This window comes from Quercus suber, unplaced genomic scaffold (assembly GCF_002906115.3).
Source record: "Quercus suber isolate HL8 unplaced genomic scaffold, Cork oak 2.0 scaffold_767, whole genome shotgun sequence".
NCBI lineage: Eukaryota > Viridiplantae > Streptophyta > Magnoliopsida > Fagales > Fagaceae > Quercus > Quercus suber.
Window position 1 is genome coordinate 220358 of NW_027070203.1, and position 70524 is coordinate 290881.

General features: G+C 36.4%; 2 protein-coding genes and 1 long non-coding RNA gene across 3 annotated transcripts; 1 reads left to right on the forward strand and 2 right to left on the reverse strand.

Moving 5' to 3' along the window:
* Positions 1-7066: 7066 nt before the first annotated feature.
* On the reverse strand, positions 7067-7576 carry LOC136064804 (uncharacterized). The gene has a single exon (XM_065767043.1). It carries the CDS (start codon positions 7574-7576, stop codon positions 7067-7069), a length of 510 nt encoding a protein of 169 aa, XP_065623115.1.
* Positions 7577-47519: 39943 nt separating this feature from the next.
* Positions 47520-52921, forward strand: LOC112025525 (probable lactoylglutathione lyase, chloroplastic). Its single transcript, XM_065767039.1, has 9 exons — positions 47520-48012; positions 49091-49295; positions 49413-49537; positions 49727-49791; positions 49981-50193; positions 50347-50394; positions 50597-50704; positions 50897-51037; positions 52522-52921. The coding sequence occupies exons 1-9, from the start codon at positions 47853-47855 to the stop codon at positions 52561-52563; spliced, it is 1107 nt and encodes a 368-aa protein (XP_065623111.1). The 5' UTR covers positions 47520-47852; the 3' UTR covers positions 52564-52921.
* A 14652-nt stretch (positions 52922-67573) lies between these two features.
* Positions 67574-70518, reverse strand: LOC136064805 (uncharacterized). The gene is made up of 2 exons (XR_010626447.1): positions 67898-70518; positions 67574-67750 (listed from the first exon to the last, which is right to left on the reverse strand). It is a non-coding gene; the product is annotated as an uncharacterized LOC136064805 (long non-coding RNA).
* Positions 70519-70524: the final 6 nt, after the last annotated feature.

A 70524-nucleotide genomic window follows, 5' to 3' on the forward strand; every position in this document is an offset into this window, starting at 1 on the left:
TCGTCTTCCGTGCATACCCTTTATAAATATCGACCCCTCCGCCCCTCATTTTTCCACTTGTTGCTGGAGAAAATTGTCAGAGCGAGTCCGTCATATCTGTTAGAGAATAGTCTGTTCACTCCCATACCGTCGTCTGCAACATCTTGCTCACTCCGAACTTTTGGTAAGTAGTCTCCTATCCGTCCTCTTTTAATTTTCATTCTCTTTTTATCTCTTTTTTTAGACTTTATGCGCCCGTCATTCTTTCCAAAACCCGTCAGAGTCTTAGGTTTTGTCATTACCTGCAGGCCATGTCTAGTGCGTCGAGTAATCAGTCAGTCGTCCGTGACGGGGCAGACTACGAAGAGGTATACCCGTCAGATCCCAAAGACCATGACGCCCCGAGCGAGGAGAGTAGTTCATCCTCATCCTCCTCGTCCTCAACAAATGAGGGCCTGGAGATGATCGAAATACAAGAGGGTTCAGCTGACGATAAAGAGCCGATAGTTAGATCCGTCGTGGGAGCTGATGGACTTAGGGAGTTCATCATGCTTTCAGAGTGGACGGTACACGCCTTCACATCCACTATCAAAGAACCTCACTTTAATACCCTTAGGGCCCGTTACCAGATCCCAGACCACATCCCACTTCGTCTACCCTATATGTCAGAAAAATGTTATTATGAAGGAGTTGACGGAGTAGGTGTGTACGAACAAGTGCTCAAGGCTGGCCTAAGATTTCCATTAAATTCGTTGCATCGCGAACTCCTAAAATACCTAGGTATATCCGTCAGCCAGGTGTCTCCTAATGCCTGGAGGGTTTTCATAGCAATGGAGGTTCTGTACGGAGCTATGTCGGACGATGGGAGAAGGCTTATGATAAAGGAGTTCCTCCACTGCTACCGTCCGGATGAGATAGATAAGTCGAGGGGCATGTATAGCTTTGTCCCTAGGAGCCCCGTCTTGAAAGTTATATTTGAAACCCCAGACTCAAATAGAGACTGGAAGAGCCGCTATTTTTTCATCGAAGGAGATAGTTGGATGTGTCATCCAGGGAAGATGGACTTCATGCCCGTCGACACAGTTTGGGGCGTTTTAAACCCATCTAGTATGGCCTGTTGTAAATGACTCTGTATAGTTTTTTTTTAATTTTTATTGCGTTTTTAACGTCCGTCCTCTTTGACGCAGTTCGACAGCGTCCCCAGATTACACTCGAGGAATTCAGCTTCCTTAAGAAAATTTTTGCAAAGACAAAGCGCGAGGAATGGACCTGGGCTAAGCTCGTCAACCTCAACACCATTCATTGGTATTGCGACGGGCCCGAACCAACCCTGGCAGCACTAAAGTACGAGAAGCAGACCCGTCTATGTAAGTCTGTTGCCCCTCTTATCTATTTTTATTGTCATTATTATTATTTCTTAATCTGTCTACCTCTTTTAGAGATGGAGGATGCAAAAAGGCGAGCAGCTATAAGACTTCAGGCTGCAAAGAACAAAGAGGCTAGAATGGACCCTATGGGGACGGGCTCCAGCAAGTAAAGTCTTAAGAGGAAACTGCCCGTGAAGGGTGACCATACGTCAAAACAGCCCAAGATCCCCCTGGAGCCAGTCGTCGGCTTGATGGCTGGGGGGAATAAGTCGGTCACTCCGCTCAAGCACAGTGCTGGTAAGGGCCTAATGACGGGTCCGTCTGGTAGCCAGAAGAAGCCACCCGTCCTGCTTCGTGAGGACTCTAAGTATGCCCTCGAGAGGCTGTCGTCCATTATTACTACCGACGACTACGAGGATTTGGGGAACCACTCGACGGAGGCGATGGGGGAGACGGGCCTCTTCAACATTGCACAGGTAACTCCTCCATTGTCATACGGTCCATCTGTTCACCCCTTGCTGCCCTTAATATTTTACTTATGCATTTTGTTGTCCTTCAGGCTATGATCATGATGAAGGGCATGATGGGACCTGTCCACCGTCGCCATCACTGCCCCCGAGCCATCAATTGTTCAACCCGTTCAGTCTGAAGATACAGATGTTCTTTTTGACGAGAACGTCCCTGTCTGCGAAGCTCCTGTAGATCAAACCGTTACGGACAGCCAGGCTAAGGATGCTCGGGACCGCCCTGTGGGTTTAGCCCTTTTTTAGTCCCTTGGATTTTAAGAGTTATCATCCTTTAGGGATGACCCGTTCAGTTTTGTGAACTTTGCTTCTTATCCGTCCGTCATTGTATTTAAAGTTTATCACCTTTTTAGGATGATCCGTCCATCTTGTGGTCGTTATTTTTTGCCCGTCCATTATTTGGACTTAAAAGAGTTACTATCTTTTTGGGATGATCCGTCCAGCTTGTGGACGTTATTTTTGGCCCGTCCATTATTTGGACTTAAAGAGTTACTATCTTTTTAGGATGATCCATCCAGCTTGTGGAAGTTATTTTTGGCCCGTCCACTATCTGGAGTTAGTAGTTACCATCCTTTTCGGATGATCCGTCCAGCTTTGTAGACGTTATTTTTGGCCTGTCCATTATCTGGACTTAAAGAGTTACTATCTTTTTAGGATGATCCGTCCAGCTTGTGGACGTTATTTTTGGCCCGTCCATTGTCTGGACTTAGTAGTTACCATCCTTTTAGGATGATCCGTCCAGCTTTGTGGACGTTATTTTTGGCCCATCCATTGTCTGGACTTAGTAGTTACCATCCTTTTAGGATGATTCGTCCAGCTTTGTGGACGTTATTTACGGTCCGTCCATTGTCTGGACTTTAGGAGTTATCATCCTTTTAGGATGATCCGTCTAGCTTGTGGACGTTATTACTGGTCCGTCCATTATCTGGACTTTAAGAGTTACCATCCTTTTGGATGATCCGTCCAGCTTGGGGACGTTATTTCTCCGTTCATAGTTAACAAACATAGTCGAGCCTAAATATTCCTCTAATTAATTAAGCGAAAATCATATGTTTGTAATAAGTCAACAATACCTGCCCCCTTGGGCTAAAAGAAAAAGAAGTGCTCATAGAAAGAACTGAAAAAATAAAAAACTAGGAAAATGAAAAACTGGAAAAACGAGGAATGCTGGTGTTTTTGATATCTTTGCACCGTCTCTACTGGTAGTATTTTCGAAGATGCTCTGTGTTCCATGGGTGCTGTTGCTTCCGTCCGTCCATGGTTTTGAGGTGGTAGGTCCCCTTCCTCTGCCATGACGAGATCTTGTAAGGTCCTTCCCAGTTGGGGCCAAGTTTTCCTTGTGAAGGATCTTTAGCCGCTCCCATTACCTTCCGTAGCACAAGGTCCCGGATCTGAAAATCTCTGTGTCTGACTTTGGAGTTGTAGTATTTTGCCATGAGGTTCTGGTATCGGGCCAACCTCTATTCTGCTGTAGCCTGGACTTCGTCGACCAGGTCTAGCTGTAGCCGCAAAGCCCCTTCATTCTTATCGTCATTATAGCTCTCCATTCGATAACTTGTAAGCCCTATCTCTGCTGGAATGACAGCCTCGCTTCCGTATGCTAGCCTGAATGGTGTTTCTCCCATGGGCATTCTTGCCGTAGTACGATATGCCCACAAGATACTTGGTAACTCATCAGGCCAGATGCCTTTTGCCCCCTCGAGCCGGGTCTTGATGATTTTGAGCAGGGACCGGTTCGTGACTTCGACTTGCCCATTGGCTTGCGGATGTGCGGGTGACGAGTAGTGATTTCTAATGCCTAATTCCGAGCAGAAATCTTGGAATGCCTTGTTGTCAAACTGTTTTCCGTTATCGGAGACGAGTACCCTTGGTATCCCGAATCTGCATATGATATTTCTCCATACAAAACTCTTGATGTTTCTCTCCGTGATAGTTGCCAAGGCTTCTGCCTCCACCCACTTAGTGAAATAGTCGATCCCTACCACCAGAAATTTCAGCTGTCGTGCAGCCGTCGGGAAAGGGCCCATGATGTCTAGCCCCCATTGGGCGAACGGTCAAGAGGCTGTCATGGGTGTCAGCTCTTCGGTTGGTTGCCTAATTAGGTTGCTGAACCTTTGACATTTGTCGCAAGTCTTGACGTAGGCTTGTGCGTCCTTCTGCATTGTAGGCCAATAGTACCCTGCCCGGATTAGTTTGTGTACTAAGGACCGTGCCCCCGAATGGTTTCCACAGATACCCTCGTGGACTTCTCTCATTACGTAGTCTGCTTCCTCGTGGCCTAAACACCTTAGGTATGGTCATGAGAACCCCCTCTTGTATAAGACGTCATTGACTATTACAAATCGCGAAGCTCAGACTTTCAGTTTTGTTGCTGCATCTCTATCGTCTAGAAGCGTGCCTTCCTTCAGGTAAGCTATTAGCGGCGTAGTCCAATTGTTCTCAGGATTTACTTCCTGCACTTCTGCCCCTTTGTTAATGATTGAGGAATTCTATATGAACGATAATACCTGATCGGGGGCCATCATAACCTCTGCGGAGGCAGCTTTTGCGAGCCGATCAGCACATTCATTCTCCTCCCTTGGGATTTGGACGAATGTGACCTGGAGGGTGCCGATCCGTCTCCTAACCTCCTCCAAATATTTCTTCATCTTTTCCCCCCTACACTCATAGGCGCCGCTAATCTAACTAACTATTACCTGCGAATCGCAATGTATAACCATGGCCTCGGCACCTGCTGCTTTCGCCAGGTCTAATCCTGCCACCAATGCTTCATACTCGGCCTTATTATTGGTTGTTAGGAAGTCCAGCCGAATCATACACTTGATTTTTTCTCCGTCAGACGTTTGAATTACCACTCCGGCGCCTCCAGCTTGCTTGTTTGATGATCCGTCCGTGTGGATGTTCCATTGTCTGACGGCTTGTGGCTCTTTCTGCTCTGTTTGAATGTATTCGACGATGAAGTCCGCCACTGCTTGGCCCTTTATTGCAGTTCGCGGTCGGTAATGTATGTCAAACTCGCTCAGCTCTATCGCCCACAGGGCCATTCGTCCGGCAGCTTCAGGGCTGCTCATTGCCCTTTTTAGGGGTTGATCCGTTAGGACGATGATGGTGTGGGCTTGAAAGTACGATTTGAGCTTTCAGGCTACGGTTACTAGTGCGAAGGCGAGCTTTTCCATGTGGGCGTACCTCTCTTCAGCCCCCCAGAACCCCCTGCTTATGAAATAGACGGGTCACTGAGTTCCTTCCTCTTCTCTTACTAAGTCCGCGCTCACTGCCACCTGCGAAACTGCTAGGTACAAGTAGAGGTCTTCTCCTGGCTTGGACGGGCTAAGCAAGGGTGGCGAGGCGAGGTATTTCTTCAGGTCTTCAAATGCCTTCTGACACTCATCTGTCCACTCGAATGATTTCCTTAGGACGCGGAAGAACGGTAGACACTTGTCCGTCGCTTTGGAGACGAACCTGTTCAAAACTGCAACTTTGCCATTTAAGCTTTGCACGTCCTTTACCGTCCTTGGCGGTTCCAGCTTCATGATGGCCCGTATCTTCTCTAGGTTGACCTCTATTCCTCTTTGGGATACCATAAAACCCAAGAATTTTCCCGCCGTTACTCCGAATACGCACTTGCTTGGATTCAGCTTCATGTTGTATGATCGTAGGGTATCGAATGTCTCCTAGAGGTCACTCAGGTGATCATTTTCATGTGGGCTCTTGACCAGCATGTCGTCGACGTAGACATGTACGTTCCTCCCGATCTGGTGTGCGAACATTTTGTCCATTAATCTTTGGTACGTTGCCCCAGCATTCTTGGGTCCGAATGGCATCACCTTATAGCAAAAGAGTCCTTGGCTGGTGATGAAGGACGTTTTCTCTGGATCAGATTCCTCCATCTTGATCTGATTATAGCCTGAAAAGGCATCCATAAAACTTAGGAGCTGGTGTCTGGCCGTCGAGTCGACCAGTGCATCTATCCGCGGGAGGGGGTAGCTATCCTTTGGGCATGCCTTGTTAAGGTCCGTGAAGTCGACACACATTCGCCACTTTCCGCTAGCCTTCTTGACCACGACCACATTCGCCAACCACTCCGGGTAATATACTTCCCTAATGAAACTCGCCTCGAGTAGTTTTCTGACCTCCTACGCTATCACTCTGTCCCATTTGTGAGCGAAAACTCGCTTTTTCTGCTGAAATGGTGGGGTTGAGGGGTTCACGTTGAGCCTGTGTACTATAATAGAGGGATCGATCCCGAGCATGTCTTCGTGGCTCCATGCGAACATGTCTTGGTTCCTCCTGAGGAATGTTGCGAGGGCCTGGCGCACCGGCTGGCAGGCCAATGTCTCTATTCTGGTCATTCGCTTTGGTTTTGATTCGTCGAGTGTTATCTCCTCCAGCTCTTCGACCAGTTCCGCGACCGTCCGCTGTTCTTCTACGCACATTGTCTGATGATGATCTTCCATTTCGAGCATGGCAATGTAGCATTCTCGAGCGGTTACCTGATTCCCTCGCAACTCCCCAATCCCATAGTCCGTTGAGAACTTGATCATCAGGTGGTATGTTAATGTTGCTATTTTCCACGAGTTGAGTGTAGGCCGTCCGAGAATACCATTGTAAGTGGATTAGCAATCTACCATGAGGAACATTACATTCCTAGTAAGTTCTCGCGGGTAATCGCCCACTATTACCGAGAGTGTGATGGAGCCTATTGGGAATACCCTTGTTCCTCCAAAACCGACAAGTGGAGCACTCGTCGGTATCAATCGCGCTCTATCGATCCCCATTTGCTGGAATGCTAGATAGTATAGGATGTCTGCCGAGCTGCCGTTGTCGATTAATACTCGGTGGACATTATAGTCCCCCACACGTATGCTGACAACCAGCGTGTCGTCATGTGGATGATGGAGTCTCCTTGCGTCTTCTTCAGTGAATCCAATGATAGGGCTTTCCACCCGTGCGGTATTAGGCGTAGAGCCTGTTAGCTGGACGTTCAGGACCGATCTAAGGTACGTTTTTCAAGCTTTTTTGGAGGAACCAGTAGCCGCGATTTCTCTCACGATCATCCTTATGTCTCCGATAGGGGGTCTAGGACGCTCGTTATCCCATCGAGGGGCCGGCTCTTGGCGATTAAGATCCGCTCTCTCTTTGTTGACGAATTTCTGCAACTTCCCTTGTCTAATGAGGGCCTCAATCTGCTGCTTCAAGTCATAGCAATCGGCTGTGTCGTGGCCGTGATCTCAGTGGAAACGACAATATTTGTCTTGCAGCCGCTTGCTTGGGTCGCTCTTTAGTTTCCCTGGGAACGTCTTTGATTTGCATCAAAACTTGGTCAATCGGGGCGTTTAGAGGGGTGAAACTCGTGAACCTTCCTCCCGGGGGCTTAAGGCGCCTTTCGTCCCTTCTGTCTCCTATCCTTGGCCTTTTCTGCCCTTGATCCTGACGCACGTCCGCCTGCCGCTCCCTCTTCCTGGGCTTTTCCTCCTGTGCTAGTAGCGCATCTTCCACGTTCATGTACTTGGTGGCCCTGTAGAGTACCTCTGACATGGTTTTGGGGTCGTTTTTGTATAGTGAGAACAAAAACTTGCCCTTCCGCAACCCGTTTGTGAAAGTCGCCACTAGTATTTTGTCGTCGGCTTCATCGATCGAGAGCACTTCCTTATTGAAGCGGGTTATGTAGGATCTTAACGTCTCGTCCTCTCTCTGCCTAATGCTCATTAAGCATGCCGTGGATTTCTTATACCTGTGTCCCCCTATAAAGTGCGAGGTGAACTGAGCGCTCAACTCTTTGAAAGTACTGATAAAGTTCGGCGTTAGCCGACTGAACCAAATTCTCGCGGGACTCTTCAGTGTGGTTAGGAAGGCCCTACACATGATTTCGTCTGGTACCCCTTGTAGATGCATCAAGGTCTTGAATGTCTCCAGGTGGTCTAGGGGATCCTTGACTCCATCTTAACTCTCTATCTGTGGCATCCGGAACTAGTGCAGTAAGGGAAAGGAATTGACGGGGCCGGTGAATGGAGAGTCAGTCCGATTCACTAGGTCGTCTAGGTTACTGAACACTCGTCCCTTTAGGGCGTTCATCATGACCTCCATCTTTTCTTTCATAGCCTGCATCTCTGCGAACATAGGCGGAGGAGTCGCATCCATGAGGGATGGGAGGCTCGTGTTTTGTCATTCTGGCCTGCTGGGGGCGTTGCTCCCTTCAGGCCCTTCTCGGTCTCTCTGCATGGCGCTGGTACCCTCTTGATCCTCCCTCCGGTTGTTGGGTGCTATGTTCCTTTAACGCAACTGTTCTTCTAGGTCATGATTTTGTTTGGTGAAGCGCTCCACGTCCGCGATGAAAGTCCGAACCTGTCTCTCGAGTGCGGTTGCGGGTAGTTCCTCTCCTTGGATGTCGTTGGTGGTTGCCATCAAGCAAGTGAGCACCATGCAACCCTTCTGTCTCAGGGATGAAGCAACGTCTGACCACTTTCTTCTTCCTCCCCACAGACGGCGCCAACTGATGAAGCTGAGAAATTCACCAGTGAGTCACACGATGCCTTCGCGCTCGAACGTAAACCTACACAATACAAAGAAGAAAACCTATCAAAGAGCACCGGTGTGGTGCCGGCCAAATGCCCTCCGAAGGTTAAGTCAGAAATATTCTCACAACTCTAGAGTGCTAGAGAGGGGAAATAATGCGTACCTTTATTGGTGAGAGTATTGGGGCTTTTATAGTAGTCGAAAGTTTTCCCTCTTTCGCTTGAAATCCAAGTCTTTTCCTTGTAGAAATCATCTTTTTTAAAGTCCGAAACGTGGTGGACAGATCTTCTCCTTATAAGGAAGATCTTCACCAATATATGAAAATTCTAGAGTCCAAGTTGCGCAAGGACTCTGTTTAGGGCTTTTCGAGAATGGGCCAAAGTGTTCCCACTAAAGGGTCCAACAGGCCCATGGCCAATCAGCCCATCTTTCTTCCCTCCGTCCACATCAAGTCTGTCCACGTAAGGCCTTGTGTGAATAACGGGCTCGTCTCTTTTTTGGTTCGCGGACTATAGTTAGCCCATACATTCACTCTAGGCATCCTAGCACGTATTTTCTCCCTTTCAGGAATGATGAAAAACTACTTAGCATTTATAGAATCGTGGGTTTTTTTTTTTTTTTTTTGGTTTTTGTTTACTCAATAGTCAATACTCAATAGTGGAAGAAGGGTAAATTTAAACTTTAGAAGCCTTTTTCAAAACTCAAGTTACCAAGTTAGAACTTTAGGTTTAGGGCCAACGTTAGAGCACTAAGTCTTTCTTCAAAACTCAAGAAGTCACCAAGTTAGAACTTTAGGTTCAGGGCCAACTTTAGAGCACTAGCATTGAAGGGTGTAAACAATCTTCAGTTGCTATTTTACAACCTAAGTGAAAGCTCAAAAATGTGTTGAAAATACAAGAGCTGTTTAGACCCCCAATTAAAAAATTACGGCTCGATTGATTTTACACTAACTTAATACTAAGTGCTGAATAGTGTAAAAGTGAGCGGATAAACAATCAAGCTACTCTAATCCATAATCAAAGCAACACAACAGTAAAAAGGAAATTAAAAGAGTAGGGAAGAAAGATGCAAACACAAGATAACATATCGATGTGTTATTGAAGAGGAAACCGAAGAACTAGGCAAAAATCCTATCCGCCGCCCTCCAAGCAGTAATCGATCCATTAGACAATCAGTTGGGATACAGGAGTTAGTAAGAGACCCTCCAAGCCTTATCTACCCGATATACCTAAGCCTTCCAAACTCGTACTCCAACAAAGCTTCTCGGAACCGTGTCTTGTCTAACTCTCCGGATCCCGCAACAAGCTCCATGTCGCATCTGCCATCCTTGGCTTCTTCCAATGCTTCCCAGAAGTATCAAAACTTTACTTGACACTCTGAAAGGGTGTGGTAAGTGTTTAGGCTATCAACCTCTCAATTGTATGGAAATGGAGAGGTAGGTGTTGAGGAAATTCCACAAGCAAATGTGTTGAGGATTGTGGGTATAACAAGCTCTAACTTTCAAGGTGTTTGGCTAGGGTTTTCTCTCAGAAGCACTCCTCACCATTTGTGGGTAATGTGGGTATAAATAATGTAGGCACAAAAAGTGTGTATCAGAATGGACAGGCTGGCAGAACAGAATGTCTCGCGGTTGTCTCGTGGGAAGGCCTTACTCGCGAGACACAGCTGTCTCCATCCTAGCCTAACTCTTCGCATTCCAACATGTGCAAGGCACATGAGTCACTTCGCAGGATGCTTAGTCGTGAACTACTTGCGAAAACTCTTCAGTCTTCAATAGCTTGAGTCTTCACACTCTCTCTCTCTCTCTCTATCACACAACCCTTACAATCAAATCTCACAATAAATACAGGGTACAAAAGATTGAACAATAATTACAATTAAATTTGGCATGGAATAAAAGCCAACAAAACACATAGTTGTAAATAAAAACTTTACAATCTCTCCTTTGGATATTCCATGACAAAACTCCTAAAATAGACTCTAGACTTAAACGTGAGTTTGGGAACAATGGCAAAACTCACTCACACCTAATCTAGAAGTTGTGAAGCACTTGCACGTATATACCTGTAACCTGAAACACTTGCACACAAACAAAACTTTCATTTAGCTTGTTACAAGTTGAACACAAGGTACGTACATGAGCAAGTAAAGTGCGATCAAGTTTGTAAACATAATAAAACATGTAAGCATATCTTGATCAAACAAAAACAGTCATTAAAGAATGACTACAATGAACATTTACCAAGTAAATGCTCATCCGGACACGCAATGCAATTAAGAACCATCCAAAGAATCAATTGCATGTCCAACACTCAACCAATGCAAAATACATAAAGTATTTGCATCTAGGATACAAAATCCTACTAGGGCACAAGAGTGTGCTACTTAAGACATATTAACAATATCTTCAAAGTACAAAAAAAAATGCTACAAAGCATAGAGATAATCACAAATACTGAAAAATAAACTGAAATTGAAAACAAAGTATTTAAAGCTTTAAACAAAAGAAATAACAGTAAAAACTGTAAACAAAAAAATGACTTCTAGCTTCTCCTCAAAAAAACGACTTCTAGAGTTTCCTCCCCTTATCACTACACTCCCCCTATCAAAGACACCATCTCCTCCTTTTCATCATGGACACCATCTCCCCCTTTTTGTCATGGAATACCTAGTCTCCATTTTCTTCTAGCTTCCTTTGAATTTCGTCCATCTGAGTTTGGAGAGGTGTGAACTTTATATCAAAGCGAATGTGCTGGGAGTACATGATAGTAGATAGTCTGGAAATCTTGGTATTAATCTCTTGAAGTGCAGCCATGATGTTGTCTAATTGTTCATCAAAGGCATGGGGGGTAGAACTTGAGCTTCTCAGAGTTGCATGACTTTCGTGCTTGGTATTCTTCTTGGTGTGACTCATACTTGCATGAAGAGTACGAATTTTAATTGGACTTGGCCTTGGGTATGGACGCTCATCTTCAGAGGGATGGACACCTTTAAGCTTCAAGATCCTTGAGATAAGGCGACAGAAAGGAATACAATTCCTTGAAGCAGTCCGGTCAGCTGTTTTGGCCAAGATGTGGAAAGTATGAGAACATGCATCAATTTCTTCGTCAGTGATCAGATCATGCAAGAATAATGCTCGACCGAGATTCATATACCTGGTGCTGAACAGAGGATAAAGATTGCTACACATGATCGTTGTGAGTAGCCTCAATTCTGGGGAAAGGGATGTCACACTAATTGATTTCCTAATAGAGGAGAATTCCAAATTAGCTCCTAAAGCTTCTCTAAGAACCTCTGCATCTGGATTCAGCTCATCATATACCGGTGGTATGGGGAGTATTAGTCGGTTAATGTGTAGGATTTCCACCAAATAAACCAGTGTCACTGAGAAATTTTTTCCTCTAACCCAACATTTTAACTCTTCTCCTTCAACAAAGGCATTGGCATAGAATTCTTTTACCATGTTCTCGTATGCATCCTCAAGAGTTGAAATCAGAAAGTTCCAATCCTTTGTGGCAAACCATATTAGAATATTAGTTTCACGAAGAGATGGTTGGTTAACGGCCCTTTTAACCAAAAATGGAGCACCTCAAAAATAGGTCGTATAGGTCTGAAATGCAGCATAAGATCTGAACAAGTTAGGATCGTACACTTCTGTTGAAAAACGAGTCCTCTTTGATCTTAGTGACAGGTCATCAACATCAACTAGCAGCTCTTTCCCTTTGCTGCTACCTCCTTTCACAGCTGAGCGCTTAAACGGAGACATCTACACAAATGAACACAAAACATACCAGAAACATGTGCAAAAACACAAACCAGAACACAAAATTTGATTAGATTCAAGTTAGTTTCAAAACACAGGTAAAACAGCAGAGCATAAATAACTCAAAACAACATGTTAAAATAGTTTCAACATCTAAACATAGACACAATACATGAAAGTAAGTAGTTGTGCATGTGTGTGCATATGTGTGCATGTGCTAATGCATGAGTGTGCATGTGTTGATGCATGAGTGTGCCTAGAGAGTGCCTAGGTGTGTGCATGGCATGGCATTGAGGCACAAAATGAACAAAGTGTGTAAAACACACACCCATAGACCAAAACAAAGAAAACATGATCATTAAAGACCAAAAACAAACATTGGAACTTAGTTGAGTCCAAATCAACACAAAAATGTCATTCGGACATTCTATCAAACACCTAACATGCAACAATGCACAACAGTTATGGATAATGCATGAACATGGTGAAAACTTGCCTCAATACATGCTAAAATGCCCCATGAGGCCAACACAGTTGCACAAACAACAAATGGGACTCAATCCAAACAAAAATTTTGGAAAAAATTTACAAAAATGAAGAACCCCAACCCAATTTCGAAAAATCCCCAAATTTTGAAACCCTAACTCAAATAACTGCATAATCTTAGAAAACCATGAAGACAATATTTTAGAAAACATACCTTGAAGTTGAAAATGCATAAAATAGGATTAAGAATGATGGGGTTTGTGTAAAATTTGATTTTGGGTTGAAGAAAGTTCGAGAGAGGCTTAGCGAGGGAAATGAGAGTGTTTTGAAAAAACTGTCACATTTGCAATATAAAACTAAAAACACGTGTTCGCGGGTTAGACAATAGCAAGGCAGTCGCAAGATAGTCACAAGAATGGCCACTGAAGCACAAAAACTTTCATGAGAAGTTTTAAGTTGCGAATTAGTCGCGATACAATCGCGAGAGTTTCTGTCTAAATTTGAAGAAATTCCAATTTTAGCCTAAAACACATTTCACGAGAAGTGTTTGGTCGCAAAATACTCGCAAGATAGTAGCGAGAGTCTTTGTGTAAAATGACCAAAAATTTATTTCCCTTAAGACCTTTTCGCGGGAAGTTCTAAGTTGCGAGCATCTCACAAAACACCCTTTGAACCAATTTTTGAAGAAAAACACAAAAAGCATTTTGAACAAAAACTAAAGATACGAAAGTATAAAATCACTTTCAAAAACATATAAAACACTCAAAAATCTTTTTGGGTTTGATCAGCAAGTACTTGAGCATACACATCACATTTAAACATGTACAATCATACAAATGAGATAAGCATTAATTCAATCAAAGTCTTGTGTGTTGTGAGTGAGTATCAAGTGTGAAATAGTCCTTAAACCATAGTGAAACTTTAATGATTAATTCAATCAAGTCAAACACAACTAGTACTAAATCAAGTGGTCGATCTCAATTATAGAAATGAACATATATGACCTCCCACAAATTGATTACAAATCTTAGAAGCTTTTCATTTGGCTTCTGCATAAATCATAACATTTAATCCATTTTGGATAATACATCTCTTTTTGAGATCGGTGCTTGATATTATTGATATATCAACATTAAGAATTAGACTTTGGCTTTTTTAGCACCATACATTTCAAAACAAAAGTCGCTTTCCCTTTTTCCTAGTCAAATACTAGTATGTGCAACAGGCATTTGCAGCTCAATATCTCTTTTCATTTGGAGATTCACATTTAGTGAGCTCTTTTTGCAAAAACAAAAAAAAAAAAAGTGGGAAGAGATATAGGCACAAGTCTATGCAAGTATCAAGACCATCAAGACTATTAACCGATCACTCATAACAAGCTTGAAGATCTATTTACAATAATCACACATAGTTTTCAAGATTTTTTCCACACAGATAAATGTGCATACAAAAGAAGCTAGGCTCGTAAATGCACTACGATATTAGTACGAAGGTACTAGGCCAAACTCACACGTGATATACAAAACACAAGCGATCAAACATTTTGAAGATTTTTCAATTTTTATGGGTTTTTGAATTTTTGAACACACTCAAAAAACAGAACAAAAACAAGGACAAAGCAAAGGCTTGTAAAAGAAACATGCTAAAAACCCGAAGCAAATGGAACAAAATAAATTATGCATTAATGATGCATGAACAATTGTCCCTAAACATCGAAAGTATTAGTGCATGGACATATGAAATGCTTATGCATGAGTACCCTTCTTCACCCACACGGTACATGCGTTTGGGGTGATATCCCTATAGGATTGGGTATGAGAGTTAGGATTTTCAAACCATCTAATGAAGCTCTCCAAGCAAATGGTGAATGCACCAATCATCTTCATCATGTCCATCACACCGGAATCACCATTTCAACCTCTTGATTGCTCAACAGCCCAATTCCTTTTGTCATTTTTAGGGTTTTTTGACCTCTAAGCACTTGCATTCTTCAATGCCTTCAACTTATGGCAATTTGGTCTGGTGTGTCCTTGAAGTCCACAAAAATGACAGAAATGTTGAATTCTCGAACCTCTTTGTAACTTTGGAGGTGATTTCCCTTGAACCTTAGGCTTGACCACTGATTGATTACGAGGCTTATTCAACACCCGTTGGTTAGCTACATTCTTCTTCTTTTCAACCTCCATTTTCTTAGGGGTCGAGGAAATCGCTACTGGTTCTTTGGCTTGCACAAACTTCACTTTCTTAGTGATTTTGACAACTAAACTACTTTCTCAAGTATATCCCAGTCCAGTTTTGTTGAATAAAGGTTTTTGATAAGAGAGGATTTCATCAAGCTTCTTGGAGGTGACTCGCTCTACTTTTGCATTGGCTTGAACCACCTCATGCTTAAGGAATTTTATCTTTGAGTAGACTTCTGTTAGCTCTCCATTCAGCGTCTCTGTTTCACATTTGGCCTCCTTATATCACACGCTAGGAGACTTCTATAGTCCTCCTCTGCCTTCTTCATCTTTTTAACAGCTGCCTTGGCCACCCTTGTATATTCTCCTGACTTCTCAAGTAGGGAATTGTAGTTTTCTTGAAGACTAACTGAACCTTCATTTTCTTCAACATCTGATTCTTCTACAATTCCCATGGATTCCTCATCACTATGCTCCCTAAGTTCTTGCACTAGCAAACTCAAGTCCTCCGAGGACTCAACATAAGCAGTAATCATAATGGCGGAGTAATTTCCTTCTCCATCATAGCTCTCTTCCGAATTAGAATTGGATGAATCTAAGTCACTAAGAGTTGTGGCATATGCCCTGCCCTTCCCTTTTAGATAGTTGGGACACTCCTCTTTGAGATGTTCATGGCCATTGCATTCATAACACATAATGCCTTAAGGAGATTGGGTATCCTTCCCTTCCTTCTTCTTAAACTCTTTCCTATCACCTTTGGAGGATGAAAACTTTCCTTTGCTAAACAGTTTCCCACTATTCTTCATCTTCAGAAATTTTCGAAAGTTTTTAGCAAGAAATGCTACCTCCTTCTCCACTCTATCTTCTTCGAAGAAATCATCCATTCTTTCAATGATGGTTTTAAGAGTAAGAGATTTTCTTAACTTATAAGAAGGCAGTCCCAGCTCATACATTTGGAGGGATCCAATGAGCTCTTGGATTTTAATCTTATCCAAATCTTTGCTTTCCTCTATAGCTGTGACTTTTGCTTGAAAGCTCTCCAGTAAGGACCTCAAGATTTTTCTTACAACCTTAGCATCTTCAATCTTCTCACCAAGATTAAGCTAGCAATTACAATTTCGTTGAGCTTCCCATAGAAGGAATCAAAGGACTCATTATCTCCTATCTTAAGCTCTTCAAATTTGGTGGTAAGCATCTGAAGCTATGTATCCTTCACTTTCTTCATTCCTTCATAAGTGGTCTCCAATATCTCCCACGCTTCCTTGGCTACTGTTATGTGAGAAATTCTATAAAACTCATATGGAGAAACACCACAAAAGATTGCATTCAAAGCTTTACTATTAGCGTTAGCTGTCACAAGAGCTGCTTTATCCTAAGTGGATTTAGCGACATCCGACCTAGTCCAACCTACTTCTACTGCATCCCAAACAGAATCATCAATTGAACACAAAAATGCCCTCATTCGGACTTTCCAAAAGGCATAATTACTACCATCAAAATATGGTGGAACATTTAGAGATTGAGATCGGTCCATCTCAAACGGAGTCAAGGATCACACTCAGGTAGTTAAACCACAGCGAGTGTACCCGCTTTGATACCAATTGAAAGCTCGAAAATGTGTTGAAAACACAAGAGGTGTTTAGACCCCCAATTAAAAAATTACAACTCGCTTGATTTTACATTAACTTAATACTAAGTGCGGAATAGTGTAAAAGCGAGCAAATAAACAAACAAGCTACTCTAATCCATAACCAAAGCAACACAGTAGTAAAAAGGAAATTAAAAGAGTAGGGAAAAAAGATGCAAACACAAGATAACAACCCAATGTGTTATCAAAGAGGAAACCGAAGAACTCGACGAAAAACCTCTATGCCGCCCTCCAAGCGGTAATCGATCCACTAGACAATCAGTTGGGATACATGGGTTAACAAGAGACCCTCTAAGCCTAATCTACCCGATGTACCTAAGCCCTTCAAGCTCCGATTCCAACAAGGCTTCTCGGAACCGTGTCTTGTCTAACTTTCTAGATCCTGCAACAAGCTCTATGTTGCATCTGCCATCCTTGGCTTCTTCCAATACTTCCCAGCAGCACCAAAACTTCACTTGACACTCTGAAAGGATGTGGTAAGTGTTTGGGCTATCAACCTCTCAATGGTATGAAAATTGAGAGGTAGGAGTTGAGGAAATTCCACAAGCAAATGTGTAAAGGATTGTGGGTATAACAATCTTTAACTTTCAAGGTGTTTGGCTAGGGCTTTCTCTCAAAAGCACTCCTCAACATTTGTGAGTAATGTGGGTATAAATAGTGTAGGCACAAAAAGTGTATATCAGAATGGACAAGCTGGTAGAACAGAATGTCTCGCGGTTGTCTCGCGGGAAGGCCTTACTCGCAAGATACTCGCGAGACACAGCTGTCTCCATCCTGGCCTAACTCTTCGCATTCCAGCATGTGCAAGGCATATAAGTCACTTCGCAGGATGCTTAGCCTCGAGCTACCCGCGAAAACTCTTCAGTCTTCAATAGCTTGAGTCTTCACACTCTCTCTCTTTATCACACAACCCTTACAATCAAATCCCACAATAAATACAGGGTACAAAAGATTGAACAATAATTACAATCAAATTTAGCACGGAATAAAAGCCAACAAAACACATAGTTGTAAATAATAGCTTTACACTAATCCACCCAAAACCCACTCTATCTGGGTTTGTAAACTTAAGAAAATTTGATGCAACTTTACTATGCATAGGTTGTAAAAAAAAATATATTATTTTAATGTGTGGTTGTATGTGAAGAGAAAAAGTGAGTGGGGAAAAAGAGAAAATAATACTTTTTTTATTACCTTATTAGGTAGTTTATATTATTTTATTGGGTTGTATGTAAAAATAAAAACTAAATGTAGGGTAAATTGTAAAATAAGTTAATAAAATAGATAAAGTAGTGTTTAAAGATGCAAAATAAATTTTTTTTTGCATCCCCGGTTTAAAGAGCCAATGTTACATAGTGGTGGAACCAAAATTTTTTTCAAAGGGGCCAAATTAAATATTAAAATAAAAGCTTAAATACAAAAAGCTTTTAAATGATAAAATTTCTAATTAACAAGATATTCTTGTATCGTATTAATCAATATTTATCATCGTAATTTCCATTGAGGAAGCAATATTGATTTATATTGGTCCATCGAATTCCATTTATTTATTTTGTTATTGAAGTGAAACTAATTAAATTCATTATTATATTAATTAAAAAAAATTCATAAAATTTATAGCAACTTTGACATTTTTTAACAAAAGATATGAATGGTATCAAAAACATATGAGAGAGTCTAAAAACACACCAAATTTTTTTTCACATTCCCTAATATTGTGGGAGATTGTTAGTTGTAGGTGGTAAAGTGATGTCAACAGTAAGTCCAGATAGGAATCATTAAAAGCTTGTCAACTCAACTATTGGAACAAATGTTGTGAAAGTTTGTAGTATTGCTCAAAACATATACACAACTTAATCAACAAAATAGTCACACATATTAAATTATATAAAATAATAGGTAGAGATTCACGTGGGTCCAAGGCCAAATTAAATATTAAAATAAAAGCTTAAATACAAAAAGCTTTTAAATGATAAAATTTCTAATTAACAAGATATTCTTGTATCGTATTAATCAATATTTATCATCGTAATTTCCATTGAGGAAGCAATATTGATTTATATTGGTCCATCGAATTCCATTTATTTATTTTGTTATTGAAGTGAAACTAATTAAATTCATTATTATATTAATTAAAAAAAATTCATAAAATTTATAGCAACTTTGACATTTTTTAACAAAAGATATGAATGGTATCAAAAACATATGAGAGAGTCTAAAAACACACCAAATTTTTTTTCACATTCCCTAATATTGTGGGAGATTGTTAGTTGTAGGTGGTAAAGTGATGTCAACAGTAAGTCCAGATAGGAATCATTAAAAGCTTGTCAACTCAACTATTGGAACAAATGTTGTGAAAGTTTGTAGTATTGCTCAAAACATATACACAACTTAATCAACAAAATAGTCACACATATTAAATTATATAAAATAATAGGTAGAGATTCACGTGGGTCCATAATTCCATCACTCACAAGTCAACACGTTGAGAAGTTGTGGCAAAGTTATGGAAATAACTGTGATACTAGACTTATACAGCTGTAAAGCACATTGTTTACATAGGTACCAAAAATTCTTTTTTTTTTTTAACATTTCTAACATACACAATCAATTACTCAAACAATGCTATGATTACAACTTTTTACACAACTTTTGTCATAACTCGTCATGTGGCAAGTTGTGAGCGGTGAAGAAAAAGTAATGAGTCTACACTTCCACTACTCACAACTCGCCACATGGCAAGTAGTGTAAAAGGTTGTGATTCTAACATTTTTCCAGTTACTCAATTTACTTCTCAACTCAAACATAACATAAACATTAAAAACAAAGATCGAGAGAGATAGAGAGCCAAACAACTAGCGAGAGAAAAATACAAAGCTAAGGGTGCTGATAAGGATATTTACAAATAGATTTATGATTTTATTAGTAGTAAGACAAGTATTAGGGGGATCGTGGCGGTCCCACCCCATAGCTCCGTCCTTATAAAAGTTGAACTATCTCTTTGCAAACTTGCAGAATTTTTACAGTAATATTGCATATACTATTGATATGGCGTTGTAATATGAGGTGTTGTAAGATTGATATGTGTTGTAATATACGATACATTTGGGAGTACTATCTAAGTCCTATTGTATTGAAGTATATCTCGTAATATAACCATATAGTTATCTAGAGCTTTATAACGTGAATACAGGCCAATCATGTTACAATAATCTATATTAAGAGAATATATTATATGTAGTATAACTTGTTTTACTATCGCTTAAAAGTTACTATGACATTTTTTAGAAGAGTTTGTGGTGTGCTTTTTTTCTTTTAATATTATATTTTTATACGTACTTGGTGAAAAGAATCTAACTAAGGTTGAAAAGATTCTACAATGGTGTTCACACTGTGAAACACTCTATGTGAAGCAGTGAAGAACAGAGAGCACAAAGAGAGAGTTCAAAGAGAGACAAAGAGAGAAAAGAGATTTCTAGAAGAAAAATAAATGCTTCACTATGTATTACATTTGATGTACAGTATATATAGATTACAGGGTCTAGTAACTGCCTGATCCGATCCCTAAATTCTTGGGATGGATCCGTATAATGTGGAGGAAAATTAGGAACCAACTAACGACCAGTTAACTGCCCAACTAATCTAATGATTGTACAAAACGCACCGTATTAATGGAACTAACTCATAAGAACTAAACGCAGCATTCCAACTAATAATACAAGTCCTAAACGCAATGTTTTATTTAAATACATTTACATCACAATATGAGATTGAATGACACCATTTGCTGCAGTGCTGGACTAGCCGTTGGGCACCATTTGATCAAAACATTGATTGGTTCAATGTTTATTCTTAACATCCCCCCTCAAAGTTTAGGCAGTGTCAGCCAAGAGTTTGCCACATAAAACTAGAAAGTGAGGACCAGGCAAAGTTTTTGTGAAAATGTCTACAAAATTATCACGGCTAGAGATGAATTTGACCCCCAAAGTGTTATGAAGAACACAACCCCTCACATAGTGATAATCAACCTCGATGTGCTTGGTGTGAGAATGAAAGACTGGATTAGAAGCCAAGGCAATAGTGGAGTTGTTATCACACCATAGAATGGGAATGTGAGGAAGAAAAAGCTTAAGTTCCTTAAACAAAGTGCAAAGCCAAGCTAAATTAGCTACTATGGAAGCCAAGGCACGATACTCTGCCTCTGTGGAAGAACAAGAAATAGTGGATTGTTTCTTGGAAGACCAAGAGACTGGGTTTGAACCAAGAAAAACCAATATCCCAATAGTGGATTTCTTGTTAGTAGGGTCTCCAGTCCAATCCGCATCAAAGAAGGTAAGGAAGGTAAGGAAGGTGAGTGGACCAGGAGCAAGATGAAGCCCAAAGTGCAAAGTACCTTTCACATAATGAAGAACACGTTTGGCTGCCTCCAAATGAGAAGTAGTTGGATGCTGCATAAACTGACAGAGTTAATGGACACTAAAGGCCGAATCTGGACGTGTGAAGGTTAAGTACTGGAGAGCACCCACCATGCTTCTATACTCAATGGGATCAGGCAAAACAGAGCCTTCAAAACGAGTAAGTCAGACATTGGGGCAACAAAGGGTTTTTATAGGCTTAGAGTTCTCCATTTGGAATCTATGAAGCACATCGGAGGCATACTTGGATTGGCACAGGGTAAGACCAAACCTGGAAGGCAAAATTTGAATGCCTAAGAAATATGAGAGAGCACCTAGATCCTTGAGCTCAAAATCCTTACTGAGAGCAGTGACAAGATGAGAAACTTGTGAGGAAGAGTTTCCTGTGATGATAATATCATCAACATACACCAGCAGATAAATGATGGTTTGATGAGAGTCAAACACAAATAAAGAAGAATCTGCCATGGAAGGTTCAAATCCAAGATGCAACAGCTAAGAGGTGAATTTATCAAACCAAGCCCGTGGGGCCTGTTTTAATCCATATAAGGATTTGTGCAATCTGCAAATGTGATAAGGGAATTGCTGATCCACATAGCCTAGAGGTTGTGCCATATACACTTCCTCCTTTAGAAATCCATGGAGGAATGCATTGGAGACATCTAATTGTCTGAGAGACCACCTACAACTGACTGCAATGGAGAGCACAAGTCTCACTATAGCTGGTTTCACTACTGGACTAAAGGTTTCAGTGTAATCTACACCTGCCTGTTGATGAAAACCCTTGGCAACCAACCTTGCTTTGTAACGAGCAATGGTGCCATCACTGTACAATTTTAGCTTATACACCCACTTATAACCCACCAGATTGATACCAAGAGCAGCAAGAACAAGAGACTGGGTTTTCTATCTTTTTAAGGCAGAAAATTCCTCATCCATGGCTTTAACCCACTGAGGAAATTTACAAGCAATTTTGTAGGATGGAGGCTCAGTGTGAGTATTTTCAACCACAGCCTTGTAACACATCTTTGGCTTGGAGATCCCATTCTTTGATCTGGTGGTCATAGGATGTAAGTTCACAGGGGCAATGACAGAAGAAGTGGCTATAGGAAAAGAAGAAGTAGTGACTGCAGGAAGTGAAGAAGCAGTAGCAGCAGGTGGGGAAGGAGTAGGTATAGATGATATTGGAGGAGGTGGGGATGTGGAGTGAGGAGTAGTAGCAAGAATAGAAACAGATGGATGACAAACTTGGGGAGTGTCAGATAAGGGAATTTGACAAGAAGTATTATGAGTAGGATTTGTGGAATGAGATGTAGAAGTAGAATATGGTCCTAGGATGGAAGGTTGGTTAAAAGAGTGTAAATAGAGAAGATTAGACAGCCAAACATCAAAATTAGGAGTAGGAGAATTTGAAGCAAATGAGGATGTTGAGGAAAAGGGAAATTTGGCTTCATTGAACAACACATGTCTACAAGTGTATAGAGTATGAGTGAGCAGATCAAGACACAAGTAACCTTTAGAGATGACAGAATAGCCTAAAATGAGACATTCTGTGGTTCTGTGATTCAACTTGTGTTTTGTGTATGGTCTAAGGAATGGGTAGAAAGCATAGCCAAAGATTTTAAGTGAAGAGATATCAGGTTGTTGACCTTGGAGTTTATACCAAGGAGAACTAAAACCTAATGTAGCAGTAGGAAGTAAGTTGATGAGAGTAACAGTTGATTGAACAGTGAAAGACCAGTAGGAAGAAGGTAAGGAAGCTTGTGATAAAAGGGTAATAGTGGTTTCAATTAGGTGTCTATGCTTCCTTTCGACTAAACCATTTTGTTGGGGAGTATAGGGACAAGAGATTTGATGATTAATTTCATTGGAAGTGAGGAAGGATTCAAAGGATTTAGAAGTGTACTCACCCCCACCATCTGATCTAAGAGTTTTAATAGTAGTTGAAAACTGTGTTTTAATTATAGCATAGAACATGACAAATTTGGAGTAAACTTCAAATTTAGCAGAAAGGAAGTAAAGCCATGTAAAACGAGTGAAATGATCAACAAAAATGACATAGTATTTGTAGCCATTTATTGAATTAAGAGGTGCAGGACCCCACAAATCAGTGTGTACAAGTTCAAAAGGGGAAGTAGCTACAAATCTTGAATTAGGAAAAGGAAGTCTATGCATTTTTCCATGAAGATAATGAATACAAGAATTGACAAAATTTGCATTGTTATTACAAGACAAACCATTATTTTGCAACAAAAGCTTAAGAGTTTAAGAGTTGGGATGGCCAAGTCTATTGTGCCATAAATGCCAACTAGAGGAAGAGAGTTGAACAGAATTGCACAGTTTATTGGGAAGCAAAAGGTCAGTGGCCTTGTGAGGATAGATAGGGTACACACCCCCTTTACTCTTACCCTTGTAAAGTGTTTCCTCGTGGCCAAGGCCTGAATGAGTAAGGTGTTTTCATCAAAGTAACACCAACAATTATTATCATGACATATTTTATGAACTAAAGCAAGATTAGAAGCAATAGAGGGAACTCTAAGAACATTTCTAAGTTGAATAGGAGTATTTGAAGCAGGAATGAAAGAGTTACCTATATGAGTAATAGGCAAATTCTAACCATTGCCCACTGTGAGGTGCTTCTGGCCTGTATAAGGCTTACAAAAGCTCAAATGATTCAGGCTTGAGGTGACATAGTCTGTAGCTGCACTATCTGCCAACCAAGGTTACTCCTAAGTGATCATTAAGTTGGATGAAGTGGCCATTGCAACTAGCTTTATGGGTGGATGCTTGCCTTGATAGGCATAGTCCATCTTGTGGTAACAATCTAAGGCAAGATGTCCTGCCTTACCACAAATCTGGCAGATTGGCCTTTCTGATCTAGTATTAGACCCTTGAGGTTGTGAGAATTGAGATGGTGAAAACTGATAATTGAAGTGATTAGGTGATGGACCTCTGCCTCTACCTCTTCCATTGTTATTTCTTCCTCTCCCTCTATTATGAGACTGGTTGTGAGTGTTATAACCACCTATATTGTTAAATCTTGGTGCAGTGTTAACTGCCATTGCAAAGGTGGAGTCTTTGATCTCCACTCCTTCATTCAATGATTCTTCCTCTACATTTAACAGGGTAGCTAGTTTATCAAAGCTCAATTTGGTGCTTCTAGTTCTGATTACAGACCTGAATGCACTAAATTCTTTTGGAAGACCTTTGATTGCTATATGAAGTAGCTCTTCATCATCCAATAGCACACCTACTGCCATAAGTTTATCTCTTATCACCTTAATCTTCCGCAAATATGCATCCACAGAATCCGATCCTTTCCTCACATTGTGCAGCCCACCCTTTAGGTTCATCACATGTGACCTTGAGATTGAGGAGAACCTATTTTCAAGCACCTTCCATACTTCTTGTGCTAAAGAACATCCAATAGTTATAGCCAAAATTGAAGGAGTGAGGGTTGAGCTAATGAAGGTAAGAAGTTTCTTTTCCTTGGATTGCCAGATGAGATAATCTGGATTAAGCACTGAAGTAATTGTACCAGATAAGTCCTTAAGAAATTTCTCAGGAACAAGTGGAACTTCATCAAGAAGCTCAAACATGGAGTAGGTCTCTAACACCATGAAGATTTGGTGTTTCCAAACGATATAGTTGGAAGAATTCAACTTAACTATCATCATGTTTGACATATTTGAGAGTAGTAGCAAAGGTTGATTTGTGAGATTGATGGAGGTAGACATGGAAATTAAAGGTAAGGTTGTGGAGGTTGAGGGCACAATTGTTGAAGGTGAAGCTGAGGTATTTTCTGCCATTGTTGTTGGGATCAATTGTTGCTCTGATACCATGAAAAGAATCTAACTAACGTAGAAAAGATTCTACAATGGTGTTCACACTGTGAAACACTCTATGTGAAGCAATGAAGAACAGAGATCACAAAGAGAGAGTTAAAAGAGAGACAAAGAGAGAAAAGAGATTTCTGGAAGAAAAATAAATGCTTCACTATGCATTACATTTGATGTACAGTATATATAGATTACAGGGTCTAGTAACTGCCTAATCCGATCTCTAATTTCTCAGGATGGATTCGTATAATGTGGAGGAAAATTAGGAACCAACTAACTACCACTTAACTACCTAATTGATCTAATGATTGTACAAAATGCACCGTATTAATGGAACTAACTCATAAGAACTAAACACAACGTTCCAACTAATAATACAAGTCCTAAACGCAGCGTTTTATTTAAATACATTTACATCACAATATGAGATAGAACGACACCGTTTGCAGCAATGCTGGACTAGCCGTTGAGGAACTAGCCGTCAGTGGCGATTCCACGTTGAGGTCAGGATGTTCCTGAAATAATTTTTTTTATATATATAATAATTAATTTTTTTTATTTGTTTACCCTTAAAAAAAATTAGAAACACCCTCAACCAGAATTAGAAACACCCAAAAATTTTATAAAAAAATATATATATATATATATATATATTATAATATATATATATATATTTTGTTCTACTTTCAAGCCAAAAAAAAAAAATTTGTAACAGAGCAAGCTCACAAGAAAAAAAAGCCCAATATCATCCCTAAACAACAGATTACAAACCCAATCTAACGGAAAAAAGGGATTTTTTAGAAAATAACTACAAAACCCAAACAATATTATTAGTTAGGCAACGTTTCAAACAAATTGCATTTCTAGCAATTCGACTATAGAGTAGTCGATTTTACTGTTCATATTGCCTTTTTTGTGAGCCACGTAGGAAAGAAGTCGACTTCAGTGGAGTCGACTTCTACACAAAGAAGTCGACTTCAGCGGAGTTCACTTCTGTACGAAGAAGTCGACTTCACTGAAGTCGACTTCTATACAAAGAAGTCAACTTCACTGAAGTCGACTTCTCCAAAAACCCACCAACTCCAGGTCCACACAACTAGCTTCCAGGCGAAAACCCAGGCGAAGCACGAACCCCAGCCAGGCGCTGACGAACCCAGGCGAAGAACCCAGCAAACGAACCCAGCAACACCGACGAGCAAGACCGACGAGCAAGCGAACGCAGGCGCCGACAAACCCAGCTGCCGATTTCACCAAACTCCGACGAACCCAGGCGCCGATTTCTTCACCAGACCTCGACGAACCCAGCAACACCGACGGCAAAGCACGAAGAACACGCCGATTTCTTCACCAGACCCCGACGAAGCACGAACCCAGGCGCCGATTTCTTCACCAGAACCCAGGCGAAGAACACGCTCGGGTACGGCGAAGCACGAAGAACACGCTTCTCTGGTTGTGAGGTTTCTTTGAAATTCTACATAGGGAAATCGACTTCAGTGAAGTCGACTTCTTTGTATAGAAGTCAACTTCAGTGGAGTCGACTTCTTTCCTACGTGGCTCACGAAAAAAAACAATATGAACAGCAAAATCGACTACTCTATAGTCGAATTGCTAGAAATGCAATTTGTTTGAAACGTTGTCTAACTAATAATATTGTTTGGGTTTTGTAGTTATTTTCTAAAAAATCCCNTTTCTGTTTTGTGCATTGGTTGAGTTTGGTCATTCAAGTGATTTGCCTTGAGTTAGTCAACTTGAATGTCCGGATGTTCATTCCAAGTGTGAATGAGCATTGTGATCACTTGGTTATAGTGATTGCATGTTTTGGTCTTGCCATGGTTTATTGCTTTACTCTATTGTGCTTGATCACATTATGCTTGTTCTATTTGCATTACAAGTTTTTCTACAGACAATGAACTGATTGTGTTGTTATGTTTCAGGAGTTCTTGTTCTTATGGTTCTAAAGCTTCATAGATTCTAGAGTTAGGTGTGAGTGAGTTTTCCAACTATTCCCAACTCACGCGCTAAGTCTAGAGTTTGTTTTAGGGTTTTGTCACGGAATAGCCAAAGGGGGAGATTGTAAGGTTGAAATTTATCAACCATCTTGTTGGCTTTATTCCATGCTAATTTGCTTGTAATTTAAGCACTTAGTAACCCTGTATTTAGGTGGGATCATTGTAAGGGTAATGTGTGAGAAGATGTGAAGAAAATCTCAAGTATGTACAAGAAGGCAGAGTTTCGCAGCTAGGACTCGCGCTAACTCGCGGCTTGCAAGCCGCCAAATGCTGGCACGTGAGATGCACACAGGGAAGTTGAAGGTCACGCCAACTGTCACATTACAGACAAAAGTTCCAGGCTGGCTAGGCCGTTACGTCGCGACTTGAACTCGCGACTTAGACAAGCCGCGAATTCAAGCCGCCAATCAGCCCGTTTGGCAAAAACTGACTCTTCGTATTCCAAACACACACCACTATATATAGACCCTTATACCCACTAAATTGAGAGAGCTTCTAGAGAAAATTTTTGTGAGAGAAACTCTAGAGAAAAACAAGATTGCCTTATCCCCAATCTTTACCTTAGAGACTCTACAAATTCATCTACTCTCTTCCTTTCCATTGTCATACTCTTGAGAGGTCATTGACCAAATCCTTATCTCACCACACCTACGTCTATGAGAAGGTTCATTTGGTGCTAAGGGAAGCAGTTTGAAAGGGACTAATGGTTATTGGTTGATGCTATGGGCTATAGCAGAATCTGGTAAGCTAGAAAAGAAAAAGGTTCGGCGCAACCTCATTGGAGCAAGAAGCTTGGAGGGCCTAGGTACCTGGGTAGATTAGGCTTGGAGGGTCTATTGCTATTCATGTATCCCAACTACATTTTCTAGTGGATTATTGACCGCTTGGAGGGCGGCGGAGAGGTTTTACGCTGAGGGCTTCGGTTTCCTCTTCGATAACACATCGCGTGATGTCTTTGTGTTTGCATCTCTCTTCCTTTATCTTTGCCTTTTACTTTCTGCTGTGGATGTGATTATAATTGGCTTAGATTGTTTATCAATTCTGTGTTTAGCTTATGTTCATGTTCCGTACATTAATTGTTTGATAATAAGCTTGAATTGATATTTTGTATTTTGGGGTTTAAATGTTCAAGAGTGTTTTAGACACATATTGAACTTTCAACCCCCTTTCTTACATCTTTAACATCTATACCCTTCTCTTCCGCCAATGGCTCTACAATGAGAGAAGAAGCACTAAGTCGTACAAATCTCTACTCAGAGAGACTTGGGAAAGGTCTACAGGAGACTCAATGATGCTGACCGAGTTGGCTGTACAGTTGAAAGAACAATGGAAGCTATAGCAATGATCTTCTTGCGAGTTCCTTCAATTGAACAACAAGATTTGTGCGATCTGGGCACCGCAATCTATTGTAATTTTTGTCGGGTTTGATCAAGCACATGGAGGAGACCATCTGCAAGATTAGAACAATGTGTATGTGGCTTGATTTTACTGTAAGAAAAATATTTAATAGACTATTAATTTCTCATGAGAAGTCAGATTACTCTTCAATAATAGAACATTCTAATGTTGATTTTTTTTTTTAATGGATCATTTTGAAGGTTTTTTCTTCAGTTTTGTATTTTTTTTTTTTTTGAGGGATTCATGTTATTAAACTGTCCTTTCAATCCCATTTAGAACATGTACATCATGTGTTTGACAAAATGTCTCACTCACTCTTGCATTTTTCTTTTCATTCCCTTTTTTCAAACTTGGGCTTCTTCCTCTACAGGTTGAAGATTCTTCCATGTTCAAATAATGTAGTGAAATGAGACTTAAATTTATATTGCTAAAATAACTCTCTTTTTCCCCTTTTGGGTATTTGGATTAAATTGGTTTGGGTATCTATCTATTTTCAATAAGGCTGAAGACAACTACTATACAGTATGAGACTGAAATTCATATTGGTAAAATAATTATTTTTTTTTCCCAGTTTTGCTAATTACCTACCATGAGTCATTGATTTCTCTGTTGACAAATGTTTTTCTCTTTTTGATATACGTTAGATAGGCTCAGGCATTAGGACAGAGGTTAAAATATTCATGAAAGTTATGCCACTATGTTCATATTTATTTTTGTATTGTAGACAGTTTAGCCTCACTATACACACTTTACCTTTGAATCTTATAAGCTTATAAATAGATGAACGACAATACCTTCTTTGATCTTGAAATATTGCTGGTATGTCTTAAGCCAAGTAGAAATTATTTAAGCTTGCAATCTTACTTATTTTAAGATAGTATCTAATACCATTCTCATCCTGCATAATCATATTTAACTGAGTTATATTTTAGATCAAGTTACATTTTCAACAACAAATAAATGCATGTGTATGTATGATGTAGGACTCTGCACCATAATACGTTTGAACAATGCAATTTGTTTTAATGGCATTTAAAAAAAAAAAACAAATAAAATTTAGTTATTGTAGGGATTGTTTTATATATCTTTCAGTTCAATTATAGGAACATGGTCATGTTTATATGTCCTACTAAAGTGTCCTTATAAAATCTCACCTTGCCAAATCATGCAATTATTCTTTGAAACTCTGTTTCCATCTGTGGCGGTGGAGCTTATTCCTTACTCTTGGCTTCTGAAATAACTAAGTGAAGAATTTGTGAACATTCTTTGAGGTATGAGGTGAATAATTCAATAAAGCTATTAATTCTTTATGGTTTCTTTGTTCTTAAAAAAAATTATTTCTTTACTTTTACTTCCCATGAATATGCTGGGCTTATAATGGATGGTCATAATATGAATTTTTTTGCCAATAAATCTGTGAAGTGAAATCCATGACTTTGATTCTTCAATTAGGTTTGTGGTTACCATTTATATAGATATTAGTTGTCCATTCATGCTGTTTTCTAGGATTCCCTCCTTAATTTATCTCAAAACTTGAATAATAGTTAAATTTTGCTTTAATAATTTAGGAAATGGGAGGAATTTGATGATAGAATTGTAGTATCATTTGTTCAGTCATGAAAGATTATGTTTTCCATGTTTGGCCTTCATTCAGTGTAAATAGAAAATCTATATCAAAATATACAATTAACTGGAGCAAATAATTTATTCAAATAAAACTTAGATAAGAAAGTTGAATTTTGTAGAAGAGTTGAGTGATTGGTAGGTACATTGAATATTAAACAACTAAACAATATAGCTTTAGGGTGAGTATGAAATACATGAATGATACTAACTTAATGCCACCAATTTTTTGATTTTCACTTGAATTAATGAGGTTTGTGCTTTGAATGGTTATTAAATCAATGCATGTAGGAAAAGGAAAGTTGCTTAGTATGCTGCATTGTGATTCTTTTATTTATCTGTAAAATATTCATGCGATTTGAAATGTTGTTTATGAGGTTTTCATGTAATTCTTTTATTTATCTAGGAAATTAATCTAGAAATCCACACAACAAAAGCAAATTTAAGCCATATACTTGGCCTAAACAAAACATGACCAAGGCAAATTTAGGGATGCATATCCTTTGAGTTATCAAATATGCTTAGACCATATTCATGTGATTTGAAATGTTGTTTATGAGTTTTTCACTTGCATATACTTCTCCAAGAATTAATCTGGAGAGAATCCACACAACAAATTTAACCTATATATTTGGCCTATACTAAACATGAATGTGGCATATTTAGGGATGTATATCCTTTGATTTATCAAATATGCCTGGACTATATGAGTTTCTAAGTTTCATTTATTCTTTGGCTGAGATTATGAGTTCCTTTTTGAAGTATTATTGTTAATTTTGAATTGAAAAGATTGATAATGTTCTTCCTTTCTTAGCTTTTTTTTAACATCCTGATAAAGTGGTTGATGTGGTATGACTAGTCTCATATTACACTATAAACAAATGCAAGAATATTATTTCATTTATTAATCCAAAAGGACCAATACTAAATAAATTATGATCAAATTAGAATTGATTTTCCATAAATAAATTTTAAGTAAATTAGGTAATTTAATTTTTACAAGTAATCCAATTTCACAACTAGCCCATGCATTGCACGGGTTAGCAACTAGTTATATATATATATATATAGTTAAAATGAATTACAAAGTTTGAAAATAATTTTTTAATGATAAAATTTAACGATGGATTTATAATTTTTACATGTAGATTTGAAATGAACACATTCAAAATGTCATTTCAAATCCAATTACAGGTGATTTGTTAGAAATAATCTCAAAACTCAGTTCATCATTTATTGTTAACTTCGTGTCAAATAATTTTATTTTAAAAGTTATGAGTCCCCTTTTTCAGACAGTTTCCGGACCCAATGTTGATGTGGGACCTTGGGTCACTAAAAATGGGGGCTGGATAGATGTTGGGTGAACTGGGCTTGGCTTACCGTGGCTTATTTGGACCGTTATATGAACCAATCTGTGCACAAGACAAATGAACTCTACAATATATATATATATATATATATACATTTGTTGAGTAAAAGAAAGAAACAATAAGTACACAGCATAAAAATAAGCAATGATGGCTGTGAATGCTTCAAAAAATTTATATTTGATTAAGTCAATTGTTAGAGTACATTTGGTCCCACTTGTGAGAATACTCCACAAGGTCCAACAAGCCTCAAAGATCACAGACTTGGCTAATCCCCTTTGGGTTCCTAAGACTTATGAAATTTGAGTCTTTTGAATTCGAGTGGTGCCTTGAATGTTTTTGCTATTGGACCTATTACAATGCCTCTCTTCTCTCAATGAACTCAACTTAAAGCTTAAAACTCTCTTCTTGTCTATTTTTTGGGTCTCTTGTGCGTAATGATGCCTACCTCCTCATGTTTCCCTTGCTCCTCTTTTATATTGCTCTCTGAAGACCAAAATTACAGTTTTATCCCTTGCTTCTCTTGGTAACAAGGCTGAGTCCCTTTGTTTGAAACCTTGGTGGCTGTTCCTTTCCTTGTCTTCTCTCATTTCATTCTTTTGAAAACTCACTCCCTGAAAGTGCATTGGTGGATTTTCTACTGATAGAAGCTTACTTTTCAACAAATTAGGTCCTCCTCTAAGGTCAACATCCCATGGTCTTCTTCCAAGGCTAAAAGGTTATTTCGATGGCTTTAAAAGGACATTTCAAAGGTCCTAGAACCTTGATGTTGACCCCTCTTGGCTTGTTCTTTTCCTAGAATTGGCAAAGATTCCTCATTGCAATGGGTGAGCTTGAAAAGCCTCTGATCATCTTTCCTCTTACTACATGTCCCTTGCCTTACATGAGGTCGTCAATTGTCCCTTTCAATTCTCTCTGCCTCTGAAGGAGCTTGATTTTGATAGGACATCCAATAGCTCTTTCTTTCTTTTCCCTCTTTCAAAGATACATATGATTTGTTCCTAGACTACCTTCTACCTCTTCCATATCCTTCTCTACATTTTCAAGCTTTCTCCCCAAGGACCTGCTTCCTAGAGGATGGGTGACCCGTCCATGGCCCAAGCTTTTGTTTTCCTTCTTTTTACTTCTTTCTTTCACCTTCCTTCTTTTTGGGCCTTTTGGCCTTTCGGGTCCTTCATAACTTCACAATCTGGGCCTTCTTTTGTTAAGGCTCGCAATCCTTCCTTGCCTTCATGGATTGGACTTCCTTGTCACATTTTGGACCTCAATAAAAGTTTATTTTTAAATCCTCTTGTCCAAAAATTAGTGCTTCAAATTCCTTTTGTTTCTATATATTTTTGGAATTGTGATCACATAAGAGTTAAGTTTTATATTGTAAAACAATTAATGATGCAAGACTTTCAGCCCAAATAAAAAGAATGGTTACTAAACAATCTCCTCTCTCTATATTATACATTTTTGTTGATTTCATTTAAACTTTTAGAAAAGTCAATAGAACATCATATATGTTATATAACATCAATCAATCAATTAATATATATATATATATATATAAAAGCAGAGACCTTATATGGGAAAGCACAATGTTCTGCCAAGTGGCACATTTTATATAAAGAGAATTGAAATATTCTAAAATGTCACGTTAGAGATAAGAACAAATTAAATATTGACTTTTTGTTTCATTTGGTTCAATGTTCAAGATTTTTCTAATTAAAAAATAAATATTCTTTGTATCCTTTGGTTTAGTTTTTCAAGACTTTTCATCTCTCACAGATACAAACAAATCTCTTTGCATTTTAATTCACCATTTTCATCTCTTGGACTTCTACTCATATATACCTACTCATAGCCCTTCATGCCATCCCATATCAAATACACACAGACCAAGAAAGGGGGGCTTGCATTTTGTATTGAGTGAAAATGGCAATTATGATTTTGATGTTAAGGTTGGATGTTGTGGATTTGTGGGTTTTGTAAATGATGTGATTAACTGTGGGTGTTTAGGATGTGTATTTTGTTTTAGAATTAAAGAGAAAGAGAAAGACACATTCTATATCGACTTTTATTCTATAATATTCCTCAAAAGTTTTTTATTTCTTATTACTTCAATTGAATAAATGATATGTGTGCAATTTATAATTGTTGTTTTTTTATGATGAACTCGTTATTAATAAAGTTATATAACAATTATGCTATAATACTTATACAACATTTTCCAAAACCATCTTACATAAAACATTACAACATTATCCGTTCATCGCATGGGTAACTTATTAGTTGAATATAATAGGAAGGACAAAAGATTTTCATAGTGGGTTATTCTCAGATCTAGTAAATAATGGAGTTTTTGGAGTCCTTCTGGAAGATTTATTTTGAGCTCGTCACAATATTGAACATGAAAATATTATAGTGCAGAGCGGTTATCTAATTGATTTGTTAGTGACTTAAGATTGGGCAGCATGGAATAATGTAAGGACTTAAAAGAATCTTATGATTTTGCAACAGCCCATCTAGAAAAACTATCAAAGCAACCATGCCATTAAGCACATGTGAAGAAAGTGAAGTGAGATCTATAATGACCTAATTAACATTGCATTGTTTCTACTTCATTCCCTGTTCACCTTTTCTCCGAATTCGGCATCCATTATAAAGGGAATCTTTTCAAGGAAGGCAACAATAGGAAGGACAAAAGATTTTCATAGTGGGTTATTCTCAGATCTAGTTAATAATGGAGTTTTTGGAGTCCTTCTGGAAGATTTATTTTGAGCTCATCATATTGAACATGAAAATATTATAGTGCAGAGCGGTTATCTAATTGATTTGTTAGTGACTTAAGATTGGGCAGCATGGAATAATGTAAGGACTTAAAAGAATCTTATGATTTTGCAATAGCCCATCTAGAAAAACTATCAAAGCAACCATGCCATTAAGCACATGTGAAGAAAGTGAAGTGAGATCTATAATGACCTAATTAACATTGCATTGTTTCTACTTCATTCCCTGTTCACCTTTTCTCCGAATTCGGCATCCATTATAAAGGGAATCTTATCAAGGAAGGCAACAATATTTCACCGTCTCTATGGATTTCATTGATAAGATATTTCACGACATTGTAAACATTGCATTGTGTACCCCTTACAACTTGGTCCTTCATTCCACAATGATGTTGGAATTCTAAAGCCCAAGGTTGATTTAGGGCCTAATTAGATTGAAATTGACTTGAGGAAAATGTTTTAGGAAAAATATAACTCTTTTATGTATAAAATAAGCTATTTTTGAAAAATAAAGACTATGGAAACCCTAGGGCATGTGTACGCATACACGGATATGTGCACGGATGCTCAAGCTCTGCATATGCATGCTTCATGCATAACTAGGAGCTGTTCCAAACCCTTATTTTTTTTTTTTTTTACTATATAAAGCCATACATTGTAGCTTTTCAAAACACAGAGAAAATCCTAAGGTAAAACACAAGATTCACTAGAAATAATGAATCAAAGAGGGAATTGTTAGGGTCATATTTTATGTAATTGGCTAATCATTTGACAAAATGTACTTTTCTTGTAATTGGGTAAATCTAAGTTAGGTTTTATACATCAAAAAATATGTTGTTCAAGCATATCAAGTGTTCATATTAAAGTCATAAAGATTGATCCAAGAAACAAGTGACGAAAAATTATTTCATTAAGTCTCGATAGATAGCTCGACAAATACTGCTATCGAGACTAAATGAGAAGCTTGACAGATGGCTTGATAGAAGCTCAATCTATCAAGAATTACAATTTTTAGATTTTTAGATCTGAAATTTGGCCCTAGCTTATGTATTTTTTTAGGGTTTCTTTTCTCACAATCCTAGACATATATAAGGCTTATTTTAAGAGCTGTCACACACGAATATAGAGACCAAGAGTTTATTTTTCTCTATAAGAAGCTACTATGTTTGTATACCATAGGGTTTTGTAACCAGCTGCTTCTAGATCTTCATTATTGATGAAGTGAAGAACTTTACAATCAACAACATCCATTCAAGTTGCTAGAGTTAGTCACGTACTGGGATCCATGCAAAAAGGTTAGTCATAGATTGGAGATTTGTGCATCAAAGGAGAGAAAGCTACTACAAGATCAAGCCCAATTGAATATTGGAGCAAGGGTTCAACTATAGGTTGGTATTTCGGGACAGGCTAAGGTAATGGTAAGACTCTTTATACTTGTAACCGCTTGATTGTGGATTAGTGGATTCTTGGAAATGGTGACCTTAAAATCACCTGGTGGGGTTTTTTGCCTTGCGAGAGGTTTTTCCCATTTGTCAACAAACTACTATGTCAATTTAATTTCCACTGCATTTAGTTTAAATTTTTTTTTTTTGTGCCTCCAAGATTTGCATGCAATTTAGCCTAATTAATCAACTTGGGTAATTGAATTAATTAATTGGGGTCAAGCTATCTTAATCTAACAAGTGGTATCAGAGCAAACACACTCTGATTAGGTTTTAATATTTGCTATATGATCCATTGACCCTTATTGTTATGAATTATGAGCAATCCTTGATTATTCCTCCTTTATTTGATGGTACTAACTATGCATACAGGAAAGTACGCATGAGAGACATTTTGTAGTCCTTAGATGAAAAAGTCGGCTAGTAGTTGAAGTGGGTTGGACTAAACTTGATGATCCACCATCATCGTGGGATGATACTAAAATCAAAGCTGCAAATTTTAACACTACAACACTAAATGCCTTGTTTAGCGTTATGACCAATGAGAAATTCAAGAAGATCTCCTCCACTAACAGTGCAAAAAAAGCATGGACTATTCTTTAGAATACCTACAAGGGTACAAAACCTGTTAAAAACTCTAAACTCCAAAGGCTCATTACTAGCTTTGAGGAAATAAGGATGGACGATGATAAGTCATTCAATGAATTCTAGACCAAGCACAAGGACATATTGAATTCAGCATTTAATGTTGGAGAACAGATTCCAGAGTCCAAGATTTTCAGAAAGATTCTTATATCTTTTTTGTGAGATTTCATGCTAAGATCACTGCCATAGAAGAATCAAAGGATCTTGACTTTATTCCTTTAATAGAACTGATTGGGAATTTGCAAACCTATGAACTAGGTTTAGTAAGGGTTGGCAAACATAGCAACGGCAAGAACATGGCCTTAAAGGTCAAGAATGATGATAAAGATGAATTGTCTGAAGATAAGGACATCAAGTTCAAATCATACATCACTAGACAATTCAAGAACTTCATCAAGAATGCGAATGTTAAGGCAAGTGACAAGGATCGCAAACAATCTAGATTTTCTCAATTCAAATCTCAAGACAAAGGCAAGAGAGAATTCGAAAATGCTGGACAAAGCAATAATGTTCCTACTGGGCCAAAGTGCTACGAATGTCAAGGATATGGACACATGAAGCAAGGATGTGCCACATATCTCAAATCCATTGGCAAGAGCAAAGCCCTAGCTACCACCTGGAGTGATATAGAACCAAAGGCAGATTCTGATGATAGTGATCAAGAGGGAATAGTAGAACTGATTCTCCTGAGGAAATACAAGAACTAATTGATGAGGAGGAAGAGCTAATGGAATCCAAGTTTTAGAAGATGGAAAAGCAAGATAACATTCACACTGCCTAATCTAAGTTGTATAAGGTTTCTGAGAAGCATGAGAAATTTTACAAGTTAGCTACCAAGAAGCTGAGTGAAGTAGAGTTGGAAAGAGGAACTCTCCACCAAGGTTGATGAAGCTAATCAAACCATCGGAGCACTGCAGTTTGAAAACAACTTTCTAGCTAAAAAGGCCAAGAAATTGGATATATAATTGTTTCATGTAAGAGCTTAATTTGAAAGGACTTCAAGTGCCAAGCTAGATGAAATGCTCAACTTCCAAAAAGCTGCATCTGACAAAACAGGTCTAAGGTATGATCACTCTCTCTCTTCTTGCAGTACCTCTTTTAATGCTTTAAATAGAGTCATTTTTGTCCCTCCTGAAAATAATGATAACTCTAACCTAATTGAACCTAAAACTGAAAATGTGAGTGAGACTAAAAATGATAAGAGAAAATCAATTCTAGTAGCACCCCCTAAAGTAGTTAAGAAAAAGACTAAGCAGAATGATCATCGCTCTACCAACAAGAAGTCTCAATAAAAGAAGACACATTTTTGCCATTACTATGGAGCATCTAGGCACACTGGTCCAAATTGCTATAAGTGGTTAGCCATTCAATAAAGCAGTAGTGTGTCCTCCTTTGGGAGTCAAAATCAACTCCAACTCTCTTTGGCCCTTCTTGGAAAACTTCTTAAGGCTATCAAGTTGCTCTCAAACTTCAATGGATTTAACTCTTCTTCTTATCTATCTGAACAAAAGTTTATGCAAAAGAAAGGTTCTCCATCCAGGACTCCTATCTGGAAGGAAAAAGATTCCAAGTGATTTTTTCACCTTCTTGTTCTCATGCATGGTCGTTTGGTGTATTTTGAGTCAATATAGTTTTTGATGTTTTATTGTGTTTGTTTTGGTACATTGTTTAATGTTTCTTTTAATAAAAAATATTGAAAATACAAAAACAATGTGTGCCTGTGTATATTGGTACTTGTGTACCTTGAATGGCCTTTAAAACAAAGTCTGTTAACTTCGTATTTAATAGGCCAAGAATGTATTGATCCCTTATGATGAATTAACCAATTAATTAGCCAAATTCATTAATTAATTCAATTAGCATGCAATAAGCGTGGTAGCATAAACAAATCACCAACTAAGTTAAAATGCAGTGGAAAATAAATTGATATGGTGATTTATTTACGAATGGGAAAAACCTACACGGCAAAAACTCCATTAGGTGATTTTAAGGTCACCATTCCCAAGAATTCACTATTATCACAACAAGTGGTTACATATAAAGGAATCTCAATACCTTATACTAACCTTTAATTGAACCATTACCCCCCAATACCCAATTGGACTTGTTTTATAGTGACAATTTCTCCTTTCAATGCGCGGCTCCTAGTATGTGACTAACAAATTCGATGCGCAGATCCCAGTATGTGGCTTTCTCACCAACTTGAGAAAGATGTTGGCCACAAAGTTCTTTAGTTCATCAACACGATGAAGATCACGAAACTTCTTGGTTACAAAACCCTAAGGTGTACAAACACAGCAACTTCTTGAATAGAAAGATGAACTAGGGTATATGTCTCCAGTTCACAATATGCTTGTGAAAGACTTTTGCATTGAGATGCATCAGCTGTGACGGCCCTTAAAACAATCCTTATTATGTTTAGAGTTGTGAGAAAAGAAAGTCCAAACATCTATTCATGGATTGAAGTGAAATTAGATCTAAAAAACTAATTTTCATAAACCTCGACAAATACCCTATCTATCGAGCAGCTATCAAGCATCAGGCTTAAACAGCCTTTTAAAGATACTAGCTATTGAGATAGCTGTCTTAAAATCTAGCACTTCTTCACTTGATTGTTGGACAAACTTGTATAGCTTTAACATTTGAACTTGAAACCTTTCCTTAAAGCATTAAACACATCATAAATCTACCCAATTACAAGTAAAGTGTGTTTTGTCAAAGGATTAGCTAATTTTATATTGACATATGTTCCTAACATGATTCACATATGTCCTAACAATCTCTCCCTTTGGCAATCTATGACAAAACCACAACAAACAAATGAACATATGAGAGAAGTTAGAAATCACTCAACTCATACTCACTTTTTTAATAAAAGAAAATCTATCCTATCACAAACTCTTAAAAAACTTTGCAAGAAGAGAGTTCATGGCAAGAAGACTTTGACAATCTGTATTTTTGAAATACTTTAAACAAAACTTATGACGGCATCTTAGTGCGAAACAAAAATAAAAGATTGCATACAAATAATAAGAATCATGTGCATAAAGAGATAAAAAAAACAATATATGTAAAGATAGATGAATAACATACATCAACATATATATATATATATATATATTCAAAGATAAGTACAATGTATGTCAAATGGTCACAATGCTGGTATACATGAGGTAAATGTAAAAGAAGGAAAAGAAAATACTTAATAACCTCACTACATCCCTCAAAATATAAACATTTCCCCTAACAAAAATCTCCTATGCTAACTCTTCTCCTATGTACATAACTACTCTCATATCGAAAACTACTCCCCCTTTTTGTCACGAATGACAAAGGGTGAGTAAATCAAGCAGTCATCTCGTCATCACTGGGCGAGCTAGTATCCTCATCCTCATCATCATCATCGTTGTTGGAGTCACCATCATCATCCTCATCCTCAAATGCCTTCGGAGAAGGAGAGGGAGACTCTACGTAGCCACCAAGGCGAGCTTGCTATCGAGCAATACAGCCGACACGGGTGTTCACTTGACATAACTCATCACTGAGTGTGTCAAGGCGAGCATCCATGCGCTACAGCTGTGCCATGACTGCCTCGAGGGTCACACCATTCGCTAATGAAGAACGTACGGATGTGGAAGGAGTGAAAGAAGCTGGAGGAGTCGTTGTCTTTATCTGCGACTAGTTTGGTCCAATCTGGGCCTCACTCTATCTAACGGTAGTGGCATCTATGGCATACATGACCGAAAAATGAGGAGACTTAAGATAAGACACAAAATCTGCATGATAGTTGAAGGAAAAATGAGCTTATCACGGGTCACTGTATCCCTATAGACATCTATGAGGGATAGAATGAAATGAGAGGAAAAATCAATGGTAAGCCTCTCAAGAAGGGACAACAAAAATCAAGCACGAGACTCTGTGATAGAGTTATAGTGAGACAATAGATGGAGAATGAATTTCATCACCATGTTAAGGAACCTTGAACCTTTTGCAAAGCTTGAGCAATGGGTGTTTTGACGGTCACCCCAAGATGAAGGTGTCTCACAGAAAAGAGACGAGAATTCGTCTTTGGAATGGGTAGTGCCTCGGATACAATATCCGTAGTGACTATGACGCGTGTACCTCGAACGCAGGTGATAAAATGAGGTACAGAATAGTCAAATTTGTGTATATTGGACTAAAACTCCTATATGATCATGGAGTGACAAGTGACCGGGATGTCATACAGTGACTTCCAACCTCGACTATAGATGACAATGGGAAGGTCAGTATTGGAAAAATCCAATAAAATGACTTGGCGTTCCTAATGAATACCTCATCATGAGAAGTTCTCCGAAAATTCCTTACCGGCTTTATCATCACAGAACTTGACGTAAGATGGAGTAGGGTTCGAGGGGGATGAAGAAGAAGATGCCCCTAAATGAAGAGGGTTCTGGGATGGAGTAAATTTGCATTTGGTGCCATAGAGCAAACTAAAGCAAGAAAAAGAGAGGGAGAGAGAGAGAGAGAGAGAGAGAGAGAGAGAGATGCAGAAAAGAATCAAACAAATCAATATATGAATATAAAGAATTAAAGGTACATGTGCATGAAAATATAGCACACATCTATAATGCACGAAAATATAGTTAAAATGCAAATGAAATGCAATGCATGATGATTTAAAGTCATTTAAACAAAAAACTGTCCCAAAAATTTCACAAAAACTCCAAAATTTTGAAAAAACCCCAAAGTTTATCAAAAATCCCAAAAGTTAGGTCAAAAATCATGAAATGCTTCATAAGAATAGAAAGAGTAAGATCATACCAGATGAAGAATTGATCTCTAGACCGAAAAACTTTTGGATTAGAGGTTTGGAGTGAGAGAGAAAGGTTTTGGGAAGAGAGAGAGAGATGTTTTCTGTCGAGAGAGATTGGTGAGAAATGAGAGAAAATTGCACGGACCCCATATATAGAAATCCCAGTTTCTCAATGGATCGAGAGGTGTTGAGAGCTATCGAGAATTAAAAAGCAAGAAATAGCTATCGAGCAGCTATCGAGAGGTCTCCACAGTAAAAAGGGCTCGATGGATCGAGAAGCTATCGAGTATCCAGAAACTTCCTCGATGGATCGAGTAGCTGTTGAGAAGCTATCGGGATTGAATCTCAAGAATCTCGATGGATTAAGATTATGATAACCACTATCGAGAAAGGAAGCTCAAAAGGCTCGGTAGATAGCCTAGCTATCGAGAAGCTGTCGAGATTGCTTAAAAAAGTTTTTCAAAGAAGAGAAAAACACAAACATGAATGCAATCAAGCATGCTATTCAACCAAAGATCCAAACAACATTTTGAGCTCTAAAAAACATCTCTCATTAAAAAAAAATGTCAAGCATTTAGATCTAAAACACACACACACACACACATACACAACAAGTCTAAACAATTTTATATTTTAAAAACAAGTTAAGATAGTTTAGTGAACATACGTTAACACATGTATTCCTTGTGATGGTCAAATCACATTGTACTTGCACATGTATCAAGAGTAGCAAAGAATGTTGTGTGTTGTGTGTGAAAAACATCGCAAGATTGCGTAAGTTTCTAAATGTTATGACGATTTAAGATATGAAAAAATCACTTTAACTTATATACAATCATAACTATTTGATGGGGACTATCACATTCGAAGTACATCCTATAACTTCCATATCTCCTAGAAGACACGCTTGCAATCATATATAAATCATTTTAATTCTTTTTTTCTTTTATATTTTTTTCTTTGCATATTTTTCTTTTAAGCAAACCATGTATGGGCATATAAGAGAGAAAAGAGAAATTCCCAATGATATTAATCTTTTGACATTGCACTTTTGCTATGCCGAAGCATACAAATGTCATTTCATGATTGGCAGGCAATAGTGATGAGATTGTTATTTATGCCTTTTTCTTAGGATTTTCTAGTCCTTCCCATTAAAAAGAGTGGTACGAGTGTTAAGCACAAGATATTACTTAATTTTACTCATCACAAACATGAGCCATAAAGCTCACTTGCTTAGTTGTGCATAGAGATGCTCATCTAAGCTACAAAATATATAAAATTTAGAAAACTTTGTTTCAATGGCCATCCAAGGTACACAAACACACTGTTTTTGTATTTTTTTTTCCTTCTGATTTTTCAATTTTTAAAATTTTTTTTTTTATGAAAAACAGAACAAAGCAAAACTGAAAAATAAACAAACAAAAACATGTTAAACAAAGCAATGCATAAAACTAGACTGACTTAAAAACAGGAAAGCAAAACACATAAGTAATGCAAAATCAAAAACAAGAAGGGGAAAGAGAAAAAGTGACTAAATCACTTGGAGCCTTTTTTCCTTCCACATCTTGGAAGAACCTTTCCGTTTTGCAAACCCTTGATCTGGTGGTGAGGGAGAAGAATTGAAACCATTCAAGTTCGAAAGGAACATAAGGGCTTTGAGTAGATCTCCTAGAGGAGCAAAGGAGGATGGAAACTGATTCTGGTTTCCCGATGATATCATACTATTGCTCTATTGAGTGGCTAACTAAAGGGTCTAGATCTAAATATCTGGATATGAATAAAAAATTGGATGACCTTCTTCTAAAATAGGAAATTTTCTGGACTCAAAGATTTAGAATTTCTTAGTTGAAACATGGGGAAAAAAATAAAAAAAAATTTCATTTCAAAGCATCCTAATCCATGGAATCAAAAATGTGAATGAACAGTGGGTGGAAGAGGTGAAGGAAATAGCTGAAGTTGTTACTAACTATTTTGATAGTTTGTTTAATGCAAGTGTATGTGATCAGATTCAGGAATGTCTTAATGCGGTGGAACATTGGATTACTCCTAACATGCATCAGATTTTGTCCAGTGAATTTACTGTTGATGAGATTAAAGCAGCGTTATTTCAAATGGGACCTACAAAGGCTCATGGACCCGATGGTATGAATGCTTTATTTTACCAAAAATTTTGGCATGTAGTGGGAGATAATGTTGTCTCTTCTGTGTTGGATTATCTGAATTTTGGTGTCATACTCCCTGATATTAATCACACTAATATTGTGTTAATTCCCAGAGTGAAGAATCTTGAGAAAATGTTTGATTTTCGGCCTATTAGCTTATTCAATGTTGTTTATAAAATTATTTCTAAGGTGTTGGCTAATAGACTGAAACAAATTCTCCCAGCTATTATATCACCTACTCAGAGTGCATTTGTCCTAGGACGCCTCATCATTGATAATATCTTGGTGGCCTATGAGACGTTGCATACCATGCATTCTAGGAAATAAGGCTCGCTTGCACTAAAGCTAGATTAGCAAGGTGTATGATTGAGTTGAATGGTCTTTTTTACAAGGCATGATGCAGAAGATGGGATTTCCCGACATATGGATTGGTTGGGTGATGGGTTGTGTCACCACACCGTCCTTTTCTGTTCTTATTAATGGTAAATCTTATGGGAATATCAACCCATCTAGGGGTATTCGTCAGGGTATGATGCTGTCAAGGGCCGAGAAGGAAGTGCTTATAAAAGCGGTTGCCCAATCCATTCCAACATATGCTATGAGGGTATTTCAATTACCATTGAAACTATGTGACGAATTGAAAGCAATGTGTGCAAAATTTTGGTAGGGATTAGGTTGGCAATGAGAGGAAAATACATTGGAAAAATTGGAGTTTTTAGTCTTGGCCAAAAAATGAAGGTGGGATGGGTTTTAGAGACTTGAGATTCTTCAATCTTGCCAAGCTAGCAAAACAAGGGTGGAGGTCGCTGCATGATTAAAGTTCTCTTTTATTTCAATGCTTTAAGGCAAGGTACTTTCCTCGATGCAATTTTTTGGATGCGGTTGAGCCACCAAACTGTTCGTATGCATGGAAGAGCATGGTTGCTGCATTACCTATTCTTAAGTGTAGGTGTTGTTGGCTTGTGGGGAATGGTGAATCCATTAAAGTATATTTAGATAAATGGATACCAAACTACCCATCAAATAGAATTCTCCATCAGGGACATGACGTTGATAGGGAGATGATGGTATCAGAGCTTATTGATGCTGATTTACATGCATGGAGGCGTGATATGATTATGGAAAGATTTTGTAGAGGAAGCTAATTCCATATGCAAAATTCATTTGAGTCGAAGGAATATATCTAATTCAGTTGTGTGGTTGCATACAAAGAATGGGAAGTATGCTGTTAAGTTGGGGTACTGTGTTGCAAGGAAAGTGTTGAGGAATGATGATGGGGTAGGTAGCTCTGGTGGGGCGGGTGGTTAGCAGGTGTGGAAGAAAATTTGGCAATTGCATGTGCCAAATAAAATTAAAATTTTCAGGTGGAGAGCATGCCAAGACATTTTACCAACTCAAGCGAATCTAGTCCGAAGGGAAATAATCGCTGAAAGGGGCTGTCAACGCTACAAAATGTACCCGAATCTGCATTACATGCAATTTAGGAGTGTGGGGTTGCACAGGACGTGTGGGCTGGCTGTGCTATCAGTTTGCAGAAGTGTACCACTATTTTCCATGACATTGTGGTTTTGTTTGAGCATTTATTGGACAGGTTATCAACATATGATTTTGAGGTTTTCCCTGTTCAAGTTTGGCTTATTTGGAATCAGAGAAATTTGATTGTACATGGCGGACAGATAAGGGATCCGAAGTGGCTGAACCAAAGAGCAAAGTACTTAGACGAGTATAGGAAAGCGCAAGACCAGATGAACCTTCCCAACATGGCGACACAGCCCGGATAGAGCTGGGAACCTCCTCCTTCATTGGTGTATAAGCTTAACTTCGACGCGACTATATTTGATGGGATTCAGTGCTCGGGTTTTAGAGCAATAATCCGAAATTCATATGGTGAAGTCATGGCTACAATGTCAGTCAAAGGGCCTTCAGTCAGTAGCAGTGAAGAGGCAAAGGCATTGGCTTGTCGAAAGGCTATTGAGTTTGCTATGGAAGCTGGTTTTTCAAAGTTGATAATTGAAGGTGACAATTCTACAGTCATGAAAGCGGTGGCAGGCTCCTCAGGTGGTTATTCGTTGCTAGGACATGTTTATGAAGACATCCAATGCAACCTTCGTGGGCTGCACTCAGTCTCTATAAGTTGTGTTAGATGAGGGGGAAATAGGGTAGCGCATAACTGAATACATCGAACAATTTTTCCAAAGATGGTTACCCATATTGAGGTATTTATTATTATTATTATTATTATTATTATTTAAAAAAGATCAATGCCTCCTTTCAAGGTTAAATTAATGTGTTTTTTTTTAATATATATAATTCAATAGTCGGGAGCAGGGAGAGGGAAAATTTGAACATTGGACATCTTTATTGGAAATACAAGAATGAGTCAATTGAATTACAAAACTCTTAACCTTATACTTCATTGATTAACAATTTACCATACAAGATAATGTTTTCTTTTGGAATGTATGGGTGATATTGCACCTAGCATAGTGATTTAGCCTTTCCAAAGTACAAGGGTCCATTCATGTCTCTTAAATGTCTTAACTTGATTACATGTTCTATTTATTAACTGAGACACATCAGGTCGTGTCAATCATAACATAACTTGTTTATTAAACAAGTTATATGAATAGTGTCATGTCAACTTATTTAATGAACAAGTTATGTCCGGGTCAAGGGATCTCATCAAGATTAATAAACAAAGTATTTTTTCTATCAAAATTACAAACTAACATTAGAATCAAGAGACCCCTTGTGTACAACTAGTTTATTAGCTGGTGTTTTATTATGATTTTGGTCTCTAAACATTTACATTATGTGTTGGTCCCTAGTGTTTTAAATGCGCCAACTTCCTGTATTTTTTTATATATTTTATTTTAATGTTTTATCCTGGTCAAGTCATGATCAACCATATTTTATACTTATAAAACAAACAAGATTGGGTGGGACCCGAAGCCCCAAAATCAGCCTCCTCAAGCTAGGCCTCCTTGGCGCCCTCCAAAATCGGGGTGGTACAAAATCAATGTGGATGGAGCAATTTTTAGAGACCCCCACTGCTGCGGGATAGGAGTAGTTATCAGAAATGATAGAGGGCAAATTATGGGAGCAATGTCAAAGAAACTGCTTCTACCCTTGGGGGCGTTGGAGGTGGAAGCCAAGGCAACCGAGGAAGGGATTATACTAGCAAGGGATTTAGGCCTTAGAGAAGTGGTTGTGGAAGGTGATTCCATGACAGTAATGTCTGCTCTATCAGGCGTAAATCAGCCCCCAAGCTCTATCCAAAAAGTGGTTCAAAGCTCTGTAAGTTTGCTCCAAAGTTTTAAGGATTGGGAAGCAAAGTATGCTAGTAGGAATAGCAATGTTGCTGCCCATCAGTTGGCTAGGAATGCGAAATTAGTTTCAGATACTGTTATTTGGGTGGAAGACACCCCCCTGTAATTGTAAACCAAGTGCTCTTGGATGTAGCTCCAATGGGCTGTTGCCCCTATTAATGAAATTTCAATGAGTTTGGCTATCAAAAAAAAAAAAGATTGGGTGGGACAGCCTATCAAAAAAAAAAAAAAAAAAAAAGATTGGGTGGGACAGTGACTGACCTTTAGTTCATTTGATCAATTACAAGCAGAGGAAGCATAAGCTCCCAAACCTTTCCTTTTCTGATGATCATTGTGATCAACAAACATTGGTGCTGGCTTAAATAGTTTAGTAAATTTCATATCTGAGTGTCAGTATGAAAGATGGAAAATATCCCCGTGGTGAGAAGGCAGCTTAGTCTTTGCAGTTCATCTATCTCTTTTGGCACAAAATTGTAAATCATTCTTTCTCTGCTTAGATCCAAACTAGTAATCTACTGGAGAGAGGCATGATGAATCAACAACTTCTACTAAAGGGTATCTACTCACCAATGCAACCCGGAAATCTTCTCTCAAAAGTTTTGAACTGCCATCTGAAGCTAAGAGAGAATATGGTACTTTACCTTGTGTACCCGCAAGGGGCAAAGAGTCTGGGAAATGAAGCAGGTGGGCGGAGCGTGGGGTTGGGCTGACCTATATATATATATATATATATATATGAAAAATTACACTTTATTTCTCTTAAATTATGACTACTTTTACATTTACCTCTCTAAACTATAACTCATTTTACACTTATCTTCCTAAATTATGACTCATTTTACATTTATCTTTTTAAACTATGAGAATGCATACTTATTTTTCTAAACTATTACTCATAGGATGAGGTACAAAATATTACATAAGTAATAGTTCAGAAAAATAAGTATGAAACAAATAATAATTTAGAGAGCTAAGTATACATTTTCATAGTTTAAGAATGTAAGAGTAAAAAGATGTATAGTTTAGGTAGGGGTAAAATATAATTTTTCATGTACAAAGACAAAAGGACAAAATAGTTTAACCATAAAAAAAAAAAAATTCACACAAATGGGCCTCTTTGTTTGTAATATCGGTAAAAAAGAAAGTAAGAAGAAGAGGGCGGAGTGTGTGTGGAGCCCCGGCCCATTGTGGATAAGAAAGTTCGGGAAGCAAACAGCAGAGCAGTGGTGGGAGATTATTACGTGAACCACGACAGGACTCTGCCCTATCGAATCAAAATAACTCCTCACCCTCACTCCAACTCCGACTCCAACTCTAAAACACACACACACACACACACACTCTGTTTATGAACGCAACGCGAGTACGCAACCCCACCGTTTTTATTCTCTTATATATATATACCCTCCAATAAAAAAAAAAAAAAAAAAGTTACTAATAATAAACAAAACGAAGGCCTTATCTGACTGACTCTCAGACGACTCTCTCTCTCTCTCTCTCTTCCACTTCCCAGACGACACACACACACACAGCCGCATATAGACATTCTAGTCATACAGAAATTTCCACAAACACAAAGAGTGCAAGCTGAGACATGGTGAGGATAATACCCATGGCGTCAACCATTGGACCTTCTCTCTCCTCCTTCAAATTCGCTTCTGCTTCTGCTTCTCCTCGCCTCTTCTCCTTTTCTCTCTCTTCTTCTTCTTGCACCATCCCCTCTCGCCGTCTCTCTCTTTTGCATCTTGGTAGCGGTGAGTCAAACCCTCTTTTTCCTTATCTCTGTTAACAACTTTCAATGCAATTTGGGGTTTTTTTTTTTTTTTTTTGGTGATGGATTTTGGATGTTTTGTTTGTTGTTGTTCTATATGATAATAAACAGAATTCTCATGCTCAATTACATACATAGGATTTGATTGCTTGAGATAAACATAGTTTGTCATTGTGAGAGCTCATAACTCAGGCATTGATACATTGCCAATGTACAATAGTAGTCTGGTATTAGAAATTCTTGCCACTCTCAATGCTAATGAAAAATTTCAATTGCGTTTGTTTCATTTAATTTATGTTTTTTAATTAATTGAACATAGATTTTGGGGTTGCATCTCTATCTATTTCACTTAGTGCTCGTTTGTTAACGCACACTTAGTATTTTTTTTTTTTTTTTTTTAACTTCACTTTTGTTTAGGTGTACAGCTTTTTAACCACCACACATCTTTGATGCGATGGTGACTCCACAAGAGTATAAGTGCTTGTGGGGTGTGAGGAACAAGGGCCAAGATTCAAGTCTTTAGAGAGGAGCTTTTATATTTAGATTATGGTAGAGTAGAATTTTTATCTTATATCAACAAAAAAAAACAAAAAACAAAAAACAAAACAAAAGAAGCTGAAAAATAAGTTAAACCAAATAAGCACTTAAGTTAATATGAGACTTCAAAATTCATTCTTTCTTATTTGAGGAGTAAGTGCCATTTGGGACAAAACTCAAGCGCACAACTTTTTAGAACTCTTTTAAAAGCTATGTTTGGCATTAAAAGCTCATGATGTGTTTTGATTGTGACTGTGGTAGGTATTTAAGAATTTGAAACTCTAGATTATAATGCAAATGAGTTGTCACCCCTTTTTCTCATCATTGTTGTGGTTGAAGCGATTGTATCATCTTTTACATGATATGGGTTTTCTATTTAAAATAAATTTTCATGGCTTACTCCTCGGATATTAAAAAACCATGGGTCTCACATCATGCTATGTCATAGGAAACACTAGTATATTGATGGTATTGGAATGTTTCAGAAATTCAGACAAAATTAATGATTTTGAATTGTTATCCAGCTGTTCCACAGTCACATTTCTTTGGTCTGAGAGCTGCTAAGCTTTTGAGAAGAGAGGGTAATGGCATGGGGGTGGCAGCAGCTGGAAATGCAGCCCAAGCAAGCACAACTGCTACCCAGGAAAATGTCCTAGAGTGGGTCAAGAAAGATAAGCGAAGGATGCTCCATGTTGTTTACCGTGTTGGAGACTTGGACAGGACCATAAAGTATGCTTTTTCAGTATAATATGAATTTCTCTTATCATACTATATATATCATCTATTCTTTTAAACAAATACATTGAGAGGGAACCTAGGATTAAGTAAAATTCCTGGTGATTGCAGATTCTACACAGAGTGCCTGGGAATGAAGCTGCTGAGAAAACGTGACATACCAGAGGAGAGATACACAAATGCCTTTCTTGGATATGGACCTGAAGATTCTCACTTTGTTATTGAACTCACTTATAGTAGGCCATCTAACTAGAACTTAGTTTTGTTGATCTTTATGAACAATGAATCTTCTTGTGGGCCTTTCATGAAATACTAAAATAGTGACATAAGGACCGTACTTGGTCCTTGCATGAAGTTTTTTGTAAACATTTCTGTGCTATCAGTGCATTTTGTTGATATTCATTTTGATTGACTAATGCTTCCAGATTATGGAGTTGACAAGTATGATATTGGAACTGGGTTTGGCCACTTTGGTATTGCTGTTGAAGATGTGAGTTCCTGTTCTTGAAAAAGTTTTCATATCTTCTTCCTTTAATCATATGGTGGATAATATTCTTCTCATCCTGTTGTATGTGAGCTCCTTAAATTGCACTTTAGTCACATATGCCTAGACTGTTCTCTAGATTGTTGTTTCTTAAGAGACATGTGCTGGAGTTTTATCTTCGTGGTCTCTGATTAGGTTGCCAAGACTGTGGAACTCGTAAAGGCTAAGGGTGGAAAAGTAACCCGAGAACCTGGTCCTGTCAAAGGTGGCAGTACGGTGATTGCATTTGTTGAGGACCCTGATGGTTACAAGTTTGAACTTTTGGAGAGAGGGCCTACTCCTGAGCCCTTGTGTCAAGTAATGCTCCGTGTAGGTGACCTTGATCGTTCCATAAATTTTTATGAGAAGGTGAGTTTTGCTGTGCAAGATTGGGCAATGTGTAGTCTCCATTGTTAAGCTACCTTTTTATTTATTTATTTATTTATTTATTTATTATATATATATATATTTCTTAAATGTTATTTATGAAGTTCTCAATCTGTATCTCCTTTTATTATGTAGGCCTTTGGCTTGGAACTTCTTCGCAAACGAGACAATCCGGAGTACAAGGTATCTATATCTTGACATGATGGTTCAATGTATTGACCTATAGATATATATATATATATATTGTTTTTAATGTCTTTCATAACTGATAAAGATTGTTAAAAGATATTTCCAAAGAAAGAAAGGATCCCATTTTTGGGAGTTATAGTTGGTTGCTGTGTTTATTTCTACCTTACTGATTTAATTTTCTTTGGTTTTCATCTAGTATACAATAGCTATGATGGGTTATGGCCCTGAAGATAAAAATGTTGTTCTGGAATTGACATACAACTATGGGGTCACAGAATATGACAAGGGAAATGCTTATGCTCAGGTAGAAACCATACCCGCACCTTCTCTCTCCTAAAAAAAAGGGGGGGTTTTCTTCCCCTCAAATTTGTCATTAAGGTTTCACTGTTGGATGCATGGTATTGAATATTGTTTTGCTTGTTATTGTCAATGCTATAAAGTCTGGTATCATATATAGTTCATTGGGCCTGGCGACTGATTTCTTACATTGTTACAGATCGCAATAGGCACAGATGACGTTTATAAAACTGCAGAAGCTATTAAGCTGTCTGGGGGCAAGATTACCCGGGAACCTGGACCATTACCAGGTATCAACACCAAGATCACTGCATGCTTGGATCCTGATGGTTGGAAGACGGTATGGCTTGTAAAGACATTATGTTTTTCTGATTATGTCTGGGATTTTTTTCTTTTCATCAGTGTTTTGTATATGTTTTTGATAAGTAGCCTAAGTACATGGGAAGTATGCCAAAGCTATTCAACAAACTAAGACCAAAAATTACAAATGTCTATGAATTCCAAAAGAGAAGAATAATTTATATCCCTATGCTCCTAACCCAATCATAAAGAGATCTAAGGAGGAAAAAAGCTTCAATTGAAGCAACGGGGATTTTATCCCTTCAAAAGACCTAGCATTATGTACCTTCCAAATGCACCACATTAGACAGAGAGGGATGGCATTCTAAACACCTGCATCTTGGTGGCTCTTAAAACCACCAGCTCTCAACAAGATAGGAGGTCCTTCACTGAGAAAGTATTGACCCAAGAAATTAAAAATAAAGAGAAAACCATAGACCAGAGATCCCGTGCCTTATCCACAAAAAGTAGAAGATGGTTAATAGTTTCTGCATCCATTTTGCTCATGCAACATAGATCAACAATGATGATGTTTCACTTTTGATGGTTATCCATACTGATAAGTTTACAATGAGCTGTTGTCCACACAAAGAAAGCGAATTTTCTAGATACTTCAATCTTCCCAATAGCTCTCCAAGGAAAAACCCCCTTATGGTCTCCATTTAGAGCATCTAAGAAAATATGTAATATCCAGTACGTCTTTCAACGGTTTTACATATATAACTTGATTAGCTTTTTGCTGCGGTCGCAGTACCTCTCACTTCTGCTAGAATCTTTGAAGAACAGTTCAGAAAAAAATATTTAATTAATGATATAGTTGCTTTAAGAGTACATACATAGGTATATTTACCTGGATGCATGTATGGAAGGCATTTAGGGTTAGGTCAAGAACACTCAAAAAGTAGACAGCTTGCTAGTTGTTGCTGCTATTGGATTCACTGCTTGGATATCTGCCAAGTTTAGTTGCTATGCTCAATGTTGGTTGTTATTTTTCTTTTTCATATTTGAAATTCTATTTTTTTAACACTGATTTATTGTTTAAACCCTTCTTTATATATGCTTTATAAGACTCAATACTACAACACAAGCATGAAAATTTTTGTAGCTGTAGCCTTTATGGTTATAACTTATAAATGAGTCATAATTTCAAGAGAAGTCTTAGTGAAGAAGTGCTCATCTTAGTGAAGAAGTGAGGATTGACTTAGTTTAAGGTATTAGGAAAGTTTCCTTTAGGTCAATGTTGGGGGGTGATAGAAAATTGCAAGAGAAAGAAATGGCTCAAGGTCATCCAAGCATGCTAACAATGATTAAATGATTACACACACACATAAGCAAAGTAAAATTTTGAAATACAAAATCTTATTATTAATTAATTTGGTCCTTTCCTCTTTCTGGTAAGAGAAATCAATCAGGAAGTTTTCTTTTCTGATCTTACTTTTATGATTCAATTAGTTTGATACTTAATTTATTTGTCCTATTTTGCAGGTTTTTGTAGATAATGTTGATTTTATAAAGGAGTTGGAGTAAGTTTTAGGAAAATATCTTACCATGCTTGTGACAATGAATTCCAAATCTCGGGCCTAAACGATTCTTGGAAGTCGTGAGAGTGTATCAAATCCATTTTGTAGATAAGATTATAATAATTCCGACAAATGATTGTTGTTGTAACAGATATATTCCAATTAGTTTCACAGCTTTGTAGTTTGAGACAAAAATTATCTGTTTAATTAGTATTTTTCTTCATATATTTCACATGAAAAAGAACTTCCTTGCAAATTACCAATGTAAGATTTGGCCACCATTTCAAACAAGCTGATCATAAGCAAAATAGATTCTGGGCTATGCATTGTTTTTCGCTTAAGAAGTTTGGTGGAACTTTTTATCATTTTGGCTTTGGCTGGTGGTTAAATTGTGAAGATCTTTAGTTTATTTATTTATTTAATGAAAGTCATTTTTGTTATATAACTTTTTGTCTAGGAAATATATATATATATATATTTTATAATAGGTGTTGAGAGAAAATCCAATTAGGTTTCAAATTTGAATTTAATTAGAGTCTAATTTTGCGCGCTTTGTCCCATCTAATTTAAATTTTAAATTTTTGTGCCAAGTGAGTTAATTCAATATAAAATTTAGATTTCAATTAGAGTTTAATTTTGAACCACGTGTCTTATCTAATTTTAAGTTTTTAATTTTTGTGTCAAATGAGTTAATTTAATGTAGAAATATAGGAGTTAAATATAAATAAACCATAAAAATAAAAAAAAAATAAAAATTAATCATGTAACTAAAAACAATTCAAATTTATAAGTTATATATATATATATATAATATAATATAATGACTGTGTACGGTCCATTATTAATTGTTTTTAGTTATATATATATATATATATAAACCAAAGTGTAGAAAAAATTTCAATTAGAATCAAAATTGGATTTTGCTTTTGTTAGCTTTCCATACAAATTAAATTGTTTAGTGCTGTTATTTTTTTATAAATTAATGAACATATTTTTTATATAGTTTCTATTCAGATATTTTGTATGTGAAGATATTGAATGTATCAAACTGTAATTGAGCTGAACGATTTTATTCGCCTATTCCCATTCAATTTAGAAAATACTATTTGACCAATTTAATATTTTATTTTGTATTGTATTTAGTAGAATTTCACGAATAATAATTGTAAATTGATATTGTATATGTAGTATTCAAAAGTGATTTTCAAAATTATATACGTAATAGCAATGTAATAAGAAATTTGGTGTATGACCAAATGTCCTAGTCAGACTATGTCATATATGTTTAATAGCTCAAACAAATATCAATAGCACTATTATAATTCATCAATCCGGTGCGTAAGCATGAATTATATACTAGTTTTATATAGTGAAGCTGTTTCACTCTCCTTCGATCTATTGTATAAATGAAATTTTGAATCTTCTCCAAAAAAAAAAAAAAAAAAAAGAAAAAGAAATTTTGAAATTTGTTACCTGCTACGTGTGTTACCTCCTTTTATAGAGAATCTTAGACAATGATGTACTCTTTCTATATTGTACTTTTCTATTCATATTAATGAAAGCTAAACATCTTTCTATCAAAACAAAAAAGAAAAAAAAAAAAAAAAAAAAAAAGCTACAATGCAACACACACTCCACAAAAAAACACTACCTATAGTTGCGTTTTTTTTTTTTTTTTTAGCCACGTTTGTAAAATACGCGACTATAGCCACCTTATAGCTGTGTTTGATATAAATGCAGCTAAAGCTATATACCTATAGCCGTGTTTTAAAAAACGTAGCTATAGGGCAGTTATGTAGTTGCATTTATAATGTTTGCAACTGTGTTTAATTGGGTAGGGCTTATGGCCGCGTTTAAAAAACGTGGCTATATGTCCAGCCGATTTTTTTTATTTTTTTATTTTTAAGATTTCCTATAGCCGTGTTTGATAAACACGGCCATAGGCACATGCGGCTATAGTGTTGTTTGTAGCCGCATGTTTCAATCATGGCTATAAAATGAACAAAAGTTTTTTTTATTTCTTATTTTTTATTTTATTTTTTAATTTTTAATTTTTTATTATTTTAAATGAGTCTATAGCCATGTTTTTAAAACGCGACCATAGTCACACCTAAAGATACGTTTTTTAGAAATGCGGCTTAAAGTATGTCTATAGTTGCGTTTTTGTAAACATGGCTGCAGTCCCAGTATAAATGAAGAAAAAAAAATTCCCCCCAATTCCATTCTTTGTCACTAGCTATTCAAACACCCTAACCGAGCTATTCATGCCCTAACCCAATCTGTGACTCCCAAACTGTCACCGCCAATCCACCCCTCTCTACCACCGATCCTGCTCACTGGCGCCAACGAAGCCCAAGCCACCATCACCGATGCTGCTAATCTCACCTAGTAGTGTCGTCACCCTTCCTTGGGTCTCTCCCTTTCTCTATCCAACTCTCCCTTTCTCTCTCCAACTTTCAATCTCACTTAAGACACTCTCACAAGGTCAACTAACAGTAAGTTTTTTAAATTGTTTGTTTTGATTTTTGTTTTAGGGTTTGATTTTGGGTTTAAATGGATTTTTTTGAGGGATTTGCTTCATGGGGTTTTTATATTTTGTTGTTTTCTTGCAAGAACAAAACAACCTCTCTCTTACTCTCACTTAGACCTCTCTCAATCTCCCCAATGGTAAGTTTTTCAAAAAAAAAAAAAATTTATGTTTTGATTTTTGGTTTAACATTACGATTTTGGGTATTAGTGAACCAAACTACCTCTCTCTCCAACTTGTTTTTGATTTTTAATTCTATTTTGGTTGTTGGGTAATATTTTTTTTCTTTTTACTGACATGGGACTTTTAAGTGTCAAATGGTGCTCCTTTAATGCTTTGTTCATTTCATTTGGTCCACCAAAATGGTTCTTCATATGGATTTGTTAAAGTTAAGTAATATGGTTCTATTTTATTTCTATATTTTTGCTTAAGTTCCGACTGTATAACTAATTTTATTTTTGTATAGGTTCTGATTGAATTGGGTTTTCTGCACGAGGCCTAAATTTTAGTCATTGCATTGTTTGGTTTATATCAACTGGTTAATGGGTTATTATTATTATCTTTTCAATATGCTTCTTAGTTCTTATAAATTTCTTCCACACAAAAATTTGGTGAAATGTAGTGTGTTTCAATTCATCATGTTAATGCGCCTATTCAAATATTAGCTTGTTTATAAGGATTCCATATTTTCTCTTTGACTTGTTATGTCCTGTGCATTCATAGTATTAAAAGGATGTTTTCCAGTTAGTGGGGGTCAGTTTAGAGACAGTTAGGTAACGATGTAAGGTTATGTGTTTCATATACTGATATTTTAAATTAAGAAGTTAAGAATATCATTCTTCAAGCATAATAAACTCATAATTGTATCTATTTGGGCTGCGGATTGAAGTGCTTGTAATGGTAATATAATGTACATATGAAAAAGTTTTATAAAGTCAGTGTGAACGTGCAAGTAGATGCAGAACAATTGAAAAATAACTCTGAATGAGTGAATTCATTAGTTTTCTTTTCTTTTTTCTTTTTTTCTTTTTTAATAATGAAATCCTAAAATCAAATCCTCTATTGGTGAAAATATACACCACCCATGTACAGTGCTGCTATTGTATCGGCCTGAAGTAACTCAAATTTCCAAAAGCAGAATCTTGTGGTTTTGTTGTCCCTTCATAGTCAAAAACCAAAGGGGGATAAACATTAACCAAAGAGCTTATGTCTCCCCAGCTATCGCTTTCACAAGAACTAGTACTAGTAGTAGTAGTCCCTACTTATAAAACAGAATTGACTATGTCCATTCCATAAAATCCCTCCTACCCATTTAGTTGTTGTTGTGGGTTATTATAGCCGATTTTCAAGTTTGTGAAATTTTGGATAGAATTTGTGAGGTATTAAAGCTAAACCTTTGAACTATTTGTTTTTGTTTAAGACAAATGGTTGCCAATGATTGCTTTTGTTGTTTTTCACATATTGGGTATATGTTATGTTGACTAGTTTTGTAAGTTTTTCCTTTTACTTCTTCACTTTGTTGTGCCACTTGTGTTTGCAATCTTGAAACTTTGCATTTACAATAGCATCTTTATATGGAATTTTGGTCAAATGGGATTGTTGGTGTTTGAGGGAGGTGTTGGAATGTGATGTGGTATATTCATTGCATTCTCTCATAACCATTAATGGTCATAAGCTCATATAGCAAGTATTTAATCCTAGCACAAAGGTGCTTCTAGTGTTTTAGGAAAATTCTGCCTTTTTAAGAACACTATATCAATTACTTGACTATCCAGTGCCCTTTTTAATCTGCTAATGGGTTTGCCTTGATTGTTCTTAGAGTCATTTCTTAGGGTCTAGAGCAACCTGGACGTGTACGTGGGGTGGGTTTTGGAATCACTCCATCAGGAAGAAGTGCCACAAACCTTTCACAGTTTACCTCCAATCCATCATCGTCAAGCAGAACGACCCAAAGGATTTCGGAGTTGGAGACTTCCCTTAGGGAGCAACTAGCTCAATCTGACACGAGGCATGAAAAGCAACTAGCTTAATCTAAGGCGAGGCATGAAGAGCAACTCACACAATCACTAGCCCAATTAGAAGCAAGGAATCAAGAACAACTTTCCTAAGCAGAAGTAAGGCATCAAGAACAACTCTCATAAGCAGAAGCAAGGCACCAACAACAAATGGCCAAAGTGTTGACGCACATGAGAGAAATGTTCGCCCAACTTATCCCACATATGCATGATTCAAATCCTTCTCAGGTAGCAAACAAATGTAATTTAGCAAAACACTACTTTTTACAATGCATTGTTATGTGATATTAATATGATGCCTTTAATATATTCAGGGTGGCAATGCTTGATGGGGACTCTTTGTGGTACATAAATAATGGGAATGAAACAGTGAATCCTTAGGTAAAAAAAAATTTCTCTAAAAATATACACTGTTAAGTTTTTGCTAACCTTACAAGTAATGAGAGTGCTTTGTATTTTTAAATTTCTATTTAGTGCTTGGTGCCACTTTCATGATCACTTCTATTCTATAGTTTGTTTGTTGTGTTACATGAATCTTAATGAGTTTCCGATATAAGCTTGATGGTGAAAGGGTCTACCATTAGTTTTGGGTCTCATTGTTCCAGTTTGAGGGTATGAGTATTGTGAGTTTATAATTTTATAAACATTTGATTGAGCTTCATGCATCACATATCCTCTTTGAGGGGGAGTGCTTGATAATTGCTGCTGCTTGGTTGCGGTCAATTGTGTATTCATTCTATGGTCTATCATTAAGATATACTCATTTTCAGGTACAATAAAAGGGGGTTGTTTAAGTTGGGTAGGTTTGTGTTTTTATAATGCTTTGAAGCTTGGCCTCGAGCTCTGAAATTTCCAAAAGCTTCAAGTTGTGCTGGTTTGTGTTTCATTTCTTTGTAATTCAACTGACATTTCATGTGTTTTCGGCAAAGACGTTCAAAATTTCAATTCCTTCTCATTATAAAAAAAGGATTCCTCTTTCTCACATATTTTTTTATTAGCTTTCATGATGGTTTCCTTTAATTATTTGTGGTATTTCCTTTAATTATTTTGTGTTCGTTCTCAACTGGTGCTTATCCTTGTTGGCTATCATATTTTGTGGGTGCAGTTGGCTGCCCAAGGAGTCATAGGACCAAGATGAGAAGGTACTATTTCAGCATTGACATATTCTGTAGCACTGACTTATAGTAATTGTAACAACTTTCATGGGTGATAGAAAGTTAAAAAGAGAGAGTGAAAAATTGGGTAATAGATCTGGACATTTTTAAGGATTTTATTTTGGTTTGCTACTTGTGTTTATTTTGGTTTGCTACTTGCTACTTGCTACTTGTGTTTCAAGAGAGCAAATTCTTGAAGTTTTTAAAGTCCGTTGGGAAGTGTTGTTGTTGCTTGCTGGCTGTGGCCGTATTTCTTCATGCAATTAGAATGTAAAAATCTTTGTTCTATATTTTTTGTGATATAAAAAATCTTTTGGCAATTTTTTGTTTGGACCTTGTTTGGTTTTGGCAATGAACTTCAGAAATTTAAGTATCTGTTTATGTAAATTATCTGTTTTGTATTTGGTTTTGAGTGCTTGCAGTATGGTTCAATTTGGGTAGGAATTTGTGGTTTAGCAAGGAAAATTAGGGGGGGGGAAATTAGGGGGGGGGGGGTGGGGGAGAGAACCTATAGCCGCGTTTTTAAAACGTGGCTATAGACAAAACCAATGTAGGAGGCTTTAGCTGCATTTCTGAACACAGCCCAAAGATGGTCTATAGTCATGTTTTGAAAAATGCCACTGCAGGTTTGAGCCTATAGTCGTGATTAAAAAAACCCGACTATAGGTCTTAACTTGTAGCCGCGGCTATAGACCTGCAGGAGCTATTGTCGCGCATATAAACGCTGCTATAGGAAATGCAGCTATAGCCTATAGTTGTGTTTTTGGGGTTTGTAGACATGTTTTAGAAACGCGGCTATAGCCCTCGTTTCTTGTAGTGACATCCTACATCAGCTCTTAAAGAGCTGACTGACATAATCATTTTTCAACAGACATATCCACTTGTTAAATCTATATAAATCACAGTACAGTAGAAGGTTTAGGGCATGTTTGGTTTAGCCCATCATTCTAACTCGGTTCTTATCACTCAATTTTTATAACTCAAATGTTTAAACTCATATCTTATATCTCATTTCTATTTCTGCCTTAAATCACTATATTTCTATTTTCTGCCTTAGTTAGAAAAGCATAGAGCCTAACTAATCCCATGAGAGACTATAATTCTTTTGTTCACATGCATATGATAATTATTGAGAGAAATCCTTGAATAATTATAAAGAGAAATCCCTTAATAGTGATCCCAAATTGTTAGTTAAGACACTTGAAATTTAGAATTCATGGATGCTATTAAGAAGAATCCCAAATTGTTAGTTAGAAAGGAAGAATCCCAATTATTCAACCAAGTTTATATTTATGGTGTTTTTTTTTTTTTTTACTAAGATTATTTGATATTTTTCCTTAGGTTAAAAATGCCTCTCAATTATAAATATTTGTTGAGGCAAAACTTAGAAACAACTCTTTCAAGTGCTAGGCATTTTGTTTTCTAATTAAATTAATCATGTGGTTACAATGATAATTGCAATATATGTTATCTTTCCCTAAGCAGAATCAAGTTCAATCATATATTGCATTGGTCCTAAGGTACAAAATACATATATAAAAAAAATGCACTTATAATTAATGTGAAACAAATTTCAATATCATAGTAAGGATGGTCCTTGTGGGGGGATGAACTTCAGCTCAGGTCGAGAACCAAGAGCCCAACGAATCGAACCTTGACAGATGGGTCCAGCCCAAAAAGGTGGATATGAGTAAAGAAACCCAAGAGATAAAAGAAAACTCCCAAGAATAAGTCCCATGGAGAGGTAGCTACCATTGCTAAGGTCCCCTACCGTGGTAATAAGCAATTCTCTTCCCATAGAGGATACATAGGGAACCATAGGTAACTAGTTCCCCTCTGGCCCAAGATGCCACTATCATCAAGTTCACCTCGGGAAACGCCGCGAAGAGATAAAGACCACAAAGCCAGTCACCTTTGCATTAATGTGATGTTCTCCACCTAGCCTATTTCACATTAAATGCTTATAGACAAGCCTAAACAGTGAAAACACCCCCAAAAGTCTTGTTTCATGATAAGAATGGCAGAGCAGAAGAATGATGGGACAAGTATCCCCTGAATCTAGCTGGAGGCAAGCCAGCTGGGGAGACAAGGAGGGGAAAGGTGCCTATAAAATGAGGGGAGGTGCAGAAGGAAAGGGGGTTCAGAAAAAATAGAAAAAGAAGACTTAGAAAAGAAATAGAGAGAGAAGCAGAATAGGACTTAGAGTTTTTAAACTTTCAATCCAACCTTTTGTACCTTGGGAAAACAATTTCTATATCAATAAACAATCATTTTGTTCCTTATTGCTTCATGATCAATTGTTTAGATTTCCCATTGTGGAATTTTTGCCCTTTAGTTCTTATAAATTAATTGTGAAAGTCATCTACTTAATTGCTACTATTACAAGTGTTTTGTTTTTTGATTCCCATAGTCCGCGTTTGTGTGCATCATGAAATCTAGTTAATTCTTTTTAATCTATTTTGATTAAATAATAGGATTTTATTTAATATCAAGCGTTTAATTATAAGGAAAATTACATTTTACCCCTCTAAATTATACATTTTTTACACTTACCTCATAAATTATGAGAATGCAAACTTTATCAAGTGGGGTAAGTTCGCATTCTCATAGTTTAGGAGATAAGTGTAAAAGATGTATAAGTTAGGGAAATAAAGTATAATTTTCCATTAATTATAACTCCAAAGCCAATTATCAAACTTCATAAGTAAATACAAAAGTGGATCCCTCAATGTCAAACAGGGAAAATAATGGTCAAGCTAGTTAAGGCATAATTGAAACTTTAACATGTGTGTAGATGAGCTTATTTTTTGACTTATTACTTATTTGATTTATTTATAATTTTTAAAAATATTACTTTTTTAAGGTAAAATTATTTTTATCCAACTTAGTTTTTATTTGAAGCAAAATATATGTATTTAGTATAATTTATTTTTATTTTCTTATTTTGCTTAAAAATTCAGAGGAAATATGATGCTATGCCACAATAATTTTCCTAAGAGTGGAGTCCAGTAAGAAACATTGTCAAATCATATCACATCTTAATTAGAAAAAAAAAAGGGTAAAATATAAAATCTAGTTAATTCTTTTTAATCTATTTTGATTAAATAATAGGATTTTATTTAATATCAAGCGTTTAATTATAAGGAAAATTACATTTTACCCCTCTAAATTATACATTTTTTACACTTACCTCATAAATTATGAGAATGCAAACTTTATCAAGTGGGGTAAGTTCGCATTCTCATAGTTTAGGAGATAAGTGTAAAAGATGTATAAGTTAGGGAAATAAAGTATAATTTTCCATTAATTATAACTCCAAAGCCAATTATCAAACTTCATAAGTAAATACAAAAGTGGATCCCTCAATGTCAAACAGGGAAAATAATGGTCAAGCTAGTTAAGGCATAATTGAAACTTTAACGTGTGTGTAGATGAGCTTATTTTTTGACTTATTACTTATTTGATTTATTTATAATTTTTAAAAATATTACTTTTTTAAGGTAAAATTATTTTTATCCAACTTAGTTTTTATTTGAAGCAAAATATATGTATTTAGTATAATTTATTTTTATTTTCTTATTTTGCTTAAAAATTCAGAGGAAATATGATGCTATGCCACAATAATTTTCCTAAGAGTGGAGTCCAGTAAGAAACATTGTCAAATCATATCACATCTTAATTAGAAAAAAAAAAGGGTAAAATATCATTTTCGTCCCTAAACTATCATAAAAGTTCGTTTTTCGTCCCTAAACTTTCAAAAGTTCTATTTTCATCCCTAAACTATCACAAAAGTTCATTTTTCGTCCCTAAACTTTCAAACGTTCTATTTTCGTCTCTAAACTTTTCCAAATGTATTGATTTTCGTCCCTCCCACATTAGCACTCTGTCAAGCCACGTCAGCACTTCGTCAGAACTTTTGAAAGTTTAGGGACGAAAATAGAACTTTTGAAAGTTTAAGGACGAAAAACGAACTTTTGTGATAGTTTAGGGACGAAAATAGAACTTTTGAAAGTTTAGGGACGAAAAACGAATTTTTGTAATAGTTTAGGGACGAAAATGATATTTTACCCAAAAAAAAATATTACAATTTAGTTACTAGAATTTAAAGTGATCATTTTTAATCCATAACAAATTTAAAGTGATAGTATTTTTGTTCTTCCATCAACATCCATTAAATCTCTATAATAGAACAATCATGTAATCAAATTAAAAATTAAGCTCCATTTCTCTTCAAAGAAAATTAAGCTCCATTTGGTATGATAAATTTTTTATTGGACTAAAAACACCACCTTACACTTTAGAGCCTAAAAATGATTACTTTTTCTATTATGAACTAAGGGCCCGTTTGGTTGGGATGAAAAGTAAGGGGTGGAAAATAAAGGAGAGAAAACTAAAAATTGGTGTGTTTGGTTAGGAGGAGAGGGGGAGAAAATGGCTGGGCCCAAAAGTTTTCTCCTCTGGCCCACCAAAATTCAATCCCCAAAATGGAGAGAAAATGGGAGGGAGAAAAGAGGGGTTGATGGAATTACTCATCTACTCCCAATTCACCCCCACAACAATATAACGTTGATTTCTTTTTTTCTTTTTCTTTTTTCATTTTAACTTACATGTTTGGTTTTATTTTTTAACTCAACTTTGGTTTTATTATTTTCTTTCCCCTTTCTAATAAGGTATTTATTAAAAAACAATATATTTACTAGGAACATGAGAGTAAATTTATACAATGTACTTTTTATATCATTTTCCATCTTCCTAACCAAATACATATGACATATCTCTTTTATTTTCTCACTTTTCTACCACTTTCCCATTTTTTATTATCCAACTTTTCTATCCCAACCAAATGGACCCTAAACTTTAGAATCAAGAGTTTTATAACTTAACTGATTGACATTTCTTAGTGTTTCAATAATATCTAGGGTTTAAATTCCTTATACAGCATTTGATACATGAGATAGAAATTATAAAAGGAATAATAATCTTTATAAAATATGTTGTAGTGGTGAGACAGTGAAGATGTTATTTAGTAGGGCTATATACAACAAAAAGAAAAGAAAAGAAAACAGTGAGAGAAAGGGAGAAAGAGGGAAAAGAATTTTAATGCCATTGCCACTGGTTTGGAGAGATCCAATTCTAAGCATAGGACGGTTTTTAGGTTAAAAGAACTGTCTTGGTTAACAGTTCCTGATTAACCTGGTAGGACCATACTGTCCGGTCCCTAAAAGTAAAAGGTAAAAGGCCAAGTGTATTTTCAAAAAGAGTTTAAATTCGGTCCTGTCTTTGCGTAAAAGTGAGGTTTTACTCTATCCAATGAGGGGAAACCATGTCATCCTCTTAACAAACACCAAATACACTTAGCACACACAAGAAGAACTGAAATAAATCCCCAAATTCAAAAAGAAAAAAAAAAATCATTGCATGTTAGTTTTAGAGGAGAAATCAAAGATATCACAAACACCAAAACCAAATGTTGTTTGTTCTTCTTAGCACCGAACCTTGATGACTTTGCCGTATTAGGTGCTGGAACCTAGAAAATATGTCAGATCTGCCGTGATAGTAGTGTCGCGAGTTCAAAATTATTTTTTATTTTTCGTGATTTGTTCTTTTACCCAATTTGAATTTTGAAATATTGATTGGTTTGGGTTAGTTTTTTGGACATGAATCACTTTATTTGATTTGGTATAGTTTTTGCTGTATCTGATGTAGGACACAATTTACTATTTAATTATTGTAATTTATTAATTTTCGTATTTAACTTGTAATTTTTGTTATTTTAAGTTCAGGGTTATTATTTCCTTGTTTTTAGGTGCTTTTAATGCTTTTTAGGTCAAATTTGTTTCCTATTATGGTTAGGTATTAATTAGGAGTTATTTTGGAATATATTTTCTTTTCTATCAAGTTTTACAGATCTCTTAAATAGGCCCCTAAGTCTGTCAACGTTTTTGAACAATTATTCAATCAATAAAATTTAGACTTTTGTCTTTTTTTTGGTGGATTCCAAACCTTTTCTCCTTGTGTATTCAAAGAACCCTCGTGGGTTTGAGGTTATTTTCAAAAGCAAACGTATTTTGTTTCCAAAGTGGTTGAGACATATTTGATTGTCTATTAATTAGGAGTTATTTTGGAATATATTTTCTTTTCTATCAAGTTTTACAGATCTCTTAAATAGGCCCCTAAGTCTGTCAACGTTTTTGAACAATTATTCAATCAATAAAATTTAGACTTTTGTCTTTTTTTTTTTTTTGGTGGATTCCAAACCTTTTCTCCTTGTGTATTCAAAGAACCCTCGTGGGTTTGAGGTTATTTTCAAAAGCAAACGTATTTTGTTTCCAAAGTGGTTGAGACATATTTGATTGTCTATTATGAGATTTTTTTTTTTTTTTGCAGCAAATTTTGTTTGGATTCCAAATCATGATTCTTGTATGATAAATCTTTCCTTTTTTTTTTGGGGGGGGGGGGGGGGGGGTTTAATCCTCAATCCTACACTGGTACATGACTTCATTTTTAGTGAGCCTGGTAGTTTAGAAGATTAAAAAAAAAAAAAAAAAACCTCATTTAAGACTTTATCTATCATTTTTAAGAAGCAATTAGAACAAGAGTTTTATACATGCATAAAGACTAAAATGATGTTACTAATTTTCCCTATTAGGTGGCAAAAAATTAAAGAAATTAACCAATTGTTGATCTTGTGCTATTTTAAAGCAATAAACGCACCTATAGTGCTGAAAGTTCAGCATCAGTCAAAAGATAGTAAAGAAGGAAAATTTCTTACATTGTTGAACTGACAAAGATAATGCCACTTATGAAACTTATCTAGCTAGTTAAGTAGCATATTAAATTGCCAGTCTCTTATAAAGCTTAGATTAGAATTATTTGGGTCATGTGATGTCGTCGAAGCCTAAAGAAAGCATACACAATATTCTCTTGATGGAACAGAAACTAAACTATTAGTTTCTAGTAGTAAATCTCGAATCAACGAGGGGTTTCCTTGAATCCACAAGGAGAAGAAACTGGAATCCACCAGAGAGATAATTTGACAAAAATTTGTATTTATTGGTAATAGTCTAATTTGTCTCTGACAGCTACAAAACATATAAATACTGAAAAAAAATGTCTGAAACCCTAATTTACACTAATTACGCGATTAGGTGACAAAATACTGAAATTTACCAAAAATAACAAAATTGAGTAAATGCAAAATCATAAACTACCAACCTTAAGGGTCGTCCTAAAACAAGCAAGACCTTATTCTAACTGTTGAGCAAAAAAGTTATTAAGGAAGCAAAAATTACCATAAACGGTAAATTTGCAATTTTCGAGGCCTAAATGAAGGAATTCGTCATTTTCAGGAGGTGCCTCATGGCAAAGCTACGACTATTGCTTAGAAGACAGTTTCGCTTCAGCTTACCAAATTTCATGCAATTCCAACTCTGAGGCCCATGATTTCTACTAGTGCCTTTTTGGGCTTGCATAATGATTTTAGGTGCGCGTGAAAGTCTAGGAAGGCCATCGCGGTCTATTATACATCATCATGGACCTAAGATAGTTGACCATGATTGACCTCATGCTGATTGATTAATTAGAACTTGTGGATTAAGATCCAAAATGAATTTGATTGTATATCATGAAACTTTTGTTTTTCTTTTTGTGGAAAATTCTGTTCTTGGTTTGTTTGAATTTATTTTTTACATTTTACTGAAATTTATGTTCTTTAGCATTCACCTCAATCTCTGCCCAGAAGCTATGCATTTCTTTGTAGATGCAACCGAGGATCAAACCTGGATGTGGGGATGCTTAGAGAAGCTGAATTCTTGCTTTGTAAAATTGAAAGTAAAGGAATTTCATTGGATGGTCATGAAATTCAATTGGCGTATCGAGTTGGTTGGGATATGTTGGAGATGAATGTTAATTTGAGTGATGCAGAGAAATCTAGTTTTGAGAATGTCATTAAACTACTTTTTAGGGATAGAAAGATTCAAGAAGGAAGAAATCTTGTTAATAGGGTTGTGGTTTCCGGTTTGGAGCCAAGTAGCCTAGTCATTAATGAAACTAGTGTTTAACCCGCGCAATGTGCGGGGTTGTTTTACATATTAATGAACTTTGCATCTATAATAAACTTAGTTATCATACGTCTACTACATATATTCAAATCACTTTTTGTGTGTACTTCCCTACTATGAGAGACAATATATATATATATATATATATATGACTTTAAGCAATTAAAACTTACATGACAATTTCAAATAGCAAATCTGCTATTCCTAGGAACCCCAATGAATCACCGAACTAAAACTTGCAAGACAATTTCAATTTTATCATCATAAGAGAAACTAAGTTCCGGATGTTAATTTTGAGGAAGGTGCATCTCATAAACATTGAAATTAAAATTCACTTAAGATACCAACAACAAAAGTAAGAAAGAAGTGTACAATCAAAGCCATTCTCCATAAAACAGGACAGAAGACACTAATGTACACAGTGTATACAACAGATACCCACAAATTAAACATTAAAAGTACAACACTTCATTGATTTTCATAAAATATAGCATCAAATTTAAACATATAATTAAAGCAAAAACATCCTAAATCTTGTAAGATATTAAAATGTTTGGTTGGGTATACAGACTATGTGAAAAAAGAAAAAGAAAAAAGAAAAAAGAAAAATAAGAAAATTATTTTAAAGGTCAACTCTAGTCAAACATATCAATACTTCTTCTCATGAAATCTATTTTCACACCTTTTTTTTTTCCTTTTTTTAATCCAAAAAAATCCTTTATATGATTGCTAAATTTTTCATAATGATGTCCAGCTTCTAGTTTATTTTTGGCCTATATATATATATAGAAATCTTAATTATTCTTTTATTTCATGGATACAGCATAAATATGGTATGATACAACACAAACACAGTGTGACATGGCTATAGCAAGTATATGTTTGGGAGTAATAAATTGAATTCTTATCCAAAAAAAAGGGGCTTAATTATATGTTAATTAGGACACTGCACACACCCATGCAGTTATTATCTTTTTCATAAAATTCTTACTGCTGTGAAAAGGGGGTTAAAATGTAAAAGATGGGATCTTGTGGCTTAGAAGAACTTCAATATTCCAAATCTTTGTAAATGTCAAACATGGATTATGAGTTATTACTTATGTGTTGTTTTGTTATTTATAACTTCAAAAAATAGATATTAGCGTACTTTTTTTAAATTAAAAAAAAAAAAATCTATGTATCAACAATTAATATATCTCTGTCGTATCATATCTCGAAAAGTTACTATGCACATATAGGAACTTTGTCTGTTCATCAGTGCTCAAGGTGAATATACCATTACTACTCTACATCTATTTCATTCATCACAAGAATTCTTTTTATCCTCAACTATTTGACTTTACAACCATCTCCTCCTCAGGTTTTAAAAAGACTTCTAAAAACTGTTCTTACAACCACCTTCTCCTCAGACCTGCAACCTCCTAATAGAAAGTACATACTGCAATTTTCACAAAGTGAAAGTTCTTAATATTCTAAACTCTAGTACTCAAAAAAAAAAAAATGTACATCATACATTCTTAAACATCATGAAATGCCAAACCAGCACATTTAGATACAACTGACATACCAAGTCTAGATGACTTACAAATAATATTCCTTGAAAATGGTGATCCAAGTGATCAAGGTGGTATCAATGAACAGAAAATATTATGGAGCAACATTGGCTGATGTTAAACATCTATCCATAAAAAAATTTAACTACTAATTCAAATAAAAATACAAATTAAGATCTCCAAAATTTGTATATTTAAAAGAACTCATCAGCATTTTAATCAAAATTCATCAATAGCAATTTCTACTACAATAATGTCATTATATGACTTTCTTCTGCAATTGAGTATTAAACATAAATATGCAAAGGCATTTATCTAAAAACATTCAAGTAAATAAAATTATAACCACTAAGCAGGAAAAGAAGTGATAAAAAACAGCTATTCACATGTATTTAATCATGACATGTTTAGTAATCATGTGCCCTGTGTAGATGATTTAATGAATAATACGATTTAATAAATGCAGGTGGTCATCTAAATCACTATGTAATGTAATTGATTGGTGGAGACTCCTTCAGACAAATTGGGCAGAAAATTTGTCCAAGAAATGAGGCAGCATATTCTAGCAAATACAGTTGGCAAAACAACAACATAACAAATGAAAAGCTTTGCAATTCTCAACTACTGAAAACAAAAGTTAGCATCTTCTTATATTTTACTTTCCTCACTCTTTTAATTGCAATTGAAGACTACAAATGCTTACTTTTGGATCAGCACAGCAACCAAAAAGGCTTTACTTTTACACCAAAAAAGAGAATGCCTTTATTACAAAAGAAGCATAGGACTGTTTTTGCAAAACACTAATTACAAATGCAGTTATCAATTATACAAAAAGGTTTCAAGGAATAAAATTTATAATAAAAAATTTTTTCTTCATTCACATGCTCATCTTTGGATTTCTCTTATAGGAAACATAAAAGCAGTTTTTTTTTTTTATTATCCTGTTCTTTAAAGAAAGTGCAGTTAAATAGTTCAAAAAACTGTAAGAGATTATTTTAAAAGATGATGTTTGCAGTTTTTTTTTGTTTGAAAATTCATTTGAGGAAATTATTTCTCAAAAACAGAATCACAATGAGAATTTAAACATCCTAGAAAATAATTTTGAAATTACACCATACATATTCACTCTGCAATTTAAAATCATTTCAGAAACAACATACAAAATGTGATAGAACTAATCTAAGATAGATAAAAATTAAATAGAACATTGTTAACAATTAGTCATATACAATCAAAAATTTTAAGAACACCGGTAACACAATTGTATTTTCCTATAATTTTAACCCAACATGAGATCAAAACATGCATTAAAGGAAATAACAATAAGACATAAACGAACAATAATTGTAGCAGTGACAAATTGACAATCAAAATCAAATTAAAAAAATAAAACTTCTTCAATCTCCCTCTCGCTCTCTAATGGAAGGAGAACTCTATTTTTCTTTCCTCTAAATGGTATTTATAGGGTAGTTTATGGGAAAAAAAAGTAAAAAAGAAAGACTGATATAAAGCATAACACTAATCTACCAATTTTCCTAAAGCCCATACTAATCAAATAACCTGTAGCTAAGCAAACTACCTATTTGGCTAATCTCACCTCATCTATTGACAACCACAAATATCCTACACTAATTCAAGCAAGTCTAAAATAAAGCTCATACAAATTTTAAAAGGAAGAACTCTAACATTACGTAAATCAATTTCAAGTAATATCACTTAGTTAATAAATTACTTCATATGAGATTCAGGAAGCATGAAGTAATTCTACTAAAAAAAAAAGAGCCATTAAGGCATATTGCAAGAGCAAAGTTTAAATTGGTAAGCATTATGTTGTAATGTAACTCATATCCTAATAGCCCACTCAACCAAACTTTGAATCAAATAAAAATTAAATCAAGCCCCAAAGAAAGTAATGGAGAAACAGAGACATCAAAAAACTATAGATTCAAAAAAGCAAACAGACACTGGAAGCTGCCTTCTTTTTAGTACAAAAGGCCATTTAGACTCAGAAGGGGATAAAAGAAAATATTTGATTATAGAATTTTGAAACAGAAAGTTGAGGAAAATAAATGTAAAGAAGTTGGACAGGGGCTACCCTGCATATTTAAATTTTTAAAAAGAAAATTAAAATGAGACCAAATAACTTAGGAACCAAAAAATAGAATCAAGTTAGTTACACACATACTAAAGTTTATAACAATGAAACAACTGTTAGAAGTACACTACAATTAGAATCCCTAAATATATATATATATATATATATACAGTTGAAGAAGCAGGTTAAAGAGCCAAACAGATATGAAGAATGCAATTGCAGGAAAATGCTCCCTTCACATAAACCATGCATGTCACTTAAAGAATTTGTTTCATAAATATGGTCATTAGCAAACTCTTCATGGAAAACAAAAAAACAACCTTGAGCAAATATTCAAAATCCCACAATTTCACTCCCCGTTACAAATAACAGAACAGTTAAGAGGGAAAACAAAAACCCAAAAATTATAATGAAATTATTAAGTTTAAAAGATAATCAACCATTAAAATTTAGATAAGATTTCATCTTGTAAGAAGGTTTATGTCGATAAAATAGTGGCCTTCAAAATTCTAGAAACTGTATTACAAAAAGTTACTATTGTGAAACCTACAGTTGGTACACTCC

Excerpts from the sequence above, each read along its gene's own strand:
- LOC136064804 (XM_065767043.1), bottom strand. The coding sequence starts at position 7,576 with ATGAGCATTAGGCAGAGAGAGGACGAGACGTTAAGATCCTACATAACC.
- LOC112025525 (XM_065767039.1), top strand. The coding sequence starts at position 47,853 with ATGGTGAGGATAATACCCATGGCGTCAACCATTGGACCTTCTCTCTCC. Across the intron at positions 48,013-49,090 it reads TCTTTTGCATCTTGGTAGCG|CTGTTCCACAGTCACATTTC; the intron begins GTGAGTCAAACC and ends ATTGTTATCCAG. Across the intron at positions 49,296-49,412 it reads GACTTGGACAGGACCATAAA|ATTCTACACAGAGTGCCTGG; the intron begins GTATGCTTTTTC and ends TGGTGATTGCAG.